Source organism: Nuphar pumila, chromosome 4, assembly GCF_984573655.1.
Source record: "Nuphar pumila chromosome 4, dmNupPumi1.hap1.1, whole genome shotgun sequence".
NCBI lineage: Eukaryota > Viridiplantae > Streptophyta > Magnoliopsida > Nymphaeales > Nymphaeaceae > Nuphar > Nuphar pumila.
Genome location: NC_143252.1, coordinates 118,905,779 through 118,970,259, shown reverse-complemented (window position 1 = coordinate 118,970,259; position 64,481 = coordinate 118,905,779). Strand labels below are relative to the sequence as shown.

Here is a 64,481-nt window from a genome sequence, read left to right as displayed (position 1 = left end):
ACTGGGTCTTAAATAATCTTCTTCGGGGCACTTAAGTCTTTACAACCACTCCTTTTCAAGAACCGTCATTTTTTTTTGCACCAATGGAGGAGAGGGTACTTAAGTCTTTGCAATCTTATCAAACTCCAACACTAATTAATGCTGACAAACATGGGGATACGAGACGCACATGCTTACATACGTGGTGCTCTTTGGGACCCCCGATCATGAGATGTAGCTAACTGCCCTGTTCGGGGGGGGGGGGGGGACATATAACCTGCTTTGGATGGATGCCAACACATCATGCTGCCACCACTAATCTGTCTACTCACCGTTATCTTGCATGATCAACAGCGGAAATTTGTCCTAAAAATCATCAAACAACTTGCATGTTTAACGATACGTCCTACTCTCTCTCCCTATATATATATATATATATACCGTGGTTCTGTTTTGTGATACCATACGTGGGATACTCTCTTCCTTGTACGGATCTAGCCATCAAATGGAAAATTTAAGGGTACAGATGTGTTAAAAATGGTTTGTTTACTTATCATGTTTAATACACCATAAGATTTTATTTTAGAGACGGTGAAAAACAACACAATTCATGAAAATAAGGGAGGTTTAACAATGACATAAAATATGATATTTGAGTCAACTTTAAAACATGAAAATAATAAATAAAATATGTTAAATATGATCCAATGGTTAGATTTTGCTTTTGGGGTTCAAATCTATGTAAATCAAGTGTGCACCAGGTGCAGTACGAACACAGAAGTGTGTGTATATATATAAGATCACTATGTTAACTGAAAATATGTGAACAGGGATTGTGAACTAGACATTTCTATTACTTTTAACTCTGGTGATGCATTCGGCGTGGTCCATTTGATAGGAATCAACTGCTGAATCATGTATTTTTGTTGAAAAAATATGAATTTTGGATGCTTGAATATTTATGAAAGTTTTGAACCGTTGATTTTCAAACATTAAAAGATCTTTCTTATGCATCTTTATGGGATGATCCAATATCGAGGGACAGGCTGTTTTCTGTTTTTAGGGTTATTGAAAAAAAATTACAATATGCCATATAAGTAACAATTTATTTTGAAAAACTCTGAGCAAACAAAATTTTAATTACACTATTACAAAACTTGTGTGAAGGTCATTTTAAGAAAAGTAATAAATCAATCTAATTTTTGGCACCTAGTGCCGTTGCTTATGCTGTTATAATATTTAGGATTTGGCCATGATCACACATTTTTTATTAAAACACGCACAAAGGGCATCAAGTGATCTGCCAAATCACTTGTAAGTCGTTTGGCATCCTCACCTTTCACAATATACACAAGGACCATGAGGTTCTTGTGGGATGAAGCAATGAACGTTGAAGATGTTAAATCACTTTCTTTTTTTCGAAAGAGAAAGCTGGGGTTAGGCAGACCCCTACCAGTTATACCAACCATACCATTTGGGGTTCGAACTTGCAACGTCCCAACACAAGATGACGTGCACTAACTGCTCCTGCCAGACATGCGGAGCCCCAGTGTCAATTCTAAACTGTAAAACCAAGTTTATTGGTCTTCCTTGTCCACCAAGAAGTACACCCCCAGCTTCCCCCTCGCAACAAAGGATGCCTTCTTGTGGTTTCATAATCATGATGTCCCAATGGTTTCCATCTATTTGCATACAACTTTAAACCGAATCGGTTGATTTGCCAAATTGAAAATCAGCATTATATGTCCCCTTACACCATTTAAAACCTCAACAACTATGATACCTTCTGGTACTGGTCCTGTATCAAGAACAGTATCTCAAAACATTTCAATGACTGTAATTGAAATCTTTCTCTTGAACAAATTTTCTTTACCTAAAAAAAAAAAAAGAGTATCTCACCTCCCAATTCTTGTGAACAATTAACTGAAATCGATTTTACCCATCCACAATTTTTTTTTTTTATGAAATTTTGTTTTCAAGATTGGGCTTTTGGCAAATTTTGTTTCTGAAATCAATTTATGAAAACAAACATTTAAAACTCATTTTAGCATGCGAAGTATTAAAATGGTGATTGGAATTTTGGATCACAATTTTGTCACAACCATCAAATGATTTTGTGATTATGATCACCAATAAAATAATGAATCATGATCATCATTAATATCATATGATTAACTGCCAACATGAACTTAAACCATCATCGTCGATGCTTACAAAAACATAGTTAGTGTTATTATGCTCATAATCAGTAGCACCATCTCTATTATCATCACAACCCTTTTTATGATGAAAATGATGATGCAGGAATGGATAAAGTTTACAAAAAGAGTTTTAGAAAGTGGCATAGTCTCATCTTGGAAAAAAAAAAGAATTTTGACCCTCATAACCCTTCTCAAAACAATTTCTTTTTTGTTCTTTTAATGGCAATAACAGCCAAAACTTTCTTAAAAAATGCTCAAAAATAAGAATGACGATCACCAGACGCCACCTTTCCAACGGAATTGGAGAAATCAATTCCAGAAATTGAATGTCCCCTTCCCCACAATTTCCTAAATCCAAACACGCCTAATTAGGGCAGAGACTTCAAGTGCCTCCACCAACCCTCTTCCCAATTCCCAAAGCGTGAGCAGCCCCCACTCAAATGTCGTTTCCGAGAGCAAGAAGACATGATGGCGCATGCTCTTTTTACAAGTGTAGTGTCCCACACTTCTAACCGTTGAAAGGCCAACGGGCATAATCAAATCAAATCGACCAAAAACTAGCCGTTGGAAATCTTCCTTTTTCTTCTTTGGACCCAACAGAAGACACCCTCGCCGACTTTCTTCTCCCTGCATTTTACCCTCGCCGTCTCTCTCTCTCTCTCTCTCTCTCTCTCTCCAACACAAGTCTCTGCATCCCATCTCTTGATTTTTTCTCGTCTCTTGATTTTTTCTCGTCTGCAAGAAAAGAAAAGGAGAAACGGAGATCCAATCCAAAGGAAGTCAATGGCTTCAAAGACGATTTCGAAGGACATCATCACGTTGAGGGGCTCCGCAGCCATCGTCAGCGAATTCTTTGGTATGTCATCCGAACTTCCTCTTCTTCTGGTCGATCATTGGTATGTAGAACTTTCTTCGTTTTCCTATCTTCTTCATAATGCCATGTACATTTTTCTGAAAGGAAAAATTTTCTTGTCTCCCTTTCACTTGAAACAGGTTATGCAGCCAACAGGTATGATTCATTCCCTTGTAAAAAAAATAATCAAAATTTTAAAGAAAAAGCAAGGGATCTTGAATCCTGAATGTGGGTTTGCAGTATCCTTTACAATCGAGGCGTTTATCCCGAAGAAAGCTTCGTTAAGGTGAAGAAATATGGGCTGCCAATGTTACTGACTCAAGATGAGGGGGTCAAGAACTTCATCACCAACATAACCACTCAATTGTCTGGTAATAAGATTGATCAATCTCCATGTTTCTAAGAATTTCAGTAAGAAAATGACTCGACAAGAATAAACAACAATAAATAAAAGAGTGGCTTCTTTTCAATCTTGAATACCGTTGTTATGTGTGTCGCAGAATGGCTTGAATCCGGAAAGCTCCAGAGAGTGGTTCTTGTTATCATGAGCAAGGCAACATCCGAGGTGTTAGAAAGATGGAATTTCAGCATCGAAACCGATAGTGAAGTCGTAGAAAAGGGGTAAATTTGTTCACTCCCCAGTGCTCCATGCCCTGTTTGATGAGCGAAGAAAATCAATTCTCTTTCTGCATTTTCTTTCTTTGGTGGTTGATCTTGGGGGGTTGACATTCTGGGTATTTTTACTTGTTCAGAGTTTCTAGAGCCAAGAGTGATAAAGAAATAATGAGAGAGATTCAAGCGATTATGCGGCAGATAGCGTCAAGCATTACCTATTTGCCCTGTCTTGATGAGTCGTGTATGCATTCCTCTGCTAAACTAATTTGGAAATTCTTCTTTTTTCTTCTCGATACTTGAAGATTAACAGTTTGTGGGTGTTGCAGGTGTGTTTGATGTGTTAGCTTATACTGATAAGGATTTGACGGTGCCGGTCACTTGGATGGAGAGTGATGCCAAACTGATTAAGAACCCACAAATGGTGAAGCTGCATTCTTTCGATACCAAGGTGATGGGAATCCCATCTTGTGAAAATCCTGCATAATCCTATCGATTCCAGAACCTGAACCAATGCAAGCAAAATTTCCAAAATTTGTAGAGATGTATAACATATAAGTTATACATGCTTGCATATCTATCATTCGAGTCCCTAACATTTATTCCAATAATTACATATTCGACTCATCCTAGTGTGCTGAAAATGTGCGCTGGTTGTTGCAGATCCACAAGGTCGACACGCTGGTCTCGTACAAGAACGATGAGTGGGACGACGAGCAGTGAAATTTTGGAAATGATTGTTTTGCATTTGCTAGAATTGATTACCGATTTTTTGTGAATCGTTTATTCACAAAGCCTCTGCTGATGGGATCTTTTTGTTGGATGCTGTGATGCAATTGTTTTTATTGAGTGTGTGTGGTACGGCGCTGCTGTAAAAAATGGATGTAGTATTGGAATTAGTCTTCAACTTTTCATACTTCTGTATGCATTTTCTTCGATGATTACAATGGCAGCAGCAGTGATGACATTCATTTTCATGTTAAAAGTTGCGTATACCATCTGCTGATAATTTGGTTTCCAATTATTTAAAGAAAAAGTTCAATCCACCAAACAAACTTTTTAAGCTTAGTTTTTTAACCATTTAAAAAGAAAATTTTCCATCGATCAACCAACCTGTCTCCTGCAAAACTGTTAAAAACCAATTTCCATCAAAGTAGTAATCATCAACTATTGTCCTCACCGTCATGGTTATTTCAGTGTCTGCAGTGTAAAACTCCACCAAATCGGAACTATATGGTCAATGTGCCAGGTTTGTTTGCAAAATTACAAGTTTCTTCCACCAAAGTAAAAACTCCACCAAATCGGAACTATATATGGTCAATGTGCCAGGTTTGTTTGCAAAATTACAAGTTTCCATCAAAGTAGTAATCATCAACTATTGTCCATCAAAGTAGTAATCATCAACTATTGTCCTCACCGTCATGGTTATTTCAGTGTCTGCAGTGTAAAACTCCACCAAATCGGAACTATATGGTCAATGTGCCAGGTTTGTTTGCAAAATTACAAGTTTCTTCCACCAAAGTAAAACTCCATCAAATCGGAACTATATGGTCAATGTGCCAGGTTTGTTTGCAAAATTACAAGTTTCTTCCACCAAAATTGTGGAGTCTACTCCTTGAACGTATTGACGGTTTGATCTGTTTTTTTTTTTTTTTTATGAGTAATTTCGATCCACTACCTCGAGCCAGGTCCATTTGGGGATCATAGGCCTGATTCATACATTTTGACACAAAATCCACCTCGAAGAGGAGAAAAAAGAAAGAGACGAATAGTAAATTTTAGTTGTTTTATCCAACTTAGGTGAACTGATCCTGTAAAATTGCAAATTTTGTACTCCTATCGGTTTGATCTATTTTTTTTTCTTTATGAGTAATTTTGATCCACTAACCATCAATCCTACCTCGAGCCAGGTCCATTTGGATCATAGGGCTGATTCATACATTTTGACACAATCCACCTCGAAAAGGAGAAAAAAGAAAGAGACGAATAGTAAATTTTAGTTGTTTTATCCAACTTATCCTGTAAAATTGCAAATTTTGTAAACCAGAGCCTGGTTTTTGAGATCAGAATTATTTTAAGTGTATAACTTTTCATTAACATTGCAAATTTTTAGCAATGGACTGGATCCCATAGAGAGTGCCTCATAAAAATTTGTATGCTATCTAATGTGTTGGCCAAGTTCACATGTAGTCAGGTATGGGCAATTTTTGAGTGACCATTTTAATGTGAAACTTGTGATAGAGAATGGCATGGGATTTGTTCTGGTAAAGAAAAGGTGAAACTTGTGATAGAGAGAAAGACTTCCAGGATGGTTCAGAACCACGTTCTTTTTTCTTGGGTGATTGACCTACCTTTTTTTTCAAAAATTATATGGCTGGCAAAAATGACACGTTTTGTGAAATGCCTTCAAAATTGTCAAATTTGTATGCTATATCTAAAATCACAAATATTGTTATTTTTATAACCTTTTTAGCCCTCGCACCTACCATTTTCGATGCAAAATTTCTCCATATGCGAATTTCCTCTGTCTCCACCGAAAACTTCAATCTTGCAAATACCTGAGTTATTGCATATTAAAAATTTACCAAATTTGCATAAAATAAGTGTGAGCAAACTTTCTTTTAAACTGGAATCGACAAACATCACAAATAATTGAGTTACTTTGCATAAAAAATTCTTAAATTCGCATAAAAATTTGTGAATTTTTAATTTAAACTGACAAACATCATAAATACTTGAGTACCTCGCATAAAAAATGTAATAATGTTGCATAAAAAATTTATGATTTTTTTTAACTCGAACCGACAAACATCTTAAATACTTGAGTTACCTCGCATAAAAAATGAAATAATGTCGTATAAAAAAATTGTGATTTTTTTTTGAACTCTAACCGACAAACATCGCAAATAATTGAGTTACCTCACATAAAAAATGTAATAATATCACATAAAAAATTGTGTTTTTTTTAACTCAAATCAACAAACCTCACAAATACTTGAGTTACCCAAGCATAAAAAATATAATAACATCACATAAAATATGTGTGTGCGAAACTTTCTTTTAAACTCGAACCTCCAAACATCACAAATACCTGAGTTACTTCATATAAAAAATTGCTAAATTTACATAAAAAATCTGTGAAATTTCTTTTAAACTCGAACTGAGAAACTGCACAAATACATGAGTTACTTCGCATAAAAAATGAAATAGCATTGCATAAAAAATTTATGAATGTCTTTTAAAATTTAAAACGCGCACCTTTTTTCTGCGTTTGAAATGCTGGTACTAGGTCTGGATCAAGGTTATTTTTGCTTAGGTTTATTTTCAACCCAGTATCAACATCTCAAAAATTTCACTTCTTTTTAAGAACAAATTCCAGGGTTCTTCATGGTCCCCAACTTGTGGCATCCAAAATCCCCTCCGCACAATTTTTGAGTTTTTTTTTATCTTTGATGACTTTTTCGGTGATTCTGATGAGGTTGCGACATTCTTTCCATTGACTTCTCTTGTTGGATCAAAATGTGAGTTCTTTATGGTTCCCAGCATGTGGACCCCAAAATCCCCTCTTCACATATAGTTTAGGGGTTTTTTTTAAAGAATATAATATGTTTGTTTTGAAGATTTGTGTTTGCTTCTTTGAAGATGCTTGTCCATTATTCTATGATTTTTTATTTTTCTGTATATGTATAATGGGCCTTGGGTTGATCGTGCATAAGGTGTTAATATGATAATTGGTTTTGCGTAGTGATTGTTGTATGTATTTTATTCTCAATAGATGTTGTATATTCCATTGGTGTAAGTAGTTAAGATAAGTTCAGTATCTGCTAACCTGCACTACCGTGTGAGTGAATCAAACTTACAATAAATAAAATTGAAACAAATAAACATGCTCATACAATCATTCGTTCCAAGGACTTAGTAAGGTGATGATGCCTCCTTGGAACTTGCATCAACAAGTTTAGAGAAAGTTAAACTTGCATTGTTTTGTGACTCTTCTCATACATAGTCTGATTTTCATAGTGCGTTAGAGTGGATACTTCAATTTTCAGAGTGAATTGCTTTGAATTGTGTAGACGATCTGCAGTGAAAGAAAAAAATTAACCAAAAAGCATCAACACATTCCAGGCAAAGGCTTGGTTTGAGAATAGTTGTAATAAAATTGGTTGCTCAAACCAGCCTTTTGCCTATATTGTGTTGGTATTTTTTTGTTATCTTTTTTCTTTCATTGCAAACCATCTACACAATTCAAACCAACTTGCTTTGAAAATTGGAAGAGTACATGCTCTAACGCACTGTGGAAAGGGAAACGTGGCGGACACCAACCCTATAAAGCCAAATCCACAATGCCAACTATTGTGCCTGAGGTACATGATATGCAGGAGACTGGCAGGGAGAAAAAAAATTTGATTTTGATGAAAAAAATTTGATGGCAAATAATGTAAGTGTGAAGTTTGCATGTTCATTTGTTTGTTCTTTTATATGTGTACTCATTTAAATATAACATGCATGTAACACATGTAACACCCCAACAATTTGGATGTGAAATTTTAGATAATTTTTTTTTAAATAGCGAAAGTGACAAGTCCAAGTGTCAGGCGAATTACAGGGTAAAATAGAAAAGTACTACAAGCATTTCATTCATTAATTAAAGCATTAATGTCAGGAATTACATTTTATAATTGAAATATAAATCTAGCTAATCAGAGTCTAAACAAGAACACTGAAAACTGAGATCTCATGGCTACTTCAGTTGCGACACCCGCGATCGCTCCATTCATTCGCTACCTGAAAAATTTAAATGCACAAAGGGTCAGTCTCCCCTGTCTGTGTAAGAAGCATTATATTTATATGTTGTGCTTAGTGTCCTATGTACAAATATGTGCAACAATTTAAAATTCTAGAATATCATGCGACATAACTTATTAATAAGGAAATTCTACTAAAACAGACATGTGTTCTATATTGCTATGAAACAAGGAAACAATGCTAGATCTAAGTTCATTCATACAGGCACTTCTTATTTCTATCATCTCTACAATTCCATACTAAGATTTATAATATTTACTTGGAGACTAATAATAGAAATAATTCCACACTTTTTATGTTTATCTTTCACTTACCTTATGGGTACGCACAAGCATTCGACGTCGTATCAGACTGAGACCATACGGAGGTCTATTAATTAGTAACCCGTATGACTAGCCGTACGGATATCCAAAAGGGATGGTCTGTGATCGAGAGAAAACTCCCTAGTGGATAGAACAAGAATTAGGATGCACCCTAGACACTTCTGCAGAAGACTTGGATCTACCGCCTATGACGCACTGGTAGTCCTGACTCCCTAACTCCGTGGACTGAAGACCGGGTGAGACACCTAGCTCTCACGAAAACTTGAATGTCCACAAAGCTTGTACCACCTACCCTCTCCAAGGTAGACCATGGGTCCAGTAACATACACCATCTTTTAGGTGTACCCAGAGCCCGGAGAATCCGGTAACATACACCTTCTTTCAGGTGTACCTAGAATCTCGAAGGTTTTATGTTTATATTTTCATTTAATCTTTTGTTTATAATCACGTGCGAGCTATTTCACCACGAGGGGTCCGGTAACATATACTGTCTTTCAGATATACCCAGAATCTCGCAAACCTTATGATTATGCATACATTTTTAATTTTTCAATTATTTTCTTGTGCGAGCCATCGCACCACGGGCGATTTCTAAAAATCCCGAACCCATGTTTGGGTTCAATCACATAATATGCATCCTACCATTTGGGGCGTCTCAAGAGAACTGCCCAGTATATTTCCCAAAACACGGCTCAACTCAGAGCCCATATTTGAACATTCATTTTCTGAGCTATGGCGTACGCATTCGTACCAACTAACCATGCCATCCACGTGGCATGGTTTGCTTGATTTATAATATATATATATATATATATATATATATATATATATATATATATATATATATATATATATCTTCAAGAGTGCCCTTACTAAGGTCACAAAGATTCGTCGCAACAAGTCGGGCTGTCATGCGCCCTCTCGTGTCGTGGCATTGTGGCTGCCACTTCCAGGTGATGCCATCAACCAAAGGTGCTAACCGTCAATATCGCTTGTTGAGGAGCCCACCCACCACCTATGTGTGCAAGGCTAAACGAGCACCCAAATGGGTTATCCAATCACGGCTGCACCCATGTTAGTAGTGCAACACCACGGTCTAATCCAGCAGGTCACGTCAGACCCCTATGGCCGACCCACCATCATGAGCAGTGGCCAACGCCACCACCACAACATTCCTGAATCCCAACGCTAGAGAGGGACTGAACCCTTCGATCCAGCCAACCAGGTTTGCATGAAGGCAGCCCCTACTACTGTCTGACAAGAGGGAGTTTACTCAGCTCAACCGGTTCCCAGTAGATCCATGAAGTACCATCCTGGACCATCGCTTCAAGGTTGCAGCCACGCGACACCAGCAGGGCCCGTAACTCATGCCGGACCAGCGGTGTCAAGCTATGTTGGCAAGATGCTGGTCTGGCCAGCATACAACGATCCATACCAAGTGCTGGCCTAGTGTGCATAACCTGCACGTTGGCGTTGGTGGTCCCTCTAGCTTGTCGATGGTCTGCTACCAAGAGTGGCAGAGCAGGCCTGTTAAGAGTCGGTGATAACCCACTACATCGACGTGGTTCAGCACAAATGGATAGGGAACATACAAGACAGAATGGGTCGGTTCTGCCCAGACATCCCTTACAAGTAAGGAACATGGTTGAGGCTTAGAACAACCTCAACCCATTTTCTTTTCTTTTTGTTTTTTCGTTTCCAGCACACTCACACACCGATATGGCTATACATTTCTACAACTTACCTATATGCCACCATAGTCATTGCATTAGTTGGTAATAGTGTGTGGTTAAATCGTTTATCAACCTTCTCAACATTACAGCAGTTTAAGTGAAACAAAAGCAACTTTCAATATTCAAGGCATACTTCTTATTCTCATTTGGTGCCAGACCACTGTTTTTTTTTTCATTACTAACTATTGACACAAAAGCAACTTTCAACATTCTCAATGTATCACTACCTAATGTATGTCAAAAATACTTCATCACCCTATTCAATTTAAACTGATGTGAATTAAGTGCCATGTGTGCAGTTCAAGCACTCAGTCCATGTACAATACAACGATGCATTCAAGGCACACTTAATCACCCTATTCAATATAACATTCGGTATCTACGAGTGTGGTGGGTGCTGCATGCTGATACATACCTGGAATAAGATCTATTATTTGAAAATGGTGCCAAGTGGTAGATCGGGTGTCCAAGTCCCCATGCTTGCACACTCGGCCCACCCCATCACGTAACCCTCACGAGTTACGTGATGGCATCCCAGGTCAATTCACCCCAAAGATGTTATTCTCTCTTCTTCTTTTTTTATCACACATTCTTGATCCACACTAGATGCGCATCGTAGGATGCTAGTTGCCAAAAGGGTAGCAACCCCTTATGCCAGGGTGATTCCAGCCGGTTGTATGTTCTCACATACAATCGAATGGTGCTGCAACATCTTGTGCTACAGGGCACCGAACCCAAACACATAGATAAATATACTCCTTACCTTTTTTTTTTGGAGTTTCGAGACGGCAATGGTTGCACCTTCTTTCCTTCGTTGGAGCGGCACACCACTTCAGAAATGGATGTCCACACGGTCCAGCAATGGAGGTCGACCACCACGGTGTGTGTGTGTGTGTGTGTGTGTGTGTGAGAGAGAGAGAGAGAGAGAGAGAGAGAGAGAGAGAGAGAGAGAGAGAGACGTCCAAAGTGGGTTGTAGCCTCCCACTTGAATCCCTATTTTAACTCCCTCTACTTAGGGGAGTTTTAAATTCTCAAGTTCAAGCCACCAGTTCAACCCACGATTTTCTTGGTAGGTGCTCCTCCATTTCCACAAACACCCCTCCCTCTTTTTTACTACAATCACTCCAACTTCCAATTTTTTTTTACTTTATTGGTACCCTTCATCTCATTTTGGTGGGATTCCCCGAAATTTTTGGTAAAGTGAGAGGAGTAGCAACTCCTCTCATGTTTTTGGTGGAGAAAAAGCCAAAAATTTAGGCTTGGCTTTGAGCCCAAGTTTTTACCATTCTAACAAGATAAAAACGTGGCCTTTATGTGCAAAAAGGCATTCCGCGCATAGAGGGTTTCGAACCATGGACTTTCACCAAAGGGGAAAAAACCCCACCACTTGTGCTATCTTTGTTTTCGTTGCAAAGTGTGTGAGTTTTTATGTATTTTACCCTTTTGGTTCCATTCTGGATTCCATATAAAAATGAAACATTTTTCTTTTCTACGTAGGCGTACCGTGGGTTTTGAACTAGGGTTGTGGCTCCACCCAACAATGCGTCCTACTACAACACCACTTCATCATTTGTTGTTTAATTTTGCAAAGAAATTTTCTATATGTCTTCTTGGGATGTTTCCCTAGTTGGTGGATTTTCTCGTTTCCACGTGGGCTTTCTCGATTCTTCTTGTTTTCGCATTAGCTTTCATTTAATATATACTTTGGATTCTCACACCAGAGTCTCAAAGTATTCAAATTTCTTGAGATAACTTCGCAAATCGGTTTGAATCTTTGGATCTCGCTAAAGTCAGGATCCAAGTCTCATTTCTAGTATTCATTATCGGGTTCACTCTAATAACCTGCAAGCATCGAAATCGCATTGACTATTACAAAAATCATATTATTTCACACAAATGCACATTTTTATTTTATTGATAATTCCTTAAAATTCATGAGTTTTACATCCTTCTCCCCTAAAAATAGAATTTCATCCTCAAAATTTGTGATACATAGCACTTAAACTGAGGGTACTTGTCCTTCATTGCTTTCTCTGGTTCCCACGTGCATTCTTCTAAGCCATGATGCCTCCATCTCACTTTGACTAATGGGACGATCTTATTCTGCATCACTCATTCCCGACGATCCACGATCTCTATTGGTCTCTCTTCTATTGTCAGATCCTCTTGCACACTTATATCCTCGAACTGAATCACATATGAAGGATCTTGAATGTATTTCCTCAACATTGATATATAGAATACATTATGAATCCTAGCAAGTTGAGAGGGTAGCTCTACTCGGTATGTTGTCTTGCCGATCTGCTCTAATATTGGGAAAGGTCTGACATATCTAAGACATAACTTTCCCTTTTTTTCAAATCTAAAGACGCTCTTGGTCGGCGATACCTTGACGAACACTGCATCCCCCACTTTGAAACTAAGCTCCCTACGTCGCTGGTCCGCATAGCTTTTCTATCGACTTTGCGCCACTCGAAGTTGATCTCGTATCATCTGTATTTGCTCTATGTAATGCTGAAGTATTATTGGTGACTCAACTGCTCTTTCGCCAACTTCGTTCGAGTGTACCGGTGATCTACAAGGTCGCCCATATAATGCTTCGAAGGGCGCCATACCGATGCTCGCGTGGTAGCTATTGTTGTAGGCGAACTCTGTTAGTTCCACATGAGCGTCCCATTCACCTTTCCAATCTAGCATACAGGCACATAACATGTCCTCCAATGTCTATATGGTTCTCTCTGACTGTCCGTCGGTCTGTGGGTGAAAGGCAGTGCTGAACTTCAACTTAGTATCCAACGCCATCTGTAACTACCCCACAATCGCGAGGTGAAACGAGGGTCTCTATCGGAAATAATCGAGACTGGTACTCTGTGTAGTTGTACTATCTCCTGGATATACAATTCAGTCAAACTCTCTAATGATTGACCCTTCCTCATCGGTAGAAAGTGTGTTGATTTAGTGAGTTGGTCTACCACTACCCAAATAGCATCATGATTCTTGCGGGTTCACGACAGCCCCATCACGAAATCTACGATGATATGTTTATCTTGGTCTCTGATGCGCAATCTTGATTTGTTGACACGTCAAGCACTTCGTGACATATCTGGCAACATCGCACTTCATTCCATTCCACCAGTACCCGTGTTGTAGATCTTTGAACATCTTGGTACTGCCCGGGTGAATGGTGCACTTGCTCTTATATGCCTCTGTCAATAATTCTTCTCTGAGCTCTGAATCACTCGACACCCATAGTCGATCCTTAAACCATATGCCTTTGTCCTCTTTGTGTTGAAATGTTGTGTCCTCTTGCAGCGCCAATGCCTCTATCTTCTCATATTGTGAGTCCTCCTTCTGCTTAATAACAGTTTGCTCTCACAGTTTCGATTGTGTCATCAGGCTAGACATCCTGAGTATGCCTTGATCAACGAAGAAAGGTCTCCACTCCGTGAAATTGGAAATCATCTTCCATCCAATGCTTACCAAGCTAGACAGATTTCCCCCAGCCTTGCAACTAAGGGCATCTCTAACCACATTTGCTTTCCCAGGATAGTAAGAGATTGTAAACTCTTAATATTTTATGAACTCAAGCCACATTCTTTGCCGCATGTTGAGCTCCTTCTGAGAGAACATGTATTTCAAGCTCTTGTGGTCTGTGAAAACTTTGAACTGTTCTCCATACAAGTAGTGCCTCCAAACCTTCAAGGCAAAAACCACGGCCGCCAACTCCAGATCATAAGTGAGATAGTTTCTCTCATGAGTCTTCAATTGTCGTGATGCATAGGCAATGACTTTTCCATATTACATCAGCACACAACCCAACCTTGTATCGGAACCATCTGTATATACTACAAATCCGCCACTTCTTGATGACAAAGCGAGTACTGGTGCTATTGTGAGTTTTGCCTTAAAGATTTGGAAACTCTCTTCTCTCTTCTCATACTCTCTTCGCTCTTCTCATTCCACTCAAATTTCACCCCCTTCCTTAGGAGTTTAGTCATTGGCATAGCGATTTGAGAAAAGTCTTATATGAATCACCTATAATATCTTGCTAATCCCAGAAAGCTTCAAATCTCACTGACATTCTTCGGTTGTGCCCAATTCATCACGGCCTCAACCTTGGCTGGATCTACTGAGACTCCGTCCTTCGAGATCACATATCCAAGGAACATGACTTCTTCAAGCCAAAATTCACATTTTAAAAATTTGGCTTACAATTGATGTGTTCAGAGGGTCTCTGAAATAATCTTTAAGTGTTCCCGATCTTTCACCGTATTCTCGAAATACACTAGTATGTCATCGATGAAAATGATGACAAAGGTATCTAAATATGGCCTGAATACCCGATTCATCAGGTCCATGAATGTAGCTGGGGCATTCATGAGTCTGAATGGCATCACCACGAATTCATAATGCCAATATTTGGTTCTAAATGCTGACTTAGGGATATCTTCGTCTTTTATTCTCAATTGGTGATATCCCCACCTCAAATCTATCTTTGAGAAGACCTTCGCTCTTTTCAACTGGTCAAATAGATCCTCGATATGCGGTAGTGGGTATTTATTTTTCACGGTCGCTTGATTCAACATTCGGTAGTCTATGCATAGCCTCATAGACCCGTCTTTCTTCTTCACAAACAGGACTGGTGCTCCCCAAGGATATGTGCTAGGTCGCACAAAACCGTGCTCCATCAGCTCCTACAACTGCTTCTTTAATTCCTCCAACTATGTTGGTGTCATCTGATAAGATGCTCTTGATATTGGCTTCGTTTCTGACATCAGTTTGATCTCGAACTTGACTTCCCGCTGAGGAGTAGGTCCAGGAAGTTCTTCTGGGAATACATCAGCAAAATTGTGGACGATTTCCATATCCTCAATCGGAGTCGACTTCATTTCTCCTCCAATCATACTGATTAAGAAAGACATATCTCTCCGACGGAGATACTTGAGGGTCGAAAAAACCCTTTTCTTTATTCTAGTCCTTGCCAGTCAGAATTCAACCTCTGGCATGTATGGTCAGGACAGAATTACTTTTCCTTCTCTACAAATATCTCTAGCATAGTGTTCGAAAAGCCAATCCATACCCAGTATGACATCGTATTCGGTCATATCGAGTATGATTAGGTTGACAAGTAAATTGTGTTCTCCTAAAACAACTTCTATTCTCCTAAAACAACTTCTACTTTTGGCATGTAGTTCACACAAATTTCATTGAATCCTATAGGGTTATATACTACTAGTTCTTGATTCAATGATTCTGTGGGGATTCTAAGTTGTTTTGCGAAATATAAAGAAATGAAGAAATGAAGAAATGAGAAGCTCGTTAGTCAAATAATACTAGAGCAGCTTGGCCGAAAATACACATTTTACCTTGCACCGAGTCCCCTTTTTGTAATTGATCGGTCGAGGTAGCGTAGACTCGACCCGCTACTTGTTGTTGAGCCACTTGTGGCTGTGGTGGTGGTGCTCGATGCTGTTGTGGCTGTTGTCCCCCAGTCCCACTCTGTGCATCATCGACCTGCTTCTTCTGACACTCCTTGATATAGTGACTCTGTGCATCGTCGGCCTACTTCTTCTGACACTCCTTGATATAGTGACTCTGTGCATCGTCGGCCTACTTCTTCTGACACTCCTTGATATAGTGACTCTGTGCATCGTCGGCCTACTTCTTCTGACACTCCTTGATATAGTGTCTCATTTTCTCGCAGTAGAGACACCCTCCTGTCTCACGGGGACACTGTTGACTGGGGTAAAAGCGGTTGCACTTCTGGCACCTCTGATTCTGCCCTGGCCTTGGTCTGGTGCCTCCGTTGTGCCTTGGTTTCTTAGTCTGATGGTTAAAACATTTCCCACCAAACCTCTTCTTGAACTCGGGTTTCTGAACCTCAGTTTTGTTTTTGTGCGACTTTTTCCCCTCCTTTCAATCATTGTCGAGGAGAGTCGCAATCTGAATAACAAGGATAGTTGATAACAAGTCAACGTTCCTTGATATACTAAGTATTAACCTTACTAACTCAAATAAAACTTATATAACCACGGATATAGTGATTTTACCTGAATGGCTTTATCAAGGGTCTTGAGCCCTCGAGTGTACAAACGATTCCTCAAACCCGTCTTCAAGCCTCGAGCAAACTTCATCGCTCGATCTTCGTCTGAAGTGTACACGTTCGGACAGTAACGTTTCAAGCTATGAAACTTAGTGATATAGTTTGCCAGGGACATCTCACCCTGCTGCAGGTCCAAGAACTCTTGTATCTTCTTCGCCCTTTCATGCTTTAGAAAGTAGACGGCATTGAAGACCTCTACGAACTCCACCCAAGATACAGGATCGTCCTGAAACTTGACTGCCCTAGTGGTCTCCCACCACTTTTCGGCGTGGTCCTTGAGAAGATAAGTCCCAAAGTCCACCTGACGCTCCTCGGGTACCTCTAGTACACGAAAGATGCGCACGATCTCCCTGATCCAACTCTCGGCCACTTCCGGGTCTGTCTTCTCAGAGAAAGCGGGAGGGTCCATATCCATGAATTTCTTATAGGACATAGCTCCACCGTTCGTACTCTTCTCGTGGGCCACCTAGTGCAGATTGACGCCCATTTGTTGCATAGCCGAAGCCTGCTGGCCAACCACCTTGGCCAGGTTGTGCAATGTCTCCATTATGTCATTGCAACGGTTCGACCACGTCATCTATGTGAACAAATAATTAAATAAAAATGAAATTGTCACCAACCTTCATTTACAATTCCATAGAAACACAATATACAATTTTACTAATTTACTTCTAAGATACTAAAATCACATTATACCCTACTTACAGAGTCATCGCGGTCGCTGGAAGAGCCAAGATCTCATATTTTACAGTCCTACTCTGATACCAAAGCTACAACACCCCAACAATTTGGATGTGAAATTTTGGATAATTTTTTTTAAAATAGCGGAAGTGACAAGTCCAAGTGTCGAGCGAATTACAGGGTAAAACAGAGAAGTACTAAAAGCATTTCATTCATTAATTAAAGCATTAATGTCATTAATTACATTTCATAATTGAAATATAAATCTAGCTAATTAGAGTCTAAACAAGAACACTGAAAACTGAGATCTCATGGCTACTTCTGTTGCGACACCCGCGATCGCTCCATTCATTCGCTACCTGAAAAATTTAAATGCAGAAAGGGTCAGTCTCCCCTGTCTATGTAAGAAGCATTATATTTATATGTTGTGCTTAGTGTTCTGTGTACAAATATGTGCAACAATTTAAAATTCTAGAATATCATGCGACATAACTTATTAATAAGGAAATTCTACTAAAACAGACATGTGTTCTATATTGCTATGAAACAAGGAAACATTGATAGATCTAAGTTCATTCATACAGGCACGACTTATTTCTATCATCTCTACAATTCCATACTAAGATTTACAATATTTACTTGGAGACTAATAATAGAAATAATTTCACACTTTTTATGTTTATCTTTCACTTACCTTGTGGGTACGCACAAGCATTCGACGTCGTATCGGATCGAGACCATACGGGGGTCTATTAATTAGTAACCCGTATGACTAGCCGTACGGATATCCAAAAGGGACGGTCTGTGATCGAGAGAGAACTCCCCAGTGGATAGAACAAGAATTAGGATGCACCCTAGACACTTCTGCAGAAGACTTGGATCTACCACCTAGGACGCACTGGTAGTCCTAACTCCCTAACTCCGTGGACTGCGGACCGGGTGAGATGCCTAGCTCTCACGGAAACTTGAATGTCCACAAAGCGTGTACCACCTACCATCTTCAAGGTAGACCATGGGTCCAGTAACATACACCATCTTTTAGGTGTATCCAGAGTCCATAGAATCCGGTAACATACACCTTCTTTCAGGTGTACCTAGAATCTCGAAGGTTTTATGTTTATATTTTCATTTAACCTTTTGTTTATAATCACATGTGAGCTATTTCACCACGAGGGGTCCGGTAACATAAACTGTCTTTCAGATATACCCAAAACCTCGCAAACCTTATGATTATGCATATATTTTTATTTTTTCAATTATTGTCATGTGCGAGCCATCGCACCACGGGCGATTTCCAAAAATCTCGAACCCATGTTTGGGTTCAAGCACATAATATGCATCTTACCATTTGGGGCATCTCAAAAGCACTGACCAATATATTTCTCAAAACTCAGCTCGACTTGGAGTCTATATTTGAATATTTATTTTCTGAGCTATGGTGTACGCATTTGTACCCACTAACCATGCCATCCACGTGGCATGGTTTGCTTGATTTATAACACACACACACACACACACACACACACACATATATATATATATATATTTCTTCAAGAGTTCTCTTACTAAGGTCAGAGAGACTCGTCTTAAGAAGTCGGGTTGTCATGAGTCATCTCGTGTCATCGCATTGTGGCTGCCACTTCCAAGTGATGCCATCAACGAAAAGTGCTAACCGTCACTATCACTTGTTGAGGAGCCCGCCCACCACCTATGTGTGCAAGGCTCAATGAGCACCCAAATGGGGTTATCCAATCTCGGTTGCACCCACGTTAGTGGTGCTGCGCCACGGTCTAATCCAGCAGGTCACGTCAGACCCCTATGGCCGACCCACCATCATGAGCAGTGGTCAGCGTCGTCACCACAACATTCCTGAATCCCAAGGCTAGAGAGGGATTGAACCCTTCGATCCAGCCAACTAGGTTTGCATAAAGGCAACCTTTGCTACTGTCTGACAAGAGAGAGTTTACTTGGCTCAACCGGTTCCCAGTAAATCCATGAAGTACCATCCTTGACCATGGCTTCAAGGTTGCAGCCACGTGACACTAGCAGAACCCGCAGCTCATGCTGGACCAGTGGTGTCAAGCGATGTTGGCAAGATGCTGGTATGGCCAACATACAGCAAGCCATACCAACTGCTGGCCCAGTGTGCATGTAACGCCCCAGAATCCTAACTTTGAAAATCCTTTAGATTTTTAGGCTAATTTTTTTTTTGAAATATATTGCGCAAAGCGAAAAAACAAGTGAAAATTTTGGGCGGGTTACAGGATGAGCAATAAGAAGAAATATTTTTATTAATATTGTTTACAAAATGATACTATATTTTTCTTTACAAAAGACAACTGCCAAGATCTTCAATATTCTAGAGTGTGGGTTTAGTCATCCGTCGCACATCGAGCTCCATTGCACCACGAGAAGTCACAACCTGTATCCCCATAAAACGAGGTCAGTACTCTTGCAAGTTGGTGAGAAATCATCCACGACAATCTATTTGCGCAAATCATAGTGTTTATAACATTATATGCATCTAATAACATAATTAATCAAAGCATCAGCATAAGCGAATTTATCGTGACGAAAAGGTAAGACATCACAAGCAATGCATATGTACAAGTGAACATACATGTGCATCGTAGTGAGACAATTAGCATAATTGAAGTGATTAAATACGTGTAATTGCAACAAGTAAAGAAGCAGTAAAAGAACAATGCTAAGTAATAAACGACAACGCCATGCACCAACATACTTAGGCAGGTACATCAATCATTTAAGCAAGTGAGCAAGGAAGATGCAACTCTTGCGTCATGATCAAAATAAGCAGTGCGATCATGAACAAGCGACTAACATGATTAACATTAGCATTCAACAATGAATATTTCATTAATTATCTAACCAAAGGAAGACCTCTCTAGAATTATATCGCATGAGATATTCATAAGAAAGAAAGTACGGGTAACTGCACATTTCTGACATAAGTGAGCTCAACTCATAAGGTGGGTCCATTGCCTACACTAATGCGCCACTGAGTTTTTAGCATTCCACAAAGTCTCACAAACAAATATGCCCCTTACAAGGTGCCTCGAGTCCCCTTTATACTTACGAGACAGATTAAGTGCCAAAGGTGAATCATGTGATCATTACAAACATACGTGAAACACAATCAAATATTCATTAAATTCTAGGACACTTGAATTATCAACATGATTCATGCAATTACTCTAAGTTTGGTGACATGATGTGCAAGTGAAAGAACTCATTCGTGTTATAACATTTATGTCGCATTGTTCTCATATAGTGTGTAAGCGTACATAAATTAAAGCAATATGAGCATGATAATGCATGTTGGCTAATCTCAATTCGACCATATTAGATGATAAACAAGCTTAATTAGGCTATTTGAGTGCAGTGACTTGGTGTCTCAGCTGGGCTGCACCCAACTCGGCCCTAAAAGAGAGAAATTTAAAACAAGTTAAAAGAAAATCATGATTTCCTATAATAGCAGAAAGATCAATATTTTTGAGATATTTAAGAGAAAATTTAGCCCTGACCCTAAACACAAAAGTTGTAGAGTTATCTCTTATTTGTCCACAGAATCAAACCAATCGAATTTTCATTGAAGGAGTCAGGAGAAATCTTGAAAATATGGGACGTTGTTCAGGGCATTCTGGACTGAGCAGGGACTGACAAAAATCTGAATGTTCTACATTTTGACAGAGAATTTGGAGGACCCTACGGACCGAATTAGGAAAAGTTCTCAACTATAAAGTTGGAGGACTGTGTCTTGGATTTCCAGAATATCCAAGAACATTGAAATCCAACTTGTATCCAGGGAGATACAATCAATTTATAGAGGTGTCTCTGACAACTCTAGAATCGGGAAAGAACTAATGCATGCAAAAACTATATTTTTGACAAAGATTTTAAAAGATCCCATAGACCAAATCAGGCCATGCTTTTAACTACAAAGTTATAGGCCTAAGTCTTAGCTTTCTATATTGTTCAAGAACACCAAAATCCAACATGTATCCAGGGAGATACAGTCAATTTATCAAAGGCATCTTTGACAACTTTGGATTCAAGAAAGGTCCAATGCATGCAAAAACTATATTTTGACAGAGATTTTATAGGATTCTATGACCGAATTAGACCAAACCTTTAACTACAAAGTTAGAGTTCTGAGTCTGAGCTTTCCAGAATGTTTAAGAACACCGAAATATGACTTGTATCCAGGGTGATACATTTAATTTATCAGAGGTATCTTTGATAACTCTGGATTCGAGAAAGATGCAATGCATGCAAAAACTATATTTTTGACAGAGATTTTAAAGGACCATGCGGACTGGATCAGGCCAAACTTTTAACTATAAAGTTAGAGACATGTGTTTGAGATTTCCAGAATATCCAAGAACACCAAAATTCGACTTGTATTCAGGGTGATACAATCGATTTATCAAAGGTGTCTCTGACAATTCTAGATTCAGGAAAGATCCATTGCATGCAAAAACTATATTTTTTTTTTGAAATATAAGTGTGTATGTTCACGTGATGCATCTTACATAAGTGCTATAAACTGAATATAAGGAACAACACACAAATCTAATCCACTGAATCCACATGCAACTCAACACACATGCATTGTGGAACTCAGTTTCTTGTTTACACAAGGAATGGAGAATACATTACCAAAAATAAAAATAAAAATGAACAATGAAAGAAATCTCACCTTCAATGGCTTTTGGAACGATGGAGGGGATCTCCTCTTGCTTGAGCGTTTAGGATGAAATCTCACGTGGTACCCAACCCTACATACTAGCAAGGTGGAGAGAAACAAGGAAGAAACACGATCGGCTATGGTGGGAGCCCCACGATTTTGGGAGAGAGAGGGGAGAGAGAGAAAGAAGAGGAGAGAATGACTTTCTCTCTCTTATCAAAGGTTAAATATGCTAGAGTTTTAAGTGAATGGCTGAGATTAAAAGTTAAAAATGAATGGCTAGGATGTATGCCACACCCTTCTAGGCGGTGACATACTTGTAATATTTTAGTTCTACTTTTCCTGCACCCAATAGGCTTATTTCGTTTGAATTTCTTTGGAAACCTTTCAAAAATGCCACTCTTCAAGGCCCTACATGCCCTTTTGGGTTTGAAAAAGTTTCAAAAATGCCCCCACATGCCCCCTAGAGTGAAAATACCCCATGTATTTTATTTTATTCGAAATAAACCTAAGTTTTAGAGAACATCACTCTAAATCACCGAAAACCCCAATTTTTGATAATTCTCTTATCTTAATTTTCTCAAAATGAGTTGAGTTTAGACAATTACACTTTTGGTAAATCAAAACCAATGCCCCTATGCATTTTTAATAAAACTTACGTGTTTGACATAATATCACTATGATATATGTATATGTATACATATATTCTAGGGTTTCGTATGTACGTAATATACATATGAAAATATGTACACATACGTATATACTTATACATACACACACACACACACACACACACACATATATATATATATATATATATATATATATATATATATATATATATATATATGTATACATACCTAGATCCATGTAAACACACATAAATTTTAAATTTCCATTTATAAGTAAATTTTCAAAGCACATCTTTAAATTTTCATCTCTTGCGAAAATTGTTCCCATTATGACTCATTCCCTATCAATATACATTTTCTAGTAGTTCACATGAAATACCAAGGTTTTTTTCTCGTTTGGGTCTCAAATTTGAGGATTGACTAATCTAATATATTATGACTTTAATTAAAGGTTCTTAAAAATTAATGTATTATAGATTGCCTTCAATCATGTCGTACATCTTACTTATGCGACTTAGGATCTCGTATATCCATACTTATATACATATACATATACATATGTATAATGCAAAATTATATGTGAAAACCTCGTAATTAACACAAGCCATTTACCATCATTGAATCACATCATACCTTGCATTTTCTTAGAAAAATCTCGGGTCTTACAGTGCATAACCTGCACGCTGGCATTGGTGGTCCCTCTAGCCTGTCGATGGTCTGCTGCCAAGAGTGGCAGAGCAACCCTGTTAAGGGTCTGTGATAACCCTCTGCATCGATGTGGTTCAACCCAAATGGATAGGGAACATACAGAACAAAATGGGTCGGTTTTGCCCAGACATCCCTTACAAGTAAGGAACGTGGTTGAGGCTTAGAACAACCTCAGCCCATTTTCTTTTCTTTCTCTTTTTTTCGTTTCCAGCACACTCACACACCGATATGGTTATACATATATACAACTTACCTATATGCCACCATAGTCATTGCATTAGTTGGGAACAGTGTGTGGTTAAATCATTTATCAACATTCTCAACATTACAGCAGTTTAAGTGAAACAAAAGCAACTTTCAATATTCAAGGCATACTTCTCATTCTCATTTGGTGCTGGACCACTATTTTTTTTTCATTACTAACTATTGACACAAAAGCAACTTTCAACATTCTCAATGTATCACTACCTAATGTATGTCACAAATACTTCATCACCTTATTCAATTTAAACTTATGTGATTTAAGTGCCATGTGTGCAATTTAAGCGCTCAGTCCATGTACAATGCAACGATGCATTCAAGACACACTTAATCACCCTATTCAATATAACATTCGATATCTACGAGTGTGGTGGGTGCAACATGCTGGTACATACCTGGAATAAGATCTATTATTTGAGAATGGTGCCAAGTGGTAGATCGGGTGTCCAAGTCCCCATGCTCGCACACTCGGTCCACCCCATCATGATGGCATCCCGGGTCGACTCACCCCAAAGATGTTATTCTTTCTTCTTCTTCTTTTTTTATCACACGGTCTTGATCCACACTAGACACACATCGTAGGATGCTAGTTGCCAAAAGGGTAGCAACCCCTTATGCCAGGGTGATTCCAGCCGGTTATATGTTCTCACATACAATCAAATGGTGTTGCAACATCTTGTGCTACAGGGCACCGAACCCAAACACATAGATAAATATACTCCTTACCTTTTTTTTTGAGTTTCGAGACGACAACGACTGCACCTTCTTTCCTTCGTTGGAGCGGCACACCACTTCAGAAATGGAGGTCCACACGGTCCATCAATGAAGGTCGACCACCAGAGAGAGAGCGAGAGCGAGAGCGAGAGCGAGAGCGAGAGCGAGAGAGAAACATCCAAAGTGGGTTGTAGCCTCCCACTTGAAGCCCTATTTTAACTCCCTCTACTTAGGGGAGTTTTAAATTCTCAAGTTCAAGCCACCACCTCAACCCACGATTTTCTTGGTGGGTGCTCCTCCATTTCCATAAACACCCCTCCCTCATTTTTACTACAATCACTCCAACTTTCAATTTTTTTTTTTACTTTATTGATACCCTTCATCCCATTTTGGTGGGCCAAACATTTAGGCTTGGCTTTGAGCCCACGTTTTTACCATTCCAACAAGGTAAAAACGTGGCCTTTATGTGCAAAAAGGCATTCCGCGCACAGGGCGTTTTGAACCATGGTCTTCCACCAAAGGGGCAACAAACCCCACCACTTGTGCTGTCTTTGTTTTCGTTGCAAAGTGTGTGATTTTTTTTGTATTTAACTCTTTTGGTTCCGTTCTGGATTCCATTTAAAAAGAAAACGTTTTTTCTTTCTACGTAGGTGTACCGTGGGTTTTGAACTAGGGTTGTGGCTCCACCCAACAGTGCATCCTACCACAGCACCACTTCATCATTTGTTGTTTAATTTTGCAAAGAAATTTTCTATATGTCTTCTTGAGACGTTTCTCTAGTTGGTGGATTTTCTCGTTTCTATGTGGGCTTTCTCGATTCTTCTTGTCTTTGCATTAGATTTCATTTAATATATACTTTGGATTCTCACACTAGAGTCTCAAAGTATTCAAATTTCTTGAGATAACTTCGCGAATCGGGTCAGATCTTCGGATCTCGCTAAAGTCCGGATCCAAGTCCCATTTCTAGTATTCATTATTGGGTTCATTCTAATAACCCGCAAGCATCGAAATCGCATTGACTATTACAAAAATCATATTATTTTACACAAATGCACATTTTTATTTCATTGATAATTCTTTAAAATTCATGGGTTTTACAACACATATGTAGCATTTAGCAAGATTCATAAAAAGACTTAAAACATAATCGCTTCATAAGAAAAAGAGAAAATCTGTCAAAGACACTTGATCTTACTCCTTATTTCTTTGTGAATAAGTGCAACCTTTTATTTTTGTTGTGTTACTACTGAAAATAAAAGGACTAACTTGTATATGTTGACTGTCACAACAATTGCTCACAACTCTCCGGCATGAAGGAAGAGGGGGCAGTTACATGCTTGGGATGATGAATCCTTGCTTTACATTTGGTTTGAAGGTGACAAGGTATTCGTTTATAACATTATTGCGTAATTTCTGAAGTTAAATTTTGGGTGCCCAAGTTGTTTTTTAATCTCAATTTATTTTGCAGCTCTTATTTTTTGCTAACTAGAACAACAATCATTGGGTTCTTTGGCAAATGGACCTAAAGGCGAAGGACTTTGCACTGTACAATTCACTTCGCACCACAATTTGTGCAGTTGATAATGACATCATCATAGTAAGTTACTGTTACCTAGTTAACAATAATAATATTGCTTTCTCGTACTCAGTATGTTTAATAGGTTTGATGTTTTGTTGCAGGGTCAACTTTTTATATGATGTATGGGTTACGACTGTTTCACCAATTGGATAGTGATACTTGCAGATGATATCCCTCGGCAAGATAACAAGTAAGTATTTTGCTTATATGTTTATTAATTGAATTATTTATTTTTACATGTTGAATTGGATTATGATTGTTACAGAAAAGACCATGGTCTTTTTTTCATCATCTACATGTCGTTATTGGGGCAGTGATCATGGAAGAATTTCACCCAGGTACATGTTTAAAAATTCTTATTTGTGATAAGCATTAGAAGGTTGGTAGTTGTTTTTATAATGAGCATAAACCCTTTTGTCAGGTTGATATCATGGATGACAAAAAACAAATTATCGCTTACTACAAGCAAGTTAGGGAATTTGAGTTGACAAAGGTAGCCAAAGCAAAAAAGGCAACGACCGAAGCAAAAAAGGCAGCAAGAAAAATAATAGCGCAGCCAGTGGGATCGAACACTACTACTGCAGGATCAAACACTACAGGAAACCACAATAGCGTAGCCAGCAGGAAAGGTAGGGCTATTGGCATCACTAAAAGAACACACTTCAGTGGTGGCAAAGGCAGTGCGAACAAAAGCTTTACAGTTGGCAAAGGCAAAGGAAGTGAAAATTGAAGCTCTGATAGTAACAATCACACAAAAGGGAGCAACACCGTTTGAAACAAAAAAAGAGAAAAAGTTGATGACTGAGGAGGAGGATAATAACGAACTGTGAGGCAAATTTGATAATATTTTTAAATAGAGATATTGAGATTAAGTAAATTGTGTATGTATGGATGTTATTCAATTTTTGGATGATGTTTTAAATTCAAATTTGACAGATTTTATGATATTTTTAAATTCTTACAAAATTTCTTTTAAACTTGAGCCTCAAAACCTTGCAAATGCCTGAGTTACTTTGCATAAAAAATGTAATAACTTTGCATGAACAAACTGAAAAATTTCTTTCAAACTTGAACCAAAAAACTGCGTAAATACCTGAGTTACTTCACATAAAAAATCTGTGAATTTTCTTTTAAACTCGATCCTTAAAACCTTGCAAATACTTGAGTTACTTTGCATAAAAAATATAATAACTTCACATAAACAAACTACGCATTTTCTTTTAAACTCAAACATCAAAACCTCACAAATACTTGAGTTACTTTGCATAAAAAATGTAATAACTTCACATAAATAAACTGCAAAATTTCTTTTAAACTCAAATCTTAAAACTTCGCAAATACTTGAGTTACTTCGCATAATAAATCTGTGAAATTTCTTTTAAACTCAAATCGACAAACTGTATAAATACCTCAGTTACTTCACATAAAAAATGTAATAACTTTGTATAAAAAATCTATGATTTTTTTTAAACTCAAATCTCAAAACCTTGCAAATACTTCAGTTACTTTGCATAAAAAATATAATAACTTCACATAAAAAAACTGCAAACTTTCTTTCAAACATGAACCTCAAAACCTCACAAATATTTGAGTTACTTCACATAAAACTATAATAACTTCGCATAATAAATCTATAAAAAAAAATTAACTCGAACTGACAAATTGTGTAAATACTTGAGTTACTTCGCAAAAAAAATGTAATAACTTTGTATAAAAAATCTATAATTTGTTTTTTAAACTCAAACCTTAAAACCTCACAAATACTTGAGTTACTTTGTATAAAAAATATAATAACTTTACATAAACAAACTGTAAATTTTTTTTAACTCGAACCTCAAAACCTTGCAAATACTTGAGTTACTTCACATAAGAAATACAATAACTTTGCATAATAAATCTGCGAAGTTTCTTCATCAAACCAACAAACTATGCAAATACCTGAGTTACTTCGTATATAAAATATAATAATTTTGCATAAAAAATCTGAGATTTTTCTTTTAAACTTGAACCTCAAAACCTCATAAATACTTGAGTTATTTCTTATAAAAAATATAATGACTTTGCATAAACAAACTGTAAATTTTTTTTCAAACTCAAACCTCAAAACCTCGCAAATACTTGAGTTACTTTGCATAAAAAATATAACAAATTTACATAATAAATTTGTGAACTCTCTTTTAAACTCGAACCAACAAAATGTGCAAATGCTTGAGTTACTCATAAAAAATGTAATAACTTTGCATAAAAAATTTGTGAAATGTCTTTTAAATTCGAACCTCAAAACCTCATAACCTCATAAATACTTGAGTTACTTCACATAAAAAATATAATAATTTTGCATAAACAAACTGTAAAAAAAAAAATTAAACTTGGATTTCAAAACCTCACAATTACCTGAGTTTCTTCGCATAAAAAATGTAATAACATCGCATAAAAAATCTATGAATTTTCTTCTAAATTCGAACCTCAAGACCTCAAAAATACTTGAGTTACTTCACATAAACAATATAATAACTTCACCTAATAAATTTGTGAACTTTCTTTTAAACTCAAACCGACAAACTGCCCAAATACCTGCGTTATTTTGAATAAAAAAATGTAATAACTTCGCATAAAAGATCTGCAAACTTTCTTTTAAACTTGAAGCTCAAAACCTCACAAATATTTTAGTTACTTTACATAAAAAATATAATAACTTCACATAAACAAACTGTGATTTTTTTTTAAACTCGAACCTCAAAATGATAGGTACGTGTGAATCAAATTTACAATGAATCAAATTGATTACATTCATTAACAAATGAATGTGCTCATACAATCATTCATTCCAAGGACCCAGTGAGGTGATGTTGCCTCTTTTGAACTTGCATCAACAAGTATAGGAGAAGTTAAGCTTGTGTTATCCTGTGACTCTTCACATATACAGTCTAATTTTCACAGTGCATTAGAGTGGATACTCCTCCAATTTTCAGAGAGAGTTACTTTAAACTGTATAGATGGTCTGTGATAAAAGAAAAAAAATTAACCAAAAAGCACCAACACATTCCAGGCAAAGGCCTGGTTTAAGAATAGTTGTAATGAAAATGACTGCTCAAACCAACACTTTGCCTGTAATCTGTTGGTATTCTTTTGTTAACTTTTTTTATTTATCATAGATCGTCTACATAGTTCAAACCAACTTGCACTGAAAATTGGGACATATCTACTTTAACGCACTATGAAAATCAGACTGTGTATGAGAAGGGTCATGGGACAACACAAACTTAACTTCCCTTAAACTTGTCAATGCAATTTTAAAGGTAGCAGTAACACCTCACATGGTCATCAATCTTAGTATTTTACTACTGCCCTTAACTCCAACACACGATAGCCTTCCCTTTATCCTCCTCACAAACTTGCATACAGGTGTCGTCCAACTAGAGAGAGAGCGACGAGCATTTCAATCTTTTTGATTTCTTGTCTTATGCTAACAATGATAGCCCCCTTTTATAGGCCAAAAGCGACTCCATAAATGATTCACAAATTACAAAATATTTCATAAATAAAATTGCAAAGTCCTAAGAGGCTCAACCCTAATTTTGGTTAGGGCATTAAGGAAGGGAGGTCGACCAGTCATCCTTATCTCCTTGTGCACGTTCAGCTAGGGCATTGAAGATTCTTGTGAAAATACTTAAACCAGATCTATTTGATGAACTTTCTTTTAAACTCGAACCTCCAAACATCACAAATACCTGAGTTACTTCGCATAAAAAATGTAATAAATTTGCATAAAAAGACTGCAAAATTTCTTTTAAACTTGAACCTCAAAACCTCGCAAATACCTGAGTTACTTCATATAAAAAATTTCAGAAATATGCATAAAAACATGCAAAAAAATATTCAAACTCGAACAGATAAACTGTGCAAATACCTGAGTTACTTCGCATAAAAAATATAATAACTTTGCATAAAAAATTATGATTTTTTTTTAAACTTGAATCTCAAAACATTGCATATGAAGGAAATTTGCACTGAATGCAATATGTGTGAGGGCTAAAAAGTCTAAAAATAACAGTATTTATGATTTTGGACAAAAGACGGATTTGACAATTTTGAAGGTATTTCAAGAAATGTGTTATTTTTGTCATATAATACGGTTATTTTTAGTTTTTTTTTCTTAAAAAATGTCAAATGGTATAATAGTAGTTTACTACTCGTGACATAATTGACTCTCATGAAAGGCACCAAGTTGATGGGATGGATGTCCTTTGCCATGGGTGAAGCTAAGTTTTTTACTCCTGGACGGTCAGAGGACCTAAGGCTTTGCACCAATAAACTCGTTGAACATGACTAATTTCCCCTGGTTATCTAAAAAAAGGTCAGAATCATGAAAGGAAAATCATATATCTACATTGATCACAAAATTGATGTTTTTTCGTAATGAAAATGAAATAATTAACATGGCTCTAACATAAATTCAATGTTTACTTTATTGAGTTGATCAACATATGCATTAGTGTGTGTGTGTGTGTGTGTGTAATGTCTATAGGAACATGAGAGAGAGAGAGATATGAAGGGAGTCGTTGCTATTATTATCATCATCAATGGTGTGGAGCATGGAAAAGGGAAAAGAGGGTAAAATTTTTAACATATCGGGAATTTGTTTATTTATTCAAAAAGTTGTCTTGTGTTTATGAATAAATTCATATTCTTTTTTTGCTAAAAGATTTGATGTCTCTATACATCAAATTCATGTGTGCCTATTATGGTCACTGAAAATCATAGTTGGCAAGCACGTGACTCGGGCTCAGATGCGACCCCTACTGGGTCACTGAGATAGAAGGTTAACTCAGTGACTCGAATGAGTCAGGACTATATTTTATAGTGTAAGCACATGTCTATGACACGAAAATAACTAAAGTTCAAGCTAATATTGTTGGCCTTCTTAAAAAAACAGAACCAGAATGTGAAAGCAACAACACATACTGATAGACGCCATGGATGAAATGATGTGCGGATGCTCGGTGTTCTCCTCAGCCTATCAACACCCACGATGAGCGTAGGCCTTCATGTCGATGGTGAGCAGGACCCTGAACCCAGTATAGGAAAAAGAGGACACCCCTTGGTTGCTCTCATCATGCAACCAGGCCCCTTCTTATAGGCTTTTAAGAGAGGCCTCTAGGGGGAGGAGCGAGTGGTTACCACTATCAATGGTTACCTTGCATGAGCAGTTGCAATAACTGCCTTATAACTCCCATGCTTTATACCACCCCATGATGTACCCATGTCAAACAAGGTCACATTAAGTTAGATTTGATCAATATTCCAACATTCTCTCACTTGACACATTGACATGAAAAAACACTTCATCACGGTTTTACTGTTATCTTGATTCAATTTTCATGTGGGTTCACATGCTATGCTGTATCACAAAAATGAATCATATGAATCATGGAGATGAACATTTCTTTATTTAATGTCATATTTTCATACACTACAATATAATTTATTTTCAGTGCTTTAGCATATTAAGATTACCTTTATGTATAGGTTGGTCTCTAACCTCATTCTATTGGTCTTTTAATATTGTTATTATGTTATTCTCTCTAACCAAATAAGAGATCCTTTATATAACATCAACAATACACAAAGTCATAGAGAATCAATTTAACTTCACAAATGTGATCACATATAACCATAATGTATTGTCATACATAAGAAGGAATCAAGTAGACTCATAGCCTTTACATGTTGAAAATATAATCTCGGTGCTAGCCTTTTAGTAAGGGGAACCATAGTCATTTCCTTTGTACTGATTGTATCAATACATACTAACTGATTTTCAATCATTTCTTTAACAACAAAGTATTTTAACTTCATGTGTCGACACAAGATTGAGCTCTTGTTGTTATTCAAAAAGGACATGACAGCTTCATTATCTCATAAGATCTTTAGTGGCCTCCCAATAGAGTCTACTATATTAAGATCCATAATGAAGCTTCTAATCCATATGGCCTAAGAAAAAATCTCGTATAAAATCAATAATTTTTTTCTCAATGGCTCTGAAAAATTCATTCATTGTCCTACAATGAGAGATGACACATCGAATTTTCTTAACCACTCGCAGTTGCAAAAGCAATAGGCTAAGATTATTCAAGCACTCCCACTTCTCATAGACATGATCCGTAACAAATCTGGGTCAAAGCTGAATCCTTAAAATGTCCAGATCTGGACCCAGTCCAAACAAGACCTCGGTCAGATCTGGATCTCAATCCAATACAGATTTAGATATTGTTCATGGAGGACTCGGGTCAGATCCATTGACTTAACCCAGTCCAGATCCAGATCTGATCCAACCATGACCCGTGTACGATCTAGGAAGCTGACCCAGACCCGGTCCAAACAGGTCCTGGGTCGAATCCGAACCACTACCCAGTCCAGCCCAATCTGACCCAGACCCGGAACCTTAAATGGGTTTGGCTCAGATCCGGATCCAAAGCCTCGTCCAGAGCCATATTCATTTCATAATAGATCTGGGTCTAGCCTGTCTGTATCATACCCAGACTCGAAACCATGAATGGTCTAGGTCGGATCCGGTTCACCGAGTATGAGTCTGACCCGATACGTAATGGATCTGGTCTAGATCTGGATCCTGGGTTTGGCTAATCTAGATCCTGAGTCCAGCTAATCCGGATCAGACCCAGACCTGAAACCTAAATGGGTTCGGGTCCAGTCCATGTCTCTGGGACCGGGCTTGACAACAGGTTCAAACTCATCCACCCGATCCGGAACGAACCCGATCCGTAATGGATTCAGTTTTGATCTGGATCCTGGGTTCAGCAAACTAGATCAAACCCAGACCCGAAACCCAAATGGGTCTAGGTCTGATCCAGGACCCTGGGTCCGATCTGGGTAGCGAGTACAGACCCGATCCATAAGAGTATGTTTGATGGCTCGTCCCGTGCATCGCATGGGACGAAAAAGACGCCGATAACATGATTTTTAACAAACATTGGACGCGGCTGACGGCGTTTTGCTCGTCTGCCGCGTTCATTAACATGTGTAATTTTTTATCCACCTCCCCCCTGTTACAAAAGGAACAGGAATGGAGGGAACAATTAAAAAAAAACATCGACGGGAGCAGGCGACCTCCGCAAGCGACAGGAGGAGCAGCGAGCTGTGCTCCTTCCCTGGTGTTGGGGAACCGGGAAGCTTCTCCTCCAGCTGTCTCCGACCATCGGATGATGCAAGTTGTGGTGGTGGTGGTTGTGAGGCCACCGCCTCTTCTGCTGCACGGGGGATGGCGACACTGTCACGCATGGTGACGCAGATGTAGGGGTTCCCCACAGTCTGATGGGAAAAGGAACATGGGTCGTAGCAGAGCATAGGGTAGCGGCGGAGGTCCAAGAAAGATTCGTGTGAGAGTGCTGAGTTTTTTACGTTTTTTTATGTGGGTATTTAACCAAAATGATTTTTGAAGATGTTGGTAGCCACTGTTTGGGTTCTGGGATGTGAACCAACGAGTTTTAAATTGTGGGTTTTATTTGTTCTTGGTTATTTTTCACAATAGTCAGAGAAAATAGATGTTTACTTTCTTCATGTTTTGTTTGGTGTAGATGGGCAACTAGAATGATAGTGAAGATTACGATGTCTTTGTTCATATTTATCATATGGAGAAGTCTTAATCACGTGTCCTTTTCTTCTTTAAATTATTTGGGTTTGTTTGGGTGTAATGGGTTTGTGCCAGAATTTAAGCCATCAATTTTGTGAAATTCAGTTTCTAAAGACTCTTGTTGCTTAGTTCTAGTGCAAAATTGTTTTAAATAGATGACTCATGGGATTTGAGTTTCGAGCAAAGAACCATAGAGTTTATTTACTGAATATTGTTGCAAAGAATAATTTGTTGCAGTTTGTGAAAACCTAAATCTTAACCCCATCCATTTTACTAGATCTCCTTAATGTGTCTCTTCATTCTAGTGCAGATACTAGTCGCCATATAGCAGTGGTTTCTCTCCTGCATCAGACTAATTTCGAGTGATGGGCAGTTCGTTTCTTTGCTATAATGGATGCTTTGTATGTCAGGTCTCTCTGTTGGAGATACCCACTCTTAGTATTTTAGGTCAAGAAGTTTATTCCTTTTTTGTGAATCCGTTGTCCCATCTTGGTAGAATGCTACAGAAACTCTAATATATTAAATAATTAGAAAAACATGTAGCAGTTTATGGTGGAAAATTCACAGCTGAAATAACATAAATTCAGAGGTGAAGTTAATCGCATCATAATGGTAGTGCAAGATGACCATGTACAGTGTGATAGAGCTCAGGATGATAAAACGCCTTCAGTTTCTGAAGTTGAAAAGGATCAGACCACCTTCACATCTTATGATGGTTCCGACAAGGAAGGACCGTCCAAAATTTGCAGTGTTTGTCAATGTGTTGAGCCTGATAGAAGGGGGGATGCTGCATTGGTTTTCCTTGGCATCATTCCCCCAATAGATATTGATTCACAAAGTAGTAAGGAGAATAGGTTGGGTGACAAGGATGCCTTGAGGAATGTTCATGATAGTGTTGAGGATTGTGAAACTTTAAGAGAAAGAACTGCTGCAGGAGAACACCTGCACATGTACAGGAGATTCTAGGTGTAGATCCTGATGTTGTTGTTGCAATTCGAAGACAAAGGTTTATTGAGATCTCTTTGTGGTTTAATTCATAAAATCATTTCATTACAATGTCACAAGGTGCTACTGAGCAAGTTTCCATTGCACCTGCTGAGGATGCTACTCCCAATGAGAATCCTACTACAAAAACCCTTCACCATATACTCAGAGACATTGAATTAAGAGATAAGAGAAGTTGGTGCTTCGTTTAGAAGGCAGCAGGCTATCTTTTGTGTGTGACACTTGTGAATTGATTATTTGCCTGCAAAAGATGGTTATTTGTATGGAATTCATTTTCTTAATTATATGTGAGATAACTATATTAAACAAAATCATGACCATCAATTTTTTATAAAAATCAAATTACACAGAAAATCTCCGTAAGGAAAGCCACCTTGAAAACCTTCACAGTTTATAAAGCCACCCTATAAAATATATGATAAAAACTATATGAAGTTTGAATTGCCACCAACCACCAAATTCGCATATTATAAATGAAATCTCAGTAAAAATTGAACTTTTAGTGATATCTTCATGCATATTATTTCCTCTGCAAAATTTAAACTCACATTTAAGTCTTGCAATTTCAGAATCACATATGCAAGTAAAAATACACCTTTGCTTTCTAAAAGGTAAGAAATGCAGCTTCACTTGATGGTTATTCTATTCCTCAAATCCTAACATGCATTCTAGAAGTAAAACAAATTGCAATAGATGAATTGAAATAAAAGATAAGAAAAATCATAATGATAAACAAATTGCAATAGATGAATTAAAACAATAACATAAGAGGATGTCGAATATGAATTTACAAGGATCATCGCAATGTGGGGCTTATTGATGCAAGATAAAAAAAAGAGAATGGTTTCTTGTTAGTGCCAAGGACAAAAAGACTCTCAGTGAATGATTTTCTCCTTGTGAAAAGCTTGGAGTTGTTGCAGAATCCATATTCGGGGCAAAATCTAATTAGAGATTTATATTGGGGGCAAAAATCCTATTTGAGATCTATATTGGAGGCAAAAATCTAATTTGAGATTCATATTCTAGGCAAAAATTCATATTAAGGGCAAATATTCAATTCAAGATGCATATTCGGGACAAAAATCTAATTCGAGATATATTCGAGGCAAAAAATCATATTCGGGTAAAAATCCAATTTGAGATCCATATTCGGAGCAAAAATCTAATTTGAGATCCATATTCTGGGCAAAAATCCAATTTAAAATCTATATTCAGGGCAAAAATTCATGATTTTAAACATAATTTCATAATTTGATCCATATCCAGGCAAAAAACCATAATAAACGTGTTAAAACATGTAAAATGGTGGACGGATTGGGTCATACGATAAAAAATGAAGTAATTTGACCCATTATCCATGACTGTCCAAGTTGTTTGTACATCGTCATCAAACAACGGACATTTGAAACATAACTGAGTACGGTCCAAACAAACGTTCGACTTCGAACAGTTGTTACAAAACGAACATAACCATTGTTCAGTTCCGTCTTTTATGTTCTCAAACATAGCCTAACAAATCCGGTTTCGAATCGGGTTTGCCCCAGGATGGGTGGAGACCCGATCCACTCGGTCTCCTAATGGACCCAGGTTCAGATCTGGTCCACCCCTGGATGGGCAGAGACCCAATCCACCCAGTCCATAACTTATCCGGGTCCGGATCAGGTCACCCCAAACTCAGATCCAATACCCGATCCACACTGATCGGGTTCGCGTCCGGACCCGACCCGCACAGGAACAGAAACGTGATAAACCCGAATGCATTCGACTTCTGAAACAAATGTTTTTCAGTGTCAGAAACCGAATGATTCAGACGCACGTTGCCCCACGTCGTCTACCTGCGGTCACCGGCACCGTCGGCCGGTCGAAATGCCGCCGGCGACTGCGACCCCCACCCAGAACGACGTGGTCCGGCGACTCCACTGTCTTCTTCCACCGGAAGTGCAATGATGGGTGGTGGAGAGTCTGAGCGGTTTCTCAAAAACCGAAAACCACCACGACACCACGGACGCCGGGCGGCCACCGGCACCGGTGGTCCCGCCGGAAAAGGCCACCCCACGGCGTCTGTATGCTGCTGGCGATTCCTTCCAACCGGCGCCGACGAAACTAATGGTAAAAGGGTTGTTCGGTTTCCGAAAGGGCAAAAACCCATCGCCCTTCCCCCTTTTCAGTAGACGACACCGCCGCCCTCCCTTTTCTGAAGACGGCACCGGCGAGGCCTCCGGTGACGGAGATCGTCTCTCCCTTCCCACCCCGACGACAGCAACCGAGTAGCTGGCTTACGCCGGCGTAGGTAAGGGTACTCTATTTTTTTTTTGATATACATCTGCCGCCGGGGCTGGCTGTCACCACCGGCGGCCAGCCGTCGCCTGCTCGGACGGCGAGGATGGGCGATGCTGCCAGCGAAACCCATCGTCCACCACCATTCAACGGCTGAGGAGGGGAAACCCTAAACCGAAAAAAGAAGGGTTTTTTTTTGCAGGCAGCCTCTGTCATCCGCCGGCATCAACGTCGACCAATGCTGTCCCGCACGGCTCCTGCAGAAATGTGTGGTGCACAGGGAACATCGTTCCTTGTTCCTGCACCCACCCGAAACCAACCCCACCGCCGTCGACGCTTAGTGTGTGACCGTCGCTGTCCCGCGGCGACACCAGCTCCGCCGGCTGGCTCTGAGCCGCCGTGCCGCCCAGCGCGGTTAGGTACCCACCCTCGCCGATCAGTTTCAGGTTGCAAAGACCGGACAGGAAGTCTGGTCTTGTCTCGCACGCGCTGCGCCACGCAGGGACGCATGCTGGCATCGTCGAAGCTCTTGCTCTCAGGCCAGACGTCTTTGTCGAGAGCTTCTGCAGTAAGGCCTCCAACCGCCGGTGGCCGGTCCGAGACGCCGTCGGCAACGCGCATCTCAATGCCGGCAATGACCTTTTCCCTCGTTGGAGGCGTTCCCTGCCGGTCCACTACCTCCGGCGGCCAACTAGTTTAGATTTGATGTAAGGTGGGTCCTGATGGGATTGACCCCTCCCACCGAAAACAGAATCAGCGGCAACAGCTCAACTCTGGCCTGTTTGGGCGATTGGGGATTCCGGCAAGTGTCGCAAGAACGCCAGCACACCCACACTCACAGCGGAAAGGAATGCGTGCCAGTAGACTATCAAATGATGTACGAGTGTTCGGCATTCTCCTCAGCCTATCACGATGAACCCAAGTCTTCGATGCAAGACCCTGAACCCAGTATAGATAAAAGAGCACACCCGTTTTGCTTTCATCATGCAACCAAGCCCACTTTCTTATAAACTTTGAAGAGAGGATGCAGTGGGTTGTTACCACTATCAGTGGAACCACTTGCATGGGCAATTGTAGTAACACTCCCCCGAGTTATACCATGTACTCATGTCAAACAGGGTTGCATTAGGTTAGATCCTATCCATATTTCAACAAATATGTCAATAGATAAGTTACAAAAATATATAATTATACATTATTATTAATTTTTTTCATTGAATAATATTGATTTTTTTTTTATAAAAAAGTGACTTTATATAAGAATTATGCATTAAAATAATAAAATACATGATAAAAAATTATATTTAATGGGTTGGATCGGCAGTCCTGAAGTGTGACCCTGTTGGGGCCCGATTTGGGTCGACTCGGGAGATTCTCGAGTCAACTCGCAGGGTTTGCCAATTATGCTGGAAATGCCACAAGTAGGAAATGCATTTTCTACAAAACTATTTCTGAAACAATGTTTTAGAATTTCTGTAAAATATGTAGGAAAAACACGGAAAATATATTTTCATACCTATTATGGTCACTGGAAATGCCACAAGGAGGAAATGCATTTTCTGCAAAACCATTTCTGAAACGTGAAACTTAATGTTTTAGAATTTCTGTAAAATATGTAGGAAAAACACGTAAAAGTTATTTCCATAATGTGGAAAGGGCATTTCTCATTAGGTGGGAAACATGCTTGTTTTACGTGGGGAACATGTTTCTCTTATATGGGAAATAGGTTTACCATATGTTTCTCACGCATTTCACTTTAACAGGAAATGCTTTTTCTTTATTGAGAAGAGTTGACAGGTGTTATTTAAAAATTTTAAAGACGTTTTTTATAAAAAAAACATACTTTTTTTTTTAAGTAAAAAAGATAGGTGCTACATGAAAGGGAGTAATTTCATAGTTTAATGTAGCTAAACTTTTTTTACTTTATTTGATAAATCTGTCACTATGTTCACCCGCATGTTCATCTGCTTCTCTCTGCAGTAAAAGAGTCCAATGCATGTCATTTGAAATTCTGCCGTAGCAGTGTCATTGACTTTGACATTTGAAATTCCACTATATATATATATATATATATATATATATATATATGTGGAATAGTTACCATGAAATAGCTATGAGAAGTGATACAAGAAGTGGAAGTATAGCAAAGTGATTAGGGAGCAGAAAGCAGGATATGATTAAGGAAATATATGCAAAATGAAAAGGGGAACATTAAGAAGTGGTAAGAAGCAGAAGGAGAAAGAATCAAGAAAAGCACGATGTAGAATTAACAAGAAAACAAGTATAGCAATTGTTATAATAAAATGCTATACACACACACATATATATATATATATATATATATATATATATATATATATATATATATATATATATATATATAAGAAACACACGCCTCCTATCCCGGGTTCATGGATCGGGTTTGGGCATCCAATGTATTTTGGGTCTAAGTCATGTAATTCGACTTGTCTTAGTTTGGATCTTTTGTAGTTTAGATCAATGCTTGTAATGGGGTTGGGTCATGTTTGTATTGGATTTCTTTGGGTTTGACACTTGTGTATTGGATCTATTAAGAGTCTTAAGATTCAAATCCTATTTACTTAGCCTCACCATTCTAAAAACAGGTGATGGCTCTTATATGACTCATATCTTTAAATCATAATAAAATTGAGCTCCTTCTTTCTTGAGAATGGCTTTGGGAGGATCCTCGCCCCTAATTAGGAAAAAATTGGGCTTTTGATCTCTAGTTTCTCACAGATAGTTAGGAGAATAAACTTCATTAGCCTCCACTTCATCTCAATTAACCTCTCTTAGCTAGCCAACTCCCATCTTCCCAAATCTCCTCATCTAAGCCTCTAGATCCTAACATGAGCGAGAAGTGATGGGAAAACGATAGGAAGAACAAGAGAGTGGATTAAGAATCAAGAAATTAGCAATTTGAGTAGAGAGTGCTAAGCGTGCTTCCCATTATATGGGAGGGGAAGTAAAGCGCTTCCAGCCTTAAATAGGCACTTCAGTAACTATGATCATTTATCTAAAGAGACACACATTGCATTGTCATAGACATAATTTGATCCCTGGTGGTGGTGGTGGTGGTGTGTGTGTGTGACTGTGAACACCAAAACAAGTATACTATGGTTTTGAACTTAGAAGCAAATCAGACACAATTTCATCCAGCCTTACAGTATCTTGATGCAGCCCTAGCTAGTGAAGAGGACTCCCACCAAATCAGACAAAAGGCTGCCAGATATACTGGTTGGACTTTAATTGAGTTTCAAATTAAAAAAACTGATAGCGGTTCAACTAAGTTAGATAATCAAACAAGTGCTTATAAGTTCAACCAAACATATCCATATTCACAAACTTCCTGGTGGCACATTAAACAATACTAGAACAAGAAAGAGAAAATTAGTAGTTGATTGATATTTTCAATTATATATTTTTGCATTATTGCACTAATGGGAAGAATTGGAAGCACTTCAAGCACTATTGCACATTGCATTTCTTTTTCTCCCTTTTACACTTCCATACATAAAAGAAAAGAATAGCACACTTGACATTTGCCTTCAAAGGATCTTTGGCTAGATAGCACACTACAGTTGCTTCTTGATCTAAAAGTTGATTGCGAGCCATTAACTGGTCCAGTGCCATAAGACTTGGGAGAATCTGCAGAAAGTGAGTTTAGAACATCCTCAAATTGGCGCTGGAATGTCGGGAACCTTGATATTTTCTTTGCAATTCCTTGCAGCCTGATGATGTAAACCGCATAATATTTTTGAAAAAGAGAAAGATAAATCACTAACAATACATAAATGGAGAAAAATTAAGGCTTGACCACCTTCTGCCTAGTGCATCAACTTCAGCATGTTTCACATTGGAGGTAGGTGGTGAGCCGATATTCCGAACTTTCATACGCTCAGGCACACAGCCAAGAAGAACCACCTTGCATAGGTAGTCTTCTTCATCCTTCGAGACATTCATGGCCCTTATTTGGTCCTTGATTATCATTAATGGGTCAAAGAACCAATTGAATATGGTATCTCTAGGCTTGTTTGAAGAGGTTATTTCAGTAACATTGTCACCTGCATCTATAGAAAATTGACATTATAGATATTATCAAGCATCCTTATAGTGAACCGTGATATATTTGAAATAGAAAATCATTATATAGCATCCAATGGATGTATATGCAAGTGGAACTAAAATGGTTAAAATATATCTCTTGTTTTAGTAAATCATCTTTTGAACAGAATCAACCAGTGCTAAATGAAAAACAAATCAAAAGTTCCTAACATTCTTGATTACTTTGTCTCTATGTTCTTTCTATAATAAGGATCGAGAATAGATCAAATCTTGAATCAAATACATTTTTCTGGTACCTATCTGATTGTAGGATCAAAGCTGACAGACAAAAGGTAGAACATATATAAAAAAATTGGATCAAATAGACATAATTTTACCGTCCCCTTTTTATTTCCTTTATTCACCTTATAATTGTTCTTGGTAAGAAAGGTATGGAACATGAAAATGCAATCCGAAGGAAAACTGTTTCCACAAGGTAAAGTTGCACATCCAACATTTAGATCAACACAACTGACATGGACAGGCTTCATCAAAGGAAATATCATATTTCATAGACATAAGTTCCAAATTCTTTCCAATATCCCCGGTAGACTAGCAAACATTTAGAATCTTAGACCAACAGAAATGGCATGCATAGGCTTCATCAAGTGAAGCCCATAGTCCAAAGACATAGGTTCCAAATCAAGTAATCTTGAGCAAGCCATGAGGACCGAAGTACAGAGATGGTCGAGGGATAATTTTTCTAGCCTTATTCTCCTCATCTGTGAGGTAAAATCCAAAACCTAACTTGGACCATGGAAGCAACCACAACTTAGCAAAATTTCAGTCCAGTTTTGCTGAAACTACACATCTACACATAGGTCAGTGACACAAAACGGTATAATGTATTACAAGGACTAGCTTCAGGGGGAGAGCAAATATGCCAATAACTACTAATATTATAAGACGAATGCTTGCCACACACTTATCAGAAAGCCGCTAGAATTGGCCTTTGCAAAGCGAAGAAGTGCTTGTAGGATACAGTATGCTGGCAAGCCAACACTCAGCAATTGGTTTGCACTTTTCTTTGAACTCCACTCTTCAATATCTTTTGGTGTAATTGGTCCCTCAAGAACCAATCTCTCTCCATAGTGCTTACAGTCAATGAATATGTGATCAAGTAACTAAAAACCAAAAATATCAAGGAATAAGCATATATTAACGTTCTTGGAAGTTCTTGGATTGGCAGCGTCAAGAATACACCTCTAGTCGTTTAGTTTCTACAGCAATATTCTTGAAAGGCATGGTACAAGGAGAAAGCTTTCCACTAGTCCTTTCATTGTTAAACGAATCTGTCCTGTAGATTGGACCTGAATGACTCTTTGTTTCTGTATGGAAGCCAGCACTTATCAATTGGAAGTTGCAGAATATCAAATGATGTAAAACCATGACGCTTAAGAATAGAGGACATAAAATTATAGCAGCTTAAAGTGGAAGCATTCTTCTATGCATCTTGGGAAACAAGAACCTTCGGGCATGTCAAGCAGGTCATTGCTATATTCATCAAAGACAGGGAGGAGATGATGTAAGAGAGACCCAAAAAAGATGATGATTACTGCACCAGACAAATAGAAATTGGGGCGACTCAGTTTGAATGAATAGAAGCTAAGTCCTGAAAAGATATGCAAAAATACACGATATTCCATTATCTGTGCTGGATAGAGTGGCAGACAGCAAGCAGCTAAAACTGGGGTGCAAATGATTAAGGTAGACGAGGCCAAACCTCACAAACCACTAAAACCAATTGAATTGGACCTGCTTAAAAGCTGGGGCACAAATAGAGGTAGGCTTTACATATATGAGAGAGAGAGAGATTAGTCTAAACATGCAACAAACTTTCTCTCTCTCTCTCATATATATATATATATATATATATATAACATCCATGCTAAATGGGGCACAGTGCTAAATGGGTCATGATATTGGATTTCTGGTGTTTTTTCAAAATTCTGACCATACAGATGTGCTTAGCATCATTGATTTATTAGAAATTGACACTTTGATCATGCATTTTGGATGGAAAAAATGGTATTTGGAGCCTCAAAAATTTGTGAAAATTGTAGGCCGCTTGATTTTTGAAACCTTATAAAAACCTATCCATGCATCAGAATTAAATGCTCCAAGAATTGATTCCTATAAAAACAAGCATATAGATCACAATTGTATGGTTAGAATTTCGAAAAAAAATACCAAAAATCCAATAGCATGTCCCATTTAGCACCGTGCCCATTTAGCACAGATATTGTACCTATATATATATATATATATATATATATATATATATATATATATATATAGAGAGAGAGAGAGAGAGAGAGAGAGAGAGAGAGAGAGAGACTGGAATATGTTTACCAACCAAATATGTTTGCTGGTATGAATCTAGATTTTCCCAGTTTTTTTTTTTGCAAATCTAACCCTGCAGATGCATTCCGCATGATCCATTTGCTAGGAATCAACTGTTGGATCATCATAATCGGATCAAGCAATGTGATTTCTTATGCTTGAATATTTATAAAAATTCTAAACCATTGATTTTCAACCCTTAAAAGATCCTTCTTATACATTGTAATTGGATGATCCAAGAGTCTGTTTCTATAAAACCAAATGTCTAGATCACATCCATACGGTGAAATTTTTGAAAAAAAAGTAAAAAAGCCTATAAAAATCTTGGTTCATACTAGTAAACATATTTCAGTTACCCTATATATATAGTAGAGTGTAGGTGCTTGTGATACATGCTTGATGGGTTTTTCAGTTTTTTTTAATTTTATTTTTACATATGTGATTTATATTCTTGATTTCATAGGGATCAACTCTTGAAGTGTTCGATTCTGACACATGGTTGGGTTTTTAGAAGGTTCAAAAAATCAACGGTCCAAAATCTTTGTAAATTTTTTAGGCTCCAAATATCATTTTTTCATCGAAAACACATGATCCAGGTATGGATTCCTCATAAATCGACCATGCCCAACACATTTATGAGGTCAGAACTGCAAAGAAAATACTGGAAGAGCAGAAAAACCCATTAAGTACATATCGCAAGCACCTAATGTTGAAGCACCTGCGCTCTACTCTAAATATATATCATGCAGTTTAAGATGGTTTGGGATTGTTGTGTGAAAACCCATGACAACACCACTAAAAAGAATGGAGAAAAGTTTGTTAGATCAACTGTCCCAGTAAAACGTGATGTTTTGATAACTGAAAGATTGCTTGGCTCCAATATCATTGTCATCCAAACTGACCAAAAAAATGATGTTTTACCCTTCTATTTACAATGTCTTCCCCTCTCTCACACTGCTTATATAGACAAAAGGGGCATTAAAGAAAGTAACTAATCTTTGATATATTATTTCTACCTTTGATGCCTCCAGTAGACAAATTTTTTCCATTTCTTCGTCATCCTTTACAAATATGAATATGATATGCACAAAGAAATTATTCTAGCTATATGAAGTTCTGTGTTTTCTATTTAGCTACTCTTAGACCAGCTACATGGAGACAATATTTTTGGCTCTCACACCAATTGAGGCATTACTAGTGCTCATTTCAAAGTCATGCTTCATAGAGCCCATTGAACCATTTCAGAAACCAAAAATGGAATTAAGGAGATATTTGTCCATATAAAAAGATATAATAAAGTTTGGCCCAATTCTGACTGAGATGCACTAGCACCTTTTTACAAACTCTAAAATAGTCTATTGTGCCAATTTTCGATCCCCAAAACAACTATAGGACCCTATTTCTTTTTTTCTTCAATCATACACCTTTCAGTAGTTACTCTCTTTTATGTTGGTTATGATCATTTTAGACAATAATTCTTGTTTTGTTTTCTTGCTCACGATGCAATGAAGCTTGTCACCATCCAAAAAAATAAACGTTTATTTCAAAATAATTTTTCCAACTTTAATGGTTATGATACTATGATCCCACAAAACATGGATACAAGCATCTAGACATGTGCTATGTCACATGGATTCGCCCAATAGGGTGCCGCACCCACGTTCACGCGACACGGGTGCGGTGCGGCACCCGATGCGGTCAAAATGACCCTGGGTGCGGTCAACCACACCCAGGGTCATATCTGTCTAAATGAAAGGGCGGGTACCTCGAGCCCCCGCCCCCGTCCAAGGGGGTACCTCCTCTCCCATTAAAAAAAATAGGGAGTACCTCGAGCCCCCACGTTATATATATATATATATATATATATATATATATATATATATATATATATATATATATATATATATATATATATATATATATATATATATATATAACAGGGATTCGGCTAGCAGGGTGCCGCACTCGCGTCGACGCGACTCGACGCGGGTGCAGCACCAGGTGCGGTCAACCCGACCCTAGGTGCGTTGACCGCACCCAAGGTCATTTCGGTCCTTTTTTTTTTTAAAAAAAATTGCCCTATGAAATGGGCTGCGAAATTTAAAAAAAAAAATCTGCGGGACCCGTGCCGGGGGGAACCCCCGGACCCCCTTATATATATATATATATATATATATATATATATATATATATATATATATATATCCTCTTCCACCCCCGCATCGCCGCACCCACATCCACGCTCCACCTATGTGACATAGGACGTGTGTTTCACTAGCATGATGGTTTTCCTCTTCTATTCAAATTGAAGCTCCATAATGTATGGCCCTAGGGAAAAACATTGTTAGTGTCCATAAATTGATCATAGGCAACAGGCAATATGATTAAAGAGAATCCAAATTATGCAGTTGTGACTGGAAAAAATGAAGTTGATGGTAGGCATAGTCTTCACGTTCATCTAATGATGACGTGTACATCCCTGAATTTTATGATGAAATGACTAAAGAGTCAACTCATGGTCTAAATATAGATACGGTTGGTTTAAATTCAAGGTGTGTGGATGTCAGTCGGAATGGTGAATGGAAGTTAAGATATTGAAATTGAAACCTTACACTATAGTTAGTTTGCCAAATATTTTGATGGTTGTAATTGTTTAAACTTCTCACCAGATGATAATTTCACGTCAGCAATAATGGGTGATGCCTTCTACAAGTGCCCATATATATATATATATATATATATATATATAGGAATGAAAACCTATCCACTAAAAAACATGCCAAACCTACCCAATGGAAAATTTTGCTGTTTTTTTTCAAAATTCTGACTGTAGATGTGTTCAGCATGATTGATTTACTAGAAATCGATACTTGGATCATGAATTTTGAATAGAAAAAATGGTATTTGGAGCCTAGAAAATTTTTGAAAATTGTACGCCATTGATTTTTGAAAGTTATAAAAAACCTATCCATGCATCGGAATCAAATGCTCCAAGAACTGATTCCTATAAAAACAAGCATATAGCTCACATCTGTATGGTGGGAATTTTGAAAAAAACACAAAAAAATCAAATAAAATGTGTGATGGATAGGTTTGGCATGTTTTTTAGTGGGTAGGTTTTCATTCCTCTCTCTCTCTCTCTCTCTCTCTCTCTCTCTATATATATATATATATATATATATATATATATATATATATATATATATATATATACATGCTTGGCCAGGCTGAGCAAGTTCATCCAAGAATGAGGTGTAGCATAACTCTGGTGCTCTGCTTGTTAAAATATAGCTTGCGTATGGATCTGGATCCAGATCCATACGCATGGTATGTTAAATGAAACACATGTATATTACTCATTAATGGCATCCTTGTAATATCTCTGATATTACAAGGATAGTTGTATATCTGCTTTATATATATAAAGGTTAGGGCTTGGAGGTCGAGCAATTGAATGCTGCCCCAGCCATTGTCTCTCTCTCTCTCTCTCTCCCCCTGTTTCCTGTGGAAATTGTACCAGATATCAAATCTGATATGGTATAAGAGCCTTAGCCATCCTGTGCGTGAAGAAGCTCTGAAACAGCAGATCGTGAACAACCTCCTTTCAGCGTGAACAGCGTGCTCGATCCTCCTCCATGGTTTCAGCGTGAACAGCGTGTTCATCGAGAATAGCGTGTTCATCGAGAACAGCGTGAGCAGCAGATCATGAACAGCAGCACTGCGTGAACATCCTGTGCGTGAAGAAGTTCTGAAACAGCAGATCGTGAACAACAACCTTTAAAATCTCATCCTCTGAAATCTCATCTTCTGAAAGTTGGTACCTTTCTTTTTCCTTTCAGCGTGAACAGCGTGCTCATCGACTGTGTTCATCGAGAACATCGTGAACAACAGATCGTGAACAACAGCTCATCGACTGTGTTCATCCCAAGTTCTTTCTTTTCTGTTACTCATTTTTTTTTGTTATTCTCGTTCATTCTATTGTCTGTGTTGGTTCCATTTTTTTTCCTAAACATCACCGACTGTTGTTCCCTTTTTTATTTCAAACCAGTTTTTGATTCCACAAGTTTCCTTTCCTTTCCTTCATTGTTGTTTTAGTGTTCTTTGTGCAGCACTTTTGGTCGTACAGGTATATGCCTTATTACAGTTTTACTGATTGATTAAGTGATCTCAAATCTGTTTATTTCTTTTCATTCATCTTGTTTGCTTATTCATTATTCCACTGATATGGATTACTCTTTGTCTTCGTCATCCGGTCCCTCTGCCAATTTCTTGAGTCAACTCGTTACAGAAAAACTTACTCATTCTAATTTTTTGATCTGGAAAAGGCAAATCCTTCCTTTTATACGGAGTCAGGATCTCGATGAACATTTGGATGGTTTAGTTCCTATACCACCACGGCTTATTTTGCAGGAAACCAAGGATGAGAAGGGTGACACAATTACCATTTCCATTAAGAATCCAGAGTATACAGCTTGGAGGAAGCGGGATCAGTCTTTGGTCGCTTATATTACGACAACACTCTCTCAAGAAGTGTTGGCTACTCTTTCAGATGATTGCACTGCGGCGGATCTGTGGAGTAAGCTATCACAGACTTACTCTCAGATATCAGAAGCCCGAGTTATGTATTTAAAAAATGAATTTCAAAGTTTGAAGAAAGGCTCCATGACAGTCATGGAATACATAGGCCGCCTGAAGAGTATTACTGATCAATTGGCTGTTGTTGGAAGTGCTATTGCAGATAAAGATAAAGTTCAACAACTTCTCAATGGATTGGGTCCTGATTTTGACATGTTTACCACAGCTTTGTCATGCCTTCCTCACTTGCCCACTTTTAACGACCTCCAAGCGAAACTTCTCCAGCATGAGATGATTATGAAGCAAAGGGCAGAAGGAAATGAATCAGCTCGTTCTCATTTAGTTTTGGCCATGGACACTTCTGTAGGTTTTGGACGATGGAATGGAGGGCATCAAGGAGGCAGAGGCCGCGGACGTTTTGGGTAGGGAGGACGTGGTATCTTGCCTACACCTAATATTTCAGGAGTTTTTAATACAGGGAATCAGAGGAGAGTGCCCACTTGTTTCTTATGTAACAAAAGAGGACATGTGAAAGTTGATTGTTGGTTCAATCTACAGAATAGAGGAAAAATAAACAAAATTGAGAATAAATCAGCTATTGTTGTGGACACAAAAGTGCCATCCACAAATGTGCAACAACTTTTGTTATCAGCATTGTCATAGATGACGATCAAGCAAAATGAACAAGGCGAATGGTATGTTGATTCAGGTGCCGCCACACATGTTACGGGTAATGCGGAGGTGCCGCCACACATGTTATGGGTAATGCGGGTAAGTTATCTCACTTATTGCCTTACTTTGAAAAAGGTAGTATAGTTACGGGAGATGAAACTTATCACTCCATTAGTCATACTAGCAATGCACATATCCCTATGTCAAAGTCCTCACTTCACTTGTCCAATGTCCTTCTTGCTCCTAATATTAAAAAGAACATTGTTTCTGTAGCTAAACTTGTTGACGATATGAATTCTTCCGTCGAATTTACTCCCTCTTCTGTTTATGTTAAGGATCTACGAACGAAGGAGACGTTCGCTAAGGGGGAGCGACAAGGAAACATGTACGTCTTCAAGGAGATTCCTTCAGTGTCTTCGTCTTCAGTCCCAGTCCTCTAGTTGAAGTCGTCCAAGCATTCTTCAATGTCTTCGTCTTCAGAGTCTTTGTTTTTTCCTTCATTGGAAGTTTTTAATTCATCTCATTGTAATAAGCCAGATATTTGGCATAGTCGTTTGGGACATTGTAGTCGAGGTTTCGTTGAAAATCTTGTATCTGATGGTCTCCTTCCAAAGTCTAGTTTATGTTCATTTTCTAATAATAATAATAAATGTTCTTCATGCGAACTCTGCAAAAGTCATGTTCTTCCTTTTCATATTATAAATAAAAGAGCTTCAAAGCCATTTGAGATTATTTGTTCTGATGTTTGAGGACCCGCACCTATTCCTTCTCTTTCTGGCAGTCGTTACTATGTTATCTTTATTGATTCCTATTCCCGTTATACTTGGATATATTTCTTAAAACACAAGCATGAAGTTTTTCAAATATTTCGGGAATTCCATTCGATGGTCAAAACAAAGTTTGCTTGTGATATTGTGCATTTACAATGTGATGGTGGAGGAGAGTATTCATCGAACGAGTTTATTGCCTTTCTTCGGGATAAAGGAATAAGTCGACAGGTTTCTTGCCCTCATACTCCTCAACAAAATGGGGTTGCGGAGAGGAAACACAGGCATATTGTCGAGAGCGCGATGAGCATGTTACATGATAGCAATGTGCCCGTTAGTCTCTGGACAAAAGTTTTTCACACATCAGTTCATATCATAAATCGTCTTCCTATGTCACTTTTGGATCGGAATTCTCCATATTATACTTTATTCGGGCAACATCCCTTTTACGATGAACTGCGTGTTTTTTGTTGTGTATGTTATGTACATGTTGATTCATCTCTGCGAAATAAGTTTCAGGACAAGGCTGTCAAGTGCAGATTTGTTGGGTATGCAGATGAATACAAAGGTTATCGATGCTATGATCCTACTACAAAACGTATTAGGACCTCCAGAAATGTTATTTTTGACGAACGAAATTTTCAGGTCAATGACTCTGCAGCGTTGCCATCTCGAGAATTAGAAGTATATGATCCATGGATGAGCGCAAATCTTTTTGCTAATACAGGAGAAACATGTCAGACAAATTGTCCTTCCTTCGGCTTGAGTAGGGAGTTGAATGACTCACAAATGCATGTTGAATTATCTCCAGTTGAGCCACCCCTAGTAGAACGCTTCTCTGGGTAGATATACACTAGACGGGACAAAAATACAGAGCCGAAGAATGTGGAAAGCATCGCCAATGATCCGGCTCAAAGGCCATCACGCATTAAGCATCCTATTCAACGATGGGTGAGTTATGAGACCTTCTCCCTTGATTTCCAGTTGTTTATGTCTCAGCTCACAAAACAGGATGAACCCACTTGTTTTAATCAAGCTCTTCAATCCCGTCATTGGACTGAAGCTATGAATAAAGAAATGAAAGCTCTTCATGAATGCCAGACTTGGAAAATAGTCCCTCGGCCAGAAGGAAAGAATGTAGTTGGCTCAAAATGGGTTTATAAAATAAAGTATAAGCCTGAAGGAAGCATTGACAGATATAAGGCACGACTTGTTGCTCGAGGATTCACACAACAATATGGTGAAGACTACGATGAAACTTTTAGTCCGGTAGTCAAAATGGGTACTATTCGTGTCATCATATCCCTAGCAGTCGATCGAGGTTGGAGCCTTAGCCAGATGGATGTTAAAAATGCGTTTTTGCATGGAACTTTAAAGGAAGAAGTGTATATGGAGCAACCTCCTGGTTATGCCGAGAAGGATCCTACTGCCTGGGTGTGCAAACTAAGGAAATCTCTGTATGGGTTGAAACAGGCGTCCCGTTCCTGGTTTGAAAGTTTCTCTATGCAAATTCAGAGTTATGGTTTTAGAAGATGCTCTCTGGATCACTCACTCTTTATTTACCAAAAGGCAGACATTGTTATACTTCTTCTTATATATGTTGATGACATTGTGATCACTGGGAGTTCAGATAATCATGTGCAAGACGTGAAGCAGTTTTTAATGAAAACTTTCAAGATGAAAGATTTAGGGGATTTGAGGTACTTTCTTGGTGTGGAAGTTGACAGACAACAAGACACATTGACACTCATGCAATAAAAATACACTCTTGACCTTCTGAAAAGAGTCGGGATGACGAATTGCAAACCAGTCAGTACTCCTAGTGTATTACATCAAAGGCTGAGCTCTGAAGATGGTCATCTTTGTGTCAACCCTACAATGTATATAAGTCTCGTGGGGATGTTACAGTACTTGACCTTTACCAGACTTGATATAGTTTATGCTGTCAATCAGGTATCCCAGTTTATGCATGCTCCAACGGAGGGTCATATGGAAGCTGTTAAGCGCATTCTACGCTATTTAAAAGGAACTATAGGAAACGAACTTGTTTATCGCAAGAACGATAATCTGCATAGAGGACATGAACTCATCACTTATACAGACGCAGATTGGGCAGGGGATCCAGATGAGAGACGATCTGTCTCTGGATATTGTGTATATATTGGACACAATTTAGTGTCATGGAGCAGCAGAAAACAAAAGGCAGTGGCACGATCGAGTATAGAGGCTGAATACAGATCGATGGCTGCAGGCACAGCAGAAGCCACATGGATTAGACACTTATTGAGTGATCTTGGGGAGACAATTATTCGATCTTTTCTTCTATGTGACAATCAAAGCGCAATAAACATTGCATGTAATCCTATCCAGCATAGCAAAACGAAGCACATTGAGATTGATCAACATTTCATACGGCAGAAAGTCGAGATGAAGGAGATAGAACTACGTCATGTTCGAACAGAAGATCAAGTGGCAGACTTGTTTACCAAGGGGTTAACAGGACGTCAATTTTGGCTATTGAAGAGCAAGTTGTACATGATCCAAAATCACGTACAACTTGAGGGAGGGTGTTAAAATATAGCTTGCGTATGGATCTGGATCCAGATCCATACGCATGGTATGTTAAATGAAACACATGTTGTATATTACTCATTAATGGCATCCTTGTAATATCTCTGATATTACAAGGATAGTTGTATATCTGCTTTATATATATAAAGGTTAGGGCTTGGAGGTCGAGCAATTGAATGCCGCCCCATCCATTGTGTTTCTCTCTCTCTCTCTCTCTCTCTCTCTCTCTCTCTCTCTCTCTCTCTCTCTCTCTCTCTCTTTCTCTCTCGCTCCCTGTTTCCTGTGGAAGTTGTACCAGATATCAAATCTGATACTGCTCTGTGGCCTGCAAGCATTGAGTTTCTCCCTCTAAACATATCTTATCTTCTCCTCCTTTTCTAATTTTTTTTCCTGTTAATCTTTAGAAACTTTTCCTCTTAGCATATGAATGTGTGTGATGTGGTCCACTGAATAAATCCTTTTTTCATTTTCTTTTGTCCCTTTCAATTGTTTTAGCACTAGGTAGTAGTGAGCCATCTCCTTTTCTGTGTTGCTTCATGGATGGCATGTGCCAAGTTATTTAAAGTGCTACAATTGATGGTCTGACTTTTTCGTTTGGAAGGAACTAGGTCAGGTATCAAGCACAATTTTCTTTTTTGGCTTTTGGCAGCATGCTTCACTATTGCCTACATGTTTGTTTATGTGGTTTATATTGATTGATATTTGCTTAAAAAATCTTTTCATTTGGTCCACATGCTTATAATCTATAAAAAAATTGATAATTGTTTTCTGAGGTTCTTCAGTATTTTGCATTGTGTTTTATATATATATGATTGAATTTGCTCAAGTGTTTCATTGATTCCCTTAGTCTATTTTAAGCATAAGGATTGGTAAGTTTCTTTTTTATTTATTTGTATGTTCCAAGACCAAGTTTGCTTGACTTTTCATTAGTCTTGCTTGGTTTTTGTGACATCAGTTAGGGCTTCTTGTTGTATTTTCTTCTGATACATCATTTTTTCATGTATGGATAGGATGATGAGCACCATCAGCAACTCCATTCCACCATAGAGAGGATGACAATAATGGGCATTAGACTTGAAAGCCTAAATCTTGCTTAGGGTCTGGGCTATCTTTCATTGCATGTGAGCCTCTATTTTGTTTGTTTTTAGTATTTCTTGAGTTTCATTAGGGTTTATTCTTGTACTTTTCTTTTGGCAAATCTCATTTATGATGCATGGATGGCACCATTGATGAAATGCAATAATCCGAAGCAAGTTTCTCGAAGGCACGGAGGTTCTCAATGCTCGTTGGTGAAAATTTTGGATCTTATTTAGGGTTTAGAGTCTTTAGACCATGTTGAATTTAGTTTGAAAATAGAAAACTGATTACAGAACTGTGTGCTATTTTGATGTTGTGAGGCTAATTGATTAGATAATTTAATTCTTTGCATTGCTAAAAATCTTTTAAAAAATAATGTTGTGTGTGCCCTCGTATCTGTAACCGTTTGTAAGAAGGGGCTGTTTTCATGTGTGTGTGTGTGTGTGTGTGTGTGTGTGTGTGTGTGTATATATAGATAGATAGATAATCTGTGTGCGCACTATCGTGTCCCCTTATCCTAATTTTTGAGAGCTTTGTTTGTTGTGCCAAATGTATCAGCATAGTGTCCTGTTCCTGCATCCATATCCATGTGACATGGATCAAAACTGACCACCACATGGCCATTTTCTGGCTGGGGAATGGCAGCTTCTTTGTTTGTTGTACCAAATGTATCAGCATCTATGTCACATGGGTGCAGGTGCGGGTGCGGGTGCGGGTGCGGGTGCGGGTGCGGGTGCGACACGGGTGCGGCGCAATTTCAAAAATTTTGGACACGGGGACTCGGCTATATATATATTAAAATATATATATATATATATATATATATATATATATATATATATATATATATATATATATATATATATATATATAAGACTCGGTCAAAGTTGTGCCCATTAGGGGACAGGTGATGAGTTGTGAAGGCATTCTGTACACTTTCTTCATACAAGAATAATTCACTTTTGGGCACTTTCTTCATACACTGTAATAATTCACTTTCTTCGTATAGGAAAAAACCACAAAAACTTGAGTTGTGCCCATTCTGTACTTAAAACTTGAAAGTGTACAGGTTTTTTAGTTGTGATGGGTTTTTTTCCTTACAGCTGTAGCCCAGAAAATTTAAAAAAATAAATTCAAAAAAAAAAAATTCCAAAAAATGGACCAAAATGACCCTGGGTGCGTTGACCACACCCAGGGTCGGGTTGACCGAGTCCGAGCCGCACCCGTGTCCGCACCCGTGTCGGTGCGTGTCGACGCGGGTGCGGCGACCTTGGAGCCGAGTCCGTGTGACATAGATCAGCATAGTGTCCTGTTCCTGCATCCATATCCATGTGACATGGATCAAAACCGACCACCACATGGCATTTTCTGGCTGGGCAATGGCAGTGGTCAGAGTTTATTTGGATGGTATCTTCCAAGCTCTTTTTCAGCCAATGGCAGGAAAAGAGCAAGTTTTTTTTTCATGAAGTATGAGTTTGTCAAACCATTTTTCCTTCGTGGGTGGCCAAAAAATGGCTGAAAAAAACAGTTTTTCTCCTGCCATTTTCACCCAATGGACGACCGAAATATGGCCAGTCCTCTTATTTATTTATTTTTTATTTTTTGAGCTTTTGGTGACCAAAAACCTGTTCATCCAAAAAAGGAGAAACCAGAGTTTCTATGAAACCCAGGTTTTTCCATCTGTCATCCAAATGGAACCTAGTGTTCTCTTTAGATTGTTGAAGTTACCTTCACATGACTACAATGTCATGTTTTCTGTTTTTCCCTTTCTTTAATAGATTCAATTTTGTTGAGGTAAAATACTGAAGCTTAAAGTTTACAACTTTACACTAATGTTCGGTTGGATCATTTTGATTTACTTTCTCATTTGAACGAGAAAGTGAATCTGATTAGTATAAGCAGCTGAACATAAAAAGTCAAGCTGTGAGAAAGTGAATCTCATTTGCCTTTGCAAATGAGAGTCACTTTCTAATTTGCTTGAGATTCAAAATCACATGAGACCCCATGTGATTCTGAATCTCAAGCAAATTAGAAAGTGATTCTGAATCATGTTTTTTGAAAGGAGCAGCCGAACGTGCCCTAAATGTTAGATTTCACTTCTGAAGGCCACAATATGCTTTCAGGCACATTTCATGGAAATAAACAAAGTAATTCCGCTTTCAAGCATTTATATAAGTATGTTATAGTCATGAAGAATGCAAGAATGGCAGATTTAATCATATAATAAACTAATTTGTTGGACTGTAATAAAAGTAGCTTGAATCAAAATTACAATAGCAAAAGAAAGTTTGAAATTTTTTTACCATGAAAATGATCACACCTGGTATGCGACAACAGCTGCGTATGCTCCTAAGAAAATGCTTGATATCAGAGAAGCAAGTACAGCTCCAGTCACTGCTAGGGGCCATAGCAGAATTGCTAATCCAGTGAAAGGCACACATGCAGTCTCCGAGAATGGACCCTCTCGACCTACTAGGTCATGAATTAGCTGATGCCAACCCTTGAAAAGCATGAAAGGACTTTTATATAAAGCTATCAGTATAATAACTGGCACATCAAAAATTACACCGAGCAGGCCGACTATGATGGCCCCAGGCAGACTAAGTAACCATAAAGAAGAAAAAAAATCCGTAAGGCAGGTAAATGATTTCATCAACAAGATTTTAGATGAAATCAATACTAGAATGCCTGAAAGATTAAAAGGACATCCTGGAAATACAAAACCTGAAAGAACAAAAAGTAATACATTATATCAGGACAAAGATTTAAGAATAAAGAACAAGAGAATGAAAAAAATAGTTACTGAAAAGTGCATCTCCCGCTGATGTTAAGCAATCTGGGCTTTTACTCTGACTTCAATTTTCTGTATGTATGATGTTTTGTTTCTTATAATCAAATGCAGATAGATTGGAAGCATAGGATACCTTTTGTAAGACCATGTGTGTGTGCATATATGCATTGTACCCTTAGATATCAGAAATTTATTGAATTTATTGTGTTTTTCAAGATAAATTCTTGGATGGATAGCCACATGATTATAATGAGACATATTCACCATAGAAGTTAATTTATTTTAATTTTATAGTAAAATCACAAACAAATTACTAAAAGTAAAGATAATATATGTATATATATATATATATATATAAGAATTGTAGCTTATTCTTTTAGGGATGGTAAGTCCTACTTTGGGGGGGAATAAGAATTGTAGCTTATTCTTTTAGGGATGGTAAGTCCTACTTTGAGAGAGAGAGAGATTGTCCTTGGTAACTTGCATCTTGCTACTTTGAAGTACTTCCATTTGACAAGATCTGAAGGAAGCACATAAAATATTACCATCTAGGTGTTCTTCCACAGAGCGGCATATGAGTACTATCCCAAAGTAGACACCTCATTGAATTCATTTTCCAAACTTTCTCCCTTTTGATATTAGTTAGCAACACTGAATGCTAGAATGATCCCCCTTCCCTTCAGTCTTCACCTTTTCATTGGATCTCACCAAGCTGTTGCAATGAAGCTTTAAAAGTTATCAATTCTCTCCAAAGGACTAACATCATTACCATCATGTTAATGTTAATATTTTCTGCAAACACTCTTTGCTGGTGCTTTCACTTTGTGTAAGTTAGGGATGAATACCATACACATAGTTTGAACAAATTGCTTTCAAAAAGCAAACTATAGTCCCATGAAAATAAGGTCCACAATCCTCAGAGAAGCAGAAAAACAACAGTCAACTAATACAAGAAAATCCAAGTGTCACTTCTAGAAACACCAGAACTTTTTTAATCGATATAATTTATCTTTTCCGACTCCTTCCAAGCATGGGATAACCACAAGTTGTTATGGATTTTTTTTCAACCAATTGGGTTCCTCCTCTCACCATCTCCATGGGGATGGTCTATAGGGTTCATAGCTAATCCTTTTACTTCAGGATGCTTACAATAGCCAACATGTAGGCATCGTTAGTTTCATGCAACTAACATGGGAAAGTGCTGAACTGGCAACCCTGATGTAATCCTTTCCTACCATGAATGAGACAAACATCAAATCATCATTGTGGGAAAGTGCCATGATGGCACAAGTGGGGCCCAGTTTTTCTCACCACCTACCACTTTCGATGTGTAAATCCATTCATACCTCTCCCCCAATGAAAGCTTTCACATGGAAAGCTTTTACATGGGCTGAGCTGGCAGGATTTTTTAGAAACCCATGCCCATTCCCATGTAAAGCCTTTCTTTTACATGGGAATGAAACAAACGAGGCCTTAGATCCTGCTCTACCCAAAACAAGCCCATGGTGACAACCATTGCAGAGATCTTTCGGTTGAAACTCTTAGTGAAGTTCTGCAACACTTACAACAATGGGTCAATGATAAATGTTCTGAAATTGAAGCCCAATATACAATTAAACGATGAGACCATGATTCACTGGACACATGAAAGGTGGATCAGTTATGTCACACTCTTAATTGAGAGGTGACAGTTTTGAACCCCATCGCAGGTTATCCACATCTTGCCTACTAAAAAGGAAATTTCCACTAACACACAAGGATTGACAATCTCCCCAAACCCTCAGAACGGCCACACTCACCACCAATCCCTAAATCTTCCATCCCAGAAATCATGTTGCTGACTACCCTAACTACTTTTAGACTAATTCCACTCATTCCACACCAGACATTATAACTTGCCTATGGTAATTTCTTTTGAGTGCTCTTTGTGGGAGAAAAATTACTTGAGATGCATGTGTTCTAAATATGCATTTATGAAGGATTCACTAACCTAAATGAGATTAAAGGATCAACTTTTACAACCAGTCTTAACAAAGATTATTATGGTAGTGATAAAAGCAAGATACTCTAAAAGATCAGACCTTAGATCTACTGCCTTCCCATCTGGAGGCACTTGAGTGCCCAGGTCATCCATGATCGAGAAGTAGGAGTGAAAACATAAATATGCAAAATCCCTCACCACAGTAAAGATCCCCTTAACTGAACTCCATGTTCCATCCTGCAAACTTCAGGAAACCATAAAATTCCTAAACAGAAAAGAAGAGAAAAGAAAAGAAAGAGCAGAAGAGAACACATAAATACAGAAACAAATACTGAGGAGAAATTTACTGCATATAATGAAACAGTGGATGAACTCATTATCTCTGCCTTGCCCAATAGCCTCGAAAGTAGCAATCAATGGTGACAAAAATCCGTAGACTGCACCAGTAGAGGACACTACCACTTATGCTGGCTAATGGCCAAGAAACCAATAGAATAGTAACACATGCATAATCCTATCTTCAAAACTGGTCCCAGCTGTTTGGCTCTGCCATCAAAGAAAAATATGTCTACTTTCATTCTTTCCATCTCCATATATTACCTCTATCTGCAGACCACACACACACACAATTGGGATCCTAATGCACATAGATACAAATGGTCCGTACGGCCAAGAATTTCCAATAGCATTTGGAAGATTTCATTTCGGAATGGAATCATTTTCAGGTATTTTTGGATCGATTACATGATTACATCTGTTTGGTAAATCAATGGAGCTCACATGGCCCACCCTGAATCAATTGTATTCTAGGCTGAAGCAGTGAACCAATTTGAACTGGCTCATTTACATCGTGTAGGCCTGGAACTGCCATAATCCAGTGCTTGAGGACATCGACCAAGATAGGGAATTCACCCCTACTATTGCTTAGAAGACAATACTCAAACTTTCATTAATGTTGGCAGTTCTTGCTACTCTGTATATCATTCTTCCTGCTAAACAGGATATATTGAAAACGCACACAAGTATTATACATTAAGTGCATGAAAGAGTTACCTAATTATGCACTATTAAGTCCAAAAGGCATGAGCAGGCCATAGACCCAAGAGGACACCGGAGTTACCAATTGTCATGATGAGACATATCAATGGACAAAAGATTAAACCTGTAAAGAAGGAATATGAGGAAAGAAGTTACTTTCATTCTTGGATACGTGTAACATATATGCAACAAGGAGACGGAAAATATCCTTTATTGAAGGTTACAACAATCTCATCAAATATTATCTTATCTAGAATACTACATTAAGTTTCCTAATAAAAGCTGAGGAACAAAACCCACCTCACAGAATCATTCATGAAACAGAAAACACCCAACAAAGGTGGGCACTCACCTTTGATGACACCAAGAGCAAGCAATCCCAGATTCAGTGGCAAGAAAAACAAGGTGTTGCACAGACCAGACCAGAAACTAGATGGGGGCCTCCATCTCTTCAACAAAGTCCCCTCAAATCTATCAGAAAGAGAGGGGACTCATATCGTATCCTTGTTGCTAGTCATGTTTGCCTTCTTTTCTCTCTTCTTCCTCCATTTCAAGAGTACTGAAGTGGGTTCTTTTGTTTGGTTTTAGACAGGCTGTGGAGGCTCAAAAGAGAGGCAGAGTAAAGAAGCGGAGGGGAATGAGTGGGGACTATGATTTCTTCGACTAACAATTGGCATGCAACGTTGGAACAGAGAGAGAGAGAGAGAGCGGAGTTGATCAACCGTTTCAAGACCACCAACACACCCTCTCCATATTTTTGGCTTTGAATCCGGTCCAAACGGAACCAAACCCAACTTTGGATTGTTTGTTATGGAAAATTAAGTCAGACCAAGGACAAAATAAGATCCAACCGAAACAATGTAGTTGGCCCAAATTGCATCAGGACAACTTGGATCCTTTTCACCAAGTTGGATATAAGCAGTAGGCCAGATTCCATGTCCCATATATCACCCGTTTTTTTTTGCTAGGCCAAGGAGAAAACCCCCAAACACAAAGCGAACATTGACAGGCCTCCCTTGTCTAGTAAAACCTTTGAGGTTTCTTTTTCTATTGAGAAGTGTACTCAGATTTGACATTGTGACAAACGGCACTCATCGTGTGTTTCGAACTATGGTTGTCCTATATCAGGTGACAAACCACGGCATCCCCAACCTTGGAAAACGATTCCCTTGTGAGCATGGCCCATAAGTCAGAGTTATTTCGATTTCCCCCAAAATCATTCATTGAAAAGCCGGTTGGAATTTAGTCCTTTTAGGTTAAAGTTGGTGTGTCAATGGTTCAGTCTAGTGTAGTACCCAGACTGAATCTGAATGCTTTTAGTGATGTATGCAGCTGAAACATCCAAACAGATAGAGAGATTTAAACCTTTTTCCTGATCAATTCGATTAAGCACTCACTATCTATTCTCATTGTTTATTTTTTTTACAACATGAAAAAACCAAAAGCTATGCCCTACATCTCTATCTATCCAAGGGATATCCAGAAGAGCAAGGCCTGTTGGATTGTAATTGGCTCCATACCCAACATAGAATTTTACATCTGAATCTGAATTCATCTGTTTGATATTCAAATCTGACAATATACACGATTGTCTATTTAAGCTAGTCAGATTCAGATTCAGTATGAGTTTTTCCTGCCAATGAAGCAGATTCAGTTATTGGTGTTGATCTATCTGCTTGTAACCCAATTTATCTCGATAAACCATTTGAAGTGGGATCTTTTTTCCCCTTTTTGGTGCAATTAGTGGGAAAAAAGCGAGATCCACCACACGTCATTACAACTTTTTCATAATAAAGAGGTGAAAACTGAATTCCATTTGGCTGCATTTTAGTGTCATCATTTTCCTTTGATTTTCATGTTTCCCACTAATTGCAGCAAAAGGTAATTGAGCATTTATAGGTTTATGGTTGCATCAAAGCCACTTTGCCAAACATGGCAGAATCTACTAGTGTCCAAGATTGGCGCAAAATTAAATTCATTGGGAAACCTTTGCAGACCCGCTTTTGCTTTCTTTTACTTGGAGAATAATGAGCTAGAAAAGGAGTTTGGAGATTAACTAGCTATGATGGAAATACCCAATAAATTGTGAAAAGTGATTTGAAGAAATTGAGAGTGGTGAAGACTAAGGTGGATCAGGTGTAATCACATTGCATACTTTCAGTGTGCCGCTGCATCTGGCTGCCCTCAGTCTTTGGGGCACAGCTTGTCAGCTGTGGGACCCAACAGCAGATGGAGGGCATGCTAGGGGCAGCGGCACACTGAAAGCGTGCAATGTTATTGCACCTGATCTGCCCTCGGACGCACAGTGGGGTTGCGTCTCTGTCTCTGTTGTGCCCGCTATAGTTGCACCGAGTCCTTCATGAGCTAGGTCTCTAACAGGGATCAAATCAAATTGGATCCCTCTTATATTGAGATGTCATTTGTCCAAACCATGACCTAAAGGCAGTTTTTTTTAGAGCAGATCAAATCAGGTTTTCCCTTGACAGAAATCCATCAAGAGTCCTTCGAATGTCATTCATTCATGTGATCAACGGCATTCAAACACAGGTTTTTACTTTATTTTCAATTACCTGTTCTATATTCTATAGATGTCGTTCATCTAGAAGATGCAGATAAAAAATATTGCCATACTTGAGGCTGATAGAACACAAATACTATTGAATGCTTGGTGTTTCTGAATATCCCTTAGGGATCCTGTCAAAGAACCACTTATCCCGTCCCAACAGATGATCTTATATTATTCTTATATCTATCTTGTAATTTGGTCACAAAACCAGTTCTTGAATGGCAAGGTTGCTATGAAAGAGTGCAGGAGAAAACTCATGGATTGACCTTCACAAGTACAAAAGAATGAAAGGTTTTAGAAAAATTTTATGAGCCCCATCTAAGAGCTAAGCAATCTACTAAAGGTGTTCCGAATGCAGTTCATCACAATGAACAACATCATAGAGACCATAACCTGATCCTGATCCGCTCTCTGTTTTTTTTTTTTAATTCAAACCTAATTATGCAGCTATCATTCGATCCTAGATGACCTCTATTGGTTGAGAGGGCGGGAAACCACTATGGTGGTTTGTCTTTGAAGCAGAGGTAGGGAAGTCCGGATCCGGGGCAATCACATGGCACAAAATTTGTACATTAAGGACACGATTGTCCTCCATCAGGGGCCCCACAACTGACAGGCCCTGTCACCTAGGTGTTTAATGCACAAATATTTGTGTAATCATATTGCACCTATCTTTTCACGAGGTGGGCTGACAGAAATAAGAAGCATTGGAGTTCTTTAGGGGACCACCAATTAGGGATGTAAATGATTCGGATTCAGGGTTGGATCTATGCATTATCAAGTCTGACTTAATCAGGTTTGGCCTAATCGGATTAGGAATCGGATCTGAATTCAGATGGAAAAAAATCAAACCAAACCCGCATTTAAGACCTGGTATTTACACTTAATCGGGCCGGGTTTTTAGTTAGATTTAGGTTGTAGTCGGATTCGAGTTCGGGTTTGAATGCAAAACTTAATACCAAACCTATATCTGATTATTAATCAGATCCAGATTTGGCTATCAAACCTACTTAATGGATTCAAATTCGGGTCGAGTATCGAGTTGCACCCGAACCGTTTACATCCCTACCATCAATTGAGAAACGAGTGGTGCAATGTAATTTCACACTTTTAGTATGCTGCTTCACCTAATCACCCTCCATTTTTAGGATACAGCCTTTTTGCTTCTCTAATAGATACATCATTGATATCAACATATATAGATGACAGCGCAAGGGACCACCCCCACTAACAGCCTTCTAGCCAATGGATGAAGACTAGTGGCCTTTCTTTCCTCGCATTGATTTTTGGTCTGTATTCAACCTTCAATTATTGGGCAAAAAAAGGGGGCCACCATTAACTTTTATCTTATCAGGTTACATGAGTATGGTGGGAAGATCCCCATCTTTTTTAACCAAGTATGATCCATCGTTCGTTAGAAACACACATTTTTTCAACTATACCCGTGTGGCCACCAGTCGGGTGGTTATGAAGGTGTTGAGTTGAGGACCCCAGTTCAAACTCCGTTGGCCCAGCCCATGGGGTGTGTCCGTAACTTTCAGAGACATAATGAAAACAGGCCTAAGTTTTCATAAAAAAAAATCAAAGACACACCTAAATTTTTGTGCAATAATAAAAAACAGGCCTAAGTTTTCAATATTATTATAAACACACCTAAATTTTTTCATCATTAATAAAAACTAGGGGTTTAACCAACCCAACCTGATGCCCCAAACTGACCGACCCGACCCATGGGTTCAGGTCGGGACTAAAATATAGACCCATAATGAAAACAGGTTAGGTCTTAGGTATTGCAAATGAAGACCCGAACCTGTTTGGACCTAACCCACTTTTTATACCCATCCTAAATGATTCTCCATATTGTAGAACTAAACCGACCCGAACCCATTTTGCTCTTGAATCGACCTAAACCCAAACCAGATTCTTACCCAAACCGATTATGTATCCAAACCTATTTTATAATTGGTAGTGCAAGGGAATAACTAGAATAATTGGCAAATATTATGTTGTATAATCAATTAAATATTTAAAGATGTTGATAAACTTAGAATTGCATTACCTTTTAGTAATCAAAACTTCAATAGATTTTTTTTCATATACTTTCAATTACCATTCTGTTGTGCAAATTGTTGGGTTGAAGTGAATCTCAATTCTAAAGAATAATACTCAAGAACTCATTAAATTTGATACATTTTGAATAAGATATATCATTAATGTCTTTTTATTTTAACTTAAAATTATTGTTTTGCATGAAAATATTCTTAAATTTTTGCGTTATTTAGAATAGTTAGTAAACTTCACGTTTTTTAGCATATAATCTTCTTAAATGAATAGTTTAATCCGTTAAATTTAAATACTTATTTTATTGGCAGGTAAATTAGGTCTAGAATGTCAATTATATCAAGACATGAACTGAAACCCAAACCCGTTAAGACTTGAACCATCATACCTAAACTGGTTAAACCATATGGGTCTACTTTTCTCGGCCATACCCAAACCCAAATTGAAACAGGTCTACTAAAGATCCAACCCCATACATACCCGAACCCATTAACCTATATGGGTCCACAAATTTTTTGCTGCACCCGAACCCGAATTAGATTGGGTCAGGTTTGGATCTTAATTTTGTAGCTGATTCAAAATCAGGTCTGATAAAACCCGACCCGATTACACCCTTAATAAAAACAAGGGTTTTCTTCTATCAAAGTTGCCTTTAAAAGTGTGCTGTAACTACAAAAGTTAGGCATATTTTTTAACAATGCCAAAATTTTAAGTATGTCTTTCAATTACTGTTTTGAGTATTAATCGATAGCTTTATCTTATTAACTCAAGTTGCGTTAATAATAACCCAATGTAAATTAACAGTATACTGTTGTTTAACTGAGCAAAAGTGCAGGTGTGTTTTTAATATAATATCAAAAGCTTAGGTGTGTTTTTTCACTATCGCAAAATTTTAGTTGTGTTTTTGAACATTTTCTAATAATAATTCAGTTCTACTTTGACAAAAACTCCACTGCTCCACATGTTTGTCTAAGTGGGTCAAATTAAAGCAAAGTTAAAGGACATGAGAGGTCAAATTGAGGTTCATGTTGTCTGCTGCAACGCCAAAACCCACATGAAACTATTTCCAATGGGTGAGCACTGGATTCTTT

The 64,481-nt window shown here is 38.2% G+C and overlaps 2 protein-coding genes and 1 pseudogene across 2 annotated transcripts; 1 reads left to right on the top strand and 2 right to left on the bottom strand.

Annotated features, from left to right (window-relative positions):
• The first annotated feature begins 2,897 nt into the window (after window positions 1–2,897).
• Window positions 2,898–4,630, top strand: MAD2 (DNA-binding HORMA family protein). The gene is made up of 7 exons (XM_090004553.1): window positions 2,898–3,036; window positions 3,174–3,189; window positions 3,274–3,404; window positions 3,534–3,654; window positions 3,786–3,889; window positions 3,975–4,096; window positions 4,309–4,630. Exons 1-7 carry the CDS (start codon window positions 2,964–2,966, stop codon window positions 4,366–4,368), a joined length of 627 nt encoding a protein of 208 aa, XP_089860679.1. The 5' UTR covers window positions 2,898–2,963; the 3' UTR covers window positions 4,369–4,630.
• An 11,793-nt stretch (window positions 4,631–16,423) lies between these two features.
• On the bottom strand, window positions 16,424–17,043 carry LOC149840801 (uncharacterized). The gene is made up of 2 exons (XM_090005138.1): window positions 16,558–17,043; window positions 16,424–16,450 (listed from the first exon to the last, which is right to left on the bottom strand). Exons 1-2 carry the CDS (start codon window positions 17,041–17,043, stop codon window positions 16,424–16,426), a joined length of 513 nt encoding a protein of 170 aa, XP_089861264.1.
• Window positions 17,044–40,252: 23,209 nt separating this feature from the next.
• Window positions 40,253–59,707, bottom strand: LOC149840800 (putative membrane protein At3g27390; annotated as a pseudogene).
• Window positions 59,708–64,481: the final 4,774 nt, after the last annotated feature.

Excerpts from the sequence above, each read along its gene's own strand:
- MAD2 (XM_090004553.1), top strand. The coding sequence starts at position 2,964 with ATGGCTTCAAAGACGATTTCGAAGGACATCATCACGTTGAGGGGCTCC. Across the intron at positions 3,405-3,533 it reads CATAACCACTCAATTGTCTG|AATGGCTTGAATCCGGAAAG; the intron begins GTAATAAGATTG and ends TGTGTGTCGCAG. Across the intron at positions 3,655-3,785 it reads AGTGAAGTCGTAGAAAAGGG|AGTTTCTAGAGCCAAGAGTG; the intron begins GTAAATTTGTTC and ends TTACTTGTTCAG.
- LOC149840801 (XM_090005138.1), bottom strand. The coding sequence starts at position 17,043 with ATGTCCTATAAGAAATTCATGGATATGGACCCTCCCGCTTTCTCTGAG. Across the intron at positions 16,451-16,557 it reads CCCTTGATAAAGCCATTCAG|ATTGCGACTCTCCTCGACAA; the intron begins GTAAAATCACTA and ends CTTGTTATTCAG.